General features: G+C 44.7%; 1 protein-coding gene and 2 long non-coding RNA genes across 4 annotated transcripts; 2 read left to right on the top strand and 1 right to left on the bottom strand.

Moving 5' to 3' along the window:
• Nucleotides 1-44,395: 44,395 nt before the first annotated feature.
• Nucleotides 44,396-45,398, top strand: LOC123124152 (uncharacterized). 2 transcript variants are annotated; one of them, XR_006460996.1, is made up of 4 exons: nt 44,396-44,582; nt 44,673-44,725; nt 45,101-45,221; nt 45,371-45,398. It is a non-coding gene; the product is annotated as an uncharacterized lncRNA (long non-coding RNA). The 2 variants fall into 2 exon arrangements; XR_006460995.1 differs by having other exon boundaries at nt 45,324-45,384.
• A 118-nt stretch (nt 45,399-45,516) lies between these two features.
• LOC123124151 (uncharacterized) lies at nt 45,517-46,307 on the top strand. Its single transcript, XR_006460993.1, has 2 exons — nt 45,517-45,563; nt 46,028-46,307. It is a non-coding gene; the product is annotated as an uncharacterized lncRNA (long non-coding RNA).
• A 1,058-nt stretch (nt 46,308-47,365) lies between these two features.
• Nucleotides 47,366-48,483, bottom strand: LOC123119188 (probable glutathione S-transferase GSTU6). The gene is made up of 2 exons (XM_044538899.1): nt 47,992-48,483; nt 47,366-47,918 (listed from the first exon to the last, which is right to left on the bottom strand). Exons 1-2 carry the CDS (start codon nt 48,319-48,321, stop codon nt 47,541-47,543), a joined length of 708 nt encoding a protein of 235 aa, XP_044394834.1. The 5' UTR covers nt 48,322-48,483; the 3' UTR covers nt 47,366-47,540.
• Nucleotides 48,484-72,089: the final 23,606 nt, after the last annotated feature.

The raw sequence follows: 72,089 nt of genomic DNA, 5'->3' as shown, positions 1-72,089 counted from the left end.
ATCTGAACCTATTATGTTTACATGAATATATGTGAGTTCTTGATCCTATCTTGCAAGTCAATAGTCACCTACTATGTGTTATGATCCGGTAACCCCGAAGTGACAATAATCGGGACCACTCCCGGTGATGGCCGTAGTTTGGGGAGTTCATGTATTCACTAAGTGTTAATGCTTTGGTCCGGTACTCTATTAAAAGGAGGCCTTAATATCCCTTAGTTTCCAATAGGACCCCGCAGCCACGGGAGGATAGGACAAAAGATGTCATGCATGTTCGTTTCCATAAGCACGTATGACTATATTCAGAATACATGCCTGCATTACATTGATGAATCGGAGCTAGTTCTATGTCACCCTATGTTATAACTATTGCATGAGGAATCGCATCCGACATAATTATCCATCACTGATCCAATGCCTACGAGCTTTTCACATATTGATCTTTGCTTAGTTACTTTTCCGTTGCCACTGGTTTGAGCATGGGACTGGGCATCCCGGTGACCAGCCATTTTCTCGTGAGTGAGGAGCGGAGTCCACTCCTCTTGAGAATAACCCGCCTAACATGGAAGATACAGACAGCCCTAGTTGGTACATGAGCTATTCGAGCATACAAAACAGAATTTCATTTAAAGGTTTGGAGTTTGGCACATACAAATTTACTTGGAACGGCAGGTAGATACCGCATATAGGAAGGTATAGTGGACTCATATGGAATAACTTTGGGGTTTAAGGGATTGAATGCACAAGCAGTATTCCCGTTTAGTACAAGTGAAGGCTAGCAAAAGACTGGCAAGCGACCAACTAGAGAGCGACAATAGTCATGAACATGCATTAAAATTAATGAACATTGAGTGCAAGCATGAGTAGGATATAATCCACCATGAACATAAATATCGTGAAGGCTATGTTGATTTGTTTCAATTACATGTGTGAACATGTGCCAAGTCAAGTCTCTTGAATCATTCAACGGAGGATACCACCCCATCATACCACATCACAACCATTTTAATAGCATGTTGGCAAGCAAGGTAAACCATTGTAAACTCCTAGCTAATTAAGCATGGCATAAGCAACTATAATCTCTAATTGTCATTGCAAACATGTTTATTCATAATAGGCTGAATCAGGAACGATGAACTAATCATATTTACAAAAACAAGAGAGGTCGAGTTCATACCAGCTTCTCTCATCTCAATGAGTCCATCATATATCGTCATAATTGCTTTTCACTTGCACGACCGAATGATGTGAATAATAATAATAGTGCACGTGCATTGGACTAAGCTGGAATCTATGAGCATTCAATAAACAGGAGAAGACAAGGCAATACGGGCTCTTGGTTAAATCAACAATAATGCATATAAGAGCCACTTCAACAATTTTATTATGGTCTTCTCCTATCGACCCCCAAAGAAAAGAAAAGAAAAGAAATAAAACTATATACACGGGAAAGCTCCCAACAAGCAAAAGAAGAATGATACGTCTCCAACGTATCTATAATTTTCGATTGCTCCATGCTATATTATCTTCAGTTTTGGACATTATTGGGCTTTATTATTCACTTTTATATTATTTTTGGGACCAACCTATTAACCGGAGGCCCAGCCCAGAATTGCTGTTTTTTGCCTATTTCAGAGTTTCGCAGAAAAAGAATATCAAACGGAGTCCAAACGGAATGAAACCTTCGGGAACGTGATTTTCGGAACGAACGTGATCCAGAGGACTTGGACCCTACGTCAAGAAAGCAAGAAGGAAGCCACGAGGAAGGGGGCGCGCCTACCCCCCTGGGCGCACCCTCCACCCTCGTGGGCCCCACGTTGCTCCACCGACGTACTCCTTCCTCCTATATATACCTACGTACCCCCAAACAATCAGATACGGAGCCAAAAACCTAATTCCACTACCGCAACCTTCTGTACCTACGAGATCCCATCTTGGGGCCTGTTCCGGAGCTCCGCCGGAGGGGGCATCGATCACGGAGGGCTTCTACATCAACACCATAGCCTCTCCGATGAAGTGTGAGTAGTTTACCTCAGACCTTCGGGTCCATATTTATTAGCTAGATGGCTTCTTCTCTCTTTTTGGATCTCAATACAATGTTCTCCCCCTCTCTCGTGGAGATCTATTCGATGTAATCTTCTTTTGCGGTGTGTTTGTTGAGACCGATGAATTGTGGGTTTATGATCAAGTTTATCTATGAACAATATTTGAATCTTCTCTGAATTCTTTTATGTATGATTGGTTATCTTTGCAAGTCCCTTCGAATTATCAGTTTGGTTTGGCCTACTAGATTGATCTTTCTTGCAATGGGAGAAGTGCTTAGCTTTGGGTTCACGCAGTGTACTTTCCCAGTGACAGTAGGGGCAGCAAGGCACGTATTGTATTGTTGCCATCGAGGATAACAAGATGGGGTTTTTATCATATTGCATGAATTTATCCCTCTACATCATGTCATCTTGCTTAAAGCGTTACTCTGTTCTTATGAACTTAATACTCCAGATGCATGCTGGATAGCGGTCGATGTGTGGAGTAATAGTAGTAGATGCAGGCAGGAGTCGGTCTACTTGTCTCGGACGTGATGCCTATATACATGATCATACCTAGATATTCTCATAACTATGCTCAATTCTGTCAATTGCTCAACAGTAACTTGTTCAACCACCGTAAAATACTTATGCTCTTGAGAGAAGCCACTAGTGAAACCTATGGCCCCCGGGTCTATTTTCCATCATATTAATCTTCCAACACTTAGCTATTTCTTTTGTCGTTCTTATTTTGCTTTCTTTACTTTGCACCTTTATCACAAAAAAATACCAAAAATATTATCCTATCATATCTATCAGATCTCACTCTCGTAAGTGACTGTGTAGGGATTGACAACCCCTTATCGCGTTGGTTGCGAGGATTTATTTGTGTGTGTAGGTGCGAGGGACTCGCATGTAGCCTCCTACTGGATTGATACCTTGGTTCTCAAAAACTGAGGGAAATACTTACGTTACTTTGCTGCATCACCCTTTCCACTTCAAGGGAAAACCGACGCAGTGCTCAAGAGGTAGCAAAGAACAGGAAATATTTTTTGGGTTTTCTTTTAATTATTACTACTACAGTAAGAAAGTAGACTAGCTAAAAGCTACTACTAATTTTTTGGTTTTCTTAAGGTTTTTCAAACACACAAGAAGAAAGCATAAAAAGGAAAATAAACTAGCATGGATATTACAGTGAAAAAGTATGAGCACCGACAACTAGCAATGAGTGTGTGAACATGAATGTAATGTGGGTGAGAGATACGTACTCCCCCAAGCTTAGGCTTTTGGCCTAAGTTGGTCTATTGCCACAGTTGGCCTGGCGGATATCGAAAGTTATAGTTGGGGTCGTACTGTGAAGAAGCCTCGGATTGCCACTAGTTGGCAATCACCTCCGGATCCCACTGGTAATCAGACTGCCGTGGAGGATCAAATTGTGGTTCCGGCTCTGGCTCTGTAGCTGATGTAGGGTTCCGGTAGGCGTGGATGGCCGCCAGCGGAACGAGATACTTGCCTGCAGATAGGTCAAACAGGGAAGGAGCAGGCAAGGTAATAGTCTTAGGGTGATCTTTATCAAATAAGAGTTTGTACTTAAGCGCCTTTTCCCTATTATTAACAATAAAATCATGCACTACCATACTCTTATAATCTAGATAAACAGGAGGCAGCAACTTTTCTTCTTTCTCATAATGCCTAATAGGTATGTTATAGTATGCAGCGAGGCGCGAGGCGAAGATGCCTCCCAAGATAGGGCCCTTAGTACGGTTAAGATTTAACCGCTTTGCAACAATAGCGCCCATACTAAATGTGTCATCACGAAACAAGGCATGAAACAAAATAACAATGTCAGGGGCACTTAGGTTGCCATAGTTTCCGCGACCAATTAAGCATCTACTAGCAAATATAGCAAAGTAACGTAGAACAGGAAAGTGTATGCTAGTAATTCGTGCGTCGAAAACCTTCCTCGTTTCCCCTACAGCAATGGTATCAATAAACCCATCCACATCATCACGATGTGGTTCCTCTATGATGCCTGAAAAGGGCAACTTGCAAACCTCACAAAATTCACGAAGGGTCATCTCCTTATACTCATCATATAAATAAAAATCCATCGTAGGTGGTGACCTCCTAGAATGGAAGTGAAAATTTTGCACAAAGGTATTAGTGAGTAAGAGATATTGTTCGCGGAGGAAGTCGGTGAGGCCTGCATTCTCAGCCAATTCATAAAAATCATCATAAATCCCGGCTGCTCTCAAGAAATCATCACAAGGCCATTCACACGGCCGAACCTCCGTGGTGCGAGGCAGATTATATTTGGGCCTCTCTTCTTCTTCACTTTGCTTATCCTTCGAGCTTTGGCTCGAAGAGCCCCTCAAAAATCTCTTCATCATTTTCTGAAAATTTCTGAATTTTTTAGTAACTTCAAATAAAAGTGAACCAACCTCAACAAAATTGATAGCAACTACTCCCACAAGTGCCTAGAGACTATATCATGCATTAGAACTACTTGGAACCATATAAATTTGACATGCAAGCTCAAGAACATGGTCACCCATGCAGCACAAATTTGCAATGAATAAAGCACTAGAACAAAAACTAATCTCCTAGTTTCTTAGGTATTCCACCCTTGAAAGCGTAATTAGCAAGCATGGTGAAATTTCAGCTTCCGGTATCTTCCTTTTATTAGTAACAATTTCTTTCATATACTTAGCATAAGGATTCATTTTGAGCATATCAGTCAAACGCATACGCAAAAAGAAAGGTCTAATCATTTCAGCAAAGCGCTCAAAATCCTCATCATCATTTTTCTTGGATGGTTTGGGAGGAAAAGGCGTGGGTTTCTGAACCCATGGCTCCCTTTCTTTACCGTGTTTCCTAGCAACAAAGTCTCTCTATCATAACGTTGATTCTTTGATTATGGGTTATCAAGATCAACAGCAGGTTCAATTTCTACATCATTATCATTGCTAGGTTGAGCATCAACATGAACATTGTCATTAACATTATCACTAGGTTCATGTTCATCACCAGATTGTGTTTCAGCATCAAAAATAGAAATATCATTGGGATTCTCAGGTGTCTCTACAACAGGTTCACTAGAAGCATGCAAAGTCCTATCATTTTTCTTTTTCTTCTTTTTAGAAGGACTAGGTGCATCAATATTATTTCTCTGAGAATCCTGCTCAATTCTCTTAGGATGGCCTTCAGGATACAAAGGTTCCCGAGTCATTTTACCAGTTCTAGTAGCCACTCTAACAGCAAAATCATTATTCTTACTATTTAATTCATTGAGCAAATCATTCTGAGCTTTAAGTACTTGTTCTACTTGAGTGGTAACCATAGAAGCATGTTTACTAATGAGTTTAAGTTCACCTTTAACTCTAGACATATAATCACTCAAGTGTTCAATCATATAAGCATTGCATTTTAATTCTCTACAAAAATAAGCATTGAATTTTTCTTGCTTAACCATAAAATTATGAAACTCATCCAAACATTGGCTAGCAAACTTAGTAGGAGGGATTTCAGCTTTATCATATCTATAGAGAGAATTTACCTTTACTACCTGTGTCGGGTTATCAAGACCATGTGTTTCTTCAATAGGTAATGGATTAAAATCATGTATTTCTTCAACAAGCGGTAAATTAAGATCATGTATTTCTTCAACAAGCGGTAAATTAAGACCATGTATTTCTTCAACCGGAGGTAAATTCTTAACATCTTCAGCTTTTATACCTTTTTCTTTCATAGATTTCTTTGCCTCTTGCATATCTTCAGGACTGAGAAATAGAACACCCCTTTTCTTCGGAGTTGGCTTAGGAGTTGGTTCAGGAAGTGTCCAATTATTTTCATTGGTCAACATATTATTCAATAAAGTTTCAGCTTCATCTGGTGTTCTTTCCCTGGAAACACAACCAGCACAACTATCCAGGTGGTCTCTGGAAGCATCGGTTAGTCCATTATAAAAGATATCAAGTATTTCATTTTTCTTGAGAGGATGATTAGGCAAAGCATTAAGTAATTGGAGAAGCCTCCCCCAAGCTTGTGGGAGACTTTCTTCTTCTATTTGCACAAAATTATATATTTCCCTTAGAGCAGCTTGTTTCTTATGAGCAGGGAAATATTTAGCAGAGAAGTAATAAATCATATCCTGGGGACTACGCACACAACCAGGATCAAGAGAATTAAACCATATCTTAGCATCGCCCTTTAATGAGAACGGAAATATTTTAAGGATATAATAGTAGCGAGTTTTCTCATCATTAGTGAATAGGGTGGCTATATCATTGAATTTAGTAAGATGTCCCACAACAGTTTCAGATTCATAGCCATAAAAAGGATCAGATTCAACCAAAGTAATTATATCAGGGTCGACAGAGAATTCATAATCCTTATCGGTAACAAAGATAGGTGAAGTAGCATAAGCAGGATCATATTTCATTCTAGCATTCAGAGATTTTTGTTTTAGCTTATCTAATAATTTCTTAAGATCACTTCTATCATTGCAAGCAAGAAAGTCTCTAGCAGTTTCTTCATCCATAACATAGCCCTCAGGCACAACAGGCAATTCATATCTAGGGGGAGAATCTTCATTATCACTTTCATCAATATTATCAGTTTCAATAATTTCATTCTCTCTAGCCCTAGCAACTTGTTCATCAAGAAATTCACCAAGTGGCACAGTAGTATCAAGCATAGAAGTAGTTTCATCATAAGTATCATGCATAGCAGAAGTGGCATCATCAATAACATGCGACATATCAGAATTGATAGCAGAAGTAGGTTTAGGTGTCGAAAGTTTACTCAAAAACAGAAGGTGAATCAAGTGCAGAGCTAGATGGTAGTTCCTTACCTCCCCTCGTAGTTGAGGGATAAATTTTTGTTTTCGCATCTTTCAAGTTCTTCATAGTGACCAGCAGATATAAATCCCAAGCGAATCAAAGAATAGAGCTATGCTCCCAGGAAACGGTGCCAGAAAATAGTCTTGATAACCCACAAGTATAGGGGATCGCAACAGTTTTTGAGGGTAGAGTATTCAACCCAAATTTATTGATTCGACACAAGGGGAGCCAAAGAATATTCTCAAGTATTCGCAGTTGAGTTCTCAATTCAACCACACCTGGATAACTTAATATCTGCAGCAAAATATTTAGTAGCAAAGTAGTATGATAGTAACGGTAACGGTAGCAAAAGTAATATTTTTGGGTTTTGTAGTGATTGTAACAGTAGCAACGGAAAAGTAAATAAGCGAAGAACAATATGTGAAAAGCTCATAGGCATTGGATCGGTGGTGGATAATTATGCCGGATGCGCTTCATCATGTAACAGTCATAACATAGGGTGACACAGAACTAGATCCAATTCATCAATGTAATGTAGGCATATATTCCGAATATAGTCATACGTGGTTCTGGAAAAGAACTTGCATGACATCTTTTGTCCTACCCTCCCGTGACAGCGGGGTCCTAATGGAAACTAAGGGATATTAAGGCCTCCTTTTAATAGAGTACCGGACCAAAGGATTAACTCATAGTGAATACATGAACTCCTCAAACTACGGTCATCACCGGGAGTGGTCCCGATTATTGTCACTTCGGGGTTGCCGGATCATAACACATAGTAGGTGACTATAGACTTGCAAGATAGGATCAAGAACTCACATATATTCATGAAAACATAATAGGTTCAGATCTGAAATCATGGCACTAGGGCCCTAGTCACAAGCATTATGCATAGCAAAGTCATAGCAACATCAATCTCAGAACATAGTGGATACTAGGGATCAAACACTAACAAAACTAACTCGATTACATGATAAATCTCATCCAACCCATCACCGTCCAGCAAGCTTAGGTAGGAGATATGCCCTAGAGGCAATAATAAATGATATTATTTATCTCCGAGTTCATAATTATGTTTATGTTCCATGCTATAACTGCTATGGTTCTCGAGTCTGCAATAACCACGAGGCTCGGAGGAAGACTCATATGCACGTGTGGAATAATAACGGTAAAATGTATTCCTAGTCTGGCATCTAAGACTAGCTCAAGTGTTGCATGATGGTTATGTTTTCCTGATCATGGGCATGTCTATGTCAGCAACCTTGAGGGCACAATGTTAAGAGAACATTTGTGTGGAATCGACCCGGCATGATGTTATGCTAAGAGATTCATTCGTCACAAGTTAATGGTACATAACACAGAGATGGTTAACGTTTGCATGATTCCTTAGACCATGAGAGTATCGAGTTTCTTCATGCTTTCTTCATGAACTTTGGGGTTTGTTAAACGTCATCCGTAAATGGGTGGCTATTACGGCGGCTTACGGGTTCATGGAAAAGTGTGTCAAGTAACTTGATAGCTCAAGATTGGGATTTGCTCCTCCGACGATGGAGAGATATTCTCGGGCTCTCTCGGTATTACGGTATCCATCATCGTCTGGCCAGACACAGTGTGATTTGATCACTGGGATGCCGGAACACGGAAACGAGAAAAGAGAACAAAACCGGTAACAAGGTAACTTGCATGGTGGACAAATCGTTCGTCCATGGGCATGCAATAAATCTCACCTTGGGTGTTTGTGACATATCGCGAAGCAACAGGAATAGCTCACTGCAACTGGAGGTTCACTCGAATATTCATTCGTGTGGGTATAGGGGTCAATATGGGTGTCCACGGCTCCGATGTTGATCATTGATCGGAAGGGGTTCCAGGTCATGTCTATACTTCACCGAACCTATAGGGTCACACGCTTAAGGGTCATCTATCTACTGAATACTAGACAGGGAGTCTGAGAGAAAATCACCGAAAAAGTTTCGGACACCGAAATGTTTCGGACAGCGGAATCGTACCGCAGAGAGAGGTCACCGGATGAGTTTCGGTGAAACCGAAAAAGTTGTTTCGGGGTATGCCATTAAGTCAAAATGGTTTCGGCACATGCCTGATAATTCTTGGAGGGTGCCAGAATCATTCTGGAAACTTTTTGGAATTTTCAGAAATAAAAACCGAAAATGTTTCGGAGCTGCTGGTACCGCTTTGGCTGTTTTTCGCAGATGAAATTCACTAATCTGAAATTGTTTCAGAACGAATCCAAAATCATTTTAGTGGGTACTGGAATTATTCTAAGACCCACAAAAATATTTTCGGATTTAGTGGACGCGAAAAATTGTCTTCATGAATAGTGAAAACGCATTCTTGTTTGCTTTTCGCAGATGAAAATCACTAAACCGAAATTGTTTCGGAACGCGTTGAAAATTATTTTAGTGGGTACTGGAAATGTTCTGAGCCCACATAAATATTTTCAGTTCGAACGGACGCTGAAAAATGTCGTCACGAATAGTGAAAGTGCTTTTTGCTTGGCTTCTTGGAGAAGCCACCTTGAGGGCCTTTTTGGTATTTCCCCCCTTGGCTTCTTGGAGAAGCCACCCTTGGGCTTGGCCTATATATAGGGGTGGAGGGGGCTGCCTAAAGGATCATCCCTTCTCACATACAAGTGCCATGCATGATCTGGCTTCTCTCTCCCTCCCAGCGAAATAGTTTCGTAGAGCCGAAAGGCTGTCTGGGTTCCGGTGGGAACTAGTTCTGGACGGCGAAGCCCTGCCGGATAGATGACACCGTATGTGTGCAACTCTGTAGAGAGATCGTAGTTTCGGTCTTAGTTCGTGAGTGCCTCCCGAAGGGCTGTCCGTGTGACAGTCCGAGTTTCGAAGGTCCTCCCGAAGGGCTGTCCATGTGACCGTCCGAGTTTTGAAGGTCCTCCCGAAGGGCTGTCCGAGTGACCGTTCGAGTTTCGAAGGTCCTCCCGAAGGGCTGTCCGCGACACCGTCCGGGGGGCTGTTCGACCGCCTCCCGGAGGGCTGTCTGAGGAGCAGATGAGGGTATACATCCTCGCGGTTGGGAGGTTGTAAATCCTAGCTGCGGGGATCTGCCCTACCGATCGTCATCGACTCTACTTCCCGCTGCGCTACGAGTCGGTAACGAAAAAGATCAAACCATGTATGCAGTCTCCATAGTGGTCCTGGGCTGGTGCGTAGGTCGGAAAAATTTTGTTTTCTGCTGCGTTACCCTACAGCTTACGATGGAATTACTCACGCACGGCGGTGAGCATCATGAAATTGGTGATGGAGGATGGTTGATGATGACGATGGCGATGGACTCCCCTCTCCGGAGCCCCGAATGGACTCCAGATCAGCCCTCCCGAGAGAGTTTAGGGCTTGGCGGCGGCTCCGTATCGTAAAACGCGATGAATCTTTCTCTCTAATTTTTTTTTCTCCCCGAACACGAATATATGGAGTTGGAGTTGAGGTCGGTGGAGCTCCAGGGGGCCCACGAGGGTGGGGGCCTCGTGGGCCGCGCCCCCACCCTCGTGGAAAGGTTGTGGGCCCCCTGGCCTTGATTCTTTCGCCAGTATTTTTTTTCCAAAAATAATCTCCGTGAAGTTTCAGGTCATTCCGAGAACTTTTGTTTTGCACAAAGATAACACCATGGCAATTCTGCTGAAAACAGCGTCAGTCCGGGTTAGTTCTGTTCAAATCATGCAAGTTAGAGTCAAAACAAGGGCAAAAGTGTTTGGAAAAGTAGATACGACGGAGACGTATCAGTTATCATATACCCATATCTGCTCAAATCATCTGTGAAGGTCAGAAAATAACGATACCTACCGCGAGCCTCAACACTCATCGGACTGTATACATCAGTATGTATTATTTCCAACAAGTCTGTTGCTCGCTCCATTGTTTCGGAGAATGGAGTCTTAGTCATCTTGCCCATGAGGCATGGTTCGCAAGCATCAACTGATTCATAATCAAGTGATTCCAAAAGCCCATCAGCATGGATTTTCTTCATGCGCTTTTACACCAATATGACCTAAACGGCAGTGCCACAAATAAGTTGCACTATCATTATTAACTTTGCATCTTTTGGCTTCAATATTATGAATATGTGTATCACTACGATAGAGATTCAATAAACAATTCACCTTGGGTGTATGACCATTGAAGGTTTTATTCATGTAAACAGAACAACAATTATTCTCTGACTTTAAATGAATAACCGTATTGCAATAAACATGATCAAATCATATTCATGCTTAACGCAAACACCAAATAACATTTATTTAGGTTCAACACTAATCCCGAAAGTATAGGGAGTGTGCGGTGATGATCATATCAATCTTGGAACCACTTCCAACACACATCGTCACTTCACCCTTAACTAGTCTCTGTTCATTCTGCAACTCCCGTTTCGAGTTACTAATCTTAGCAACTGAACTAGTATCAAATACTGAGGGGTTGCTATAAACACTAGTAAAGTACACATCAATAACATGTATATCAAATATACCTTTGTTCACTTTGCCATCCTTCTCATCCGCCAAATACTTGGGGCAGTTCTGCTTCCAGTGACCAGTCCCTTTGCAGTAGAAGCTCTTAGTCTCAGGCTTAGGTCCAGAATTGGGCTTCTTCACTTAAGCAGCAACTTGCTTGCCGTTCTTATTGAAGTTCCCCTTCTTCCCTTTGCCCTTTTCTTGAAACTAGTGGTCTTGTCAACCATCAACACTTGATGCTTTCTTGATTTCTACCTTCGTCGATTTTAGCATCATGAAGAGCTTGGGAATTGTTTCCGTTATCCCTTGCATATTATAGTTCATCACGAAGTTCTAGTAACTTGGTGATAGTGACTAGAGAACTCTGTCAGTCACTATCTTATCTAGAAGATTAACTCCCACTTGATTCAAGTGATTGTAGTACTCAGACATTCTGAGCACATGCTCACTAGCTGGGCAATTCTCCTCCATCTTGTAAGCAAAGTGCTTGTCAAAGGTCTCATACCTTTCGACATGGGCATGAGTCTGAAATACTAATTTCAACTCTTGGAACATCTCATATGCTCTGTGGCGTTCAAAACGTCTTTGAAGCACCGATTCTAAGCCGTAAAGCATGATGCACTAAACTATCAAGTAGTCATCATATCGAGCTTGCCAAACGTTCATAACATCTGCATCTGCTCCTGCAATTGGTCTGTCACCTAGCGGTGCATCAAGGACATAATTCTTCTATGCAGCAATGAGGATAATCCTCAGATCACGGATCCAATCCGCATCATTGCTACTAACATCTTTCAACTTAGTTTTCTCTAGGAACATATCAAAAATAAAATAGGGAAGCTAAACGCGAGCTATTTATCTACAACATAGATATTGTTGGGGATATTACTACTAGGTGTAAACCGGCCAGGGAAGCCGGGTTATCCCCATAATGGATTGTTTATACTTAAAAGCCCATGAAGACAAGGAATAAAGTGGCTTACTGCAGAGACTCGAAGGCCCAAGGCCCAAAGGTAGATTAAGGCCTGTAGTTATAAACCGCCATATAGTACATAGCTTGTATTGTAAGATATGACAAAGTAGAGACCGAGCCGGTATGTGTATAAACCGGCATCGGGACTCTGTAAGCCGGCGGGCGTCGACCTGTGTATATAAAGGCACGACCCGGCGGCGGTTCAAAAAACAGCAAACAACAACTCGAGACCCAGGCAAAGCGTATTCGCTCCCTGGTCATTGAAACCCCAGCAATTCCATCACAACTAGACGTAGGCTTTTACCTTCATCGTAAGGGGCCGAACTAGTATAAAACTCTCGTGTCCCTTGTCCGGTTTAACCCCTTTAAGCTAACCCGTTGAGATGGCTCCACGACTAAGTCCTTTCGCTAGGACATCTGTCGTGACAATTCCACGACAGTTGGCGCCCACCGTGGGGCTATCGCGCGATGGTTTCGAGTTCTTGAAGGGCAATTTCGAAGGTCTCAAGGGATACGCCGTGGGCCGGATGACCAAGAGTCATCGCGGCAAGCTCTACATCGACGGCGCGGGCTGGGGTCCCGAGGCCAGCTCAATCGAGTACGGGTACCGGGTCCCCTTTGGAGGAATTCATGTCTTCATCGGCAAGATCGGCGAACCGGGCCCTGAGCCGGACATCTGCACCGACCTCGTCGAGACGGCTCAGGGTGCAAGCCCTGCCCGGGTTCAGCCCGCCGTGAAGCGTGCATTCATAGGATTCATCAATGGTGCGGAACTTGAACCGGCGTCCGATGGCGAGACCGTCGTCCACTCAGATGATGAGTCGTCCACCGGGGAGACCGAGTCACTGTACCATCTGCAAGATGGCCAGTTTGGGGGCTATTCCGATGGCGACAGTATTCCGGACCCTTTTGAACCGGCAAACCGGGTTGCGATCTTCATGGCTGGAACTCAGCCCATGTTGCAATCTTCAACCGCGGCAGCAATAATTTCCGGATCGGCAGCTGGGGCGGGAGGCCCCGCACGCCGGCCGGCCCAAATCTTGTCCGATTTATTGGACGCCTAGACGACCTTACTAACCACACAAGTTACCGCTGACACGCAAGATCAGCATAATGCGGAGGTGGCTAAGCTGCAGGATCAGATAACTCAAGCTAAGGAGGACTTAGCGGCTGAAGAAACCAGGATGGCTGAGGAGCGGGCCGCTTTAGCGGCACAAGCACAACGGATTCAGGCGGAAAATTATCGACTCCTGTTGGATCAGAACGCTTCAAACGACATGTTAAGGAGAAGGCATCGGTCACGACTACCACCGGCTTATGAGGCAATGAATCTCTTTGGAACGCCAGGAGGAGGGACCAGTAATCCGGCAGCAGTGAACCGGATTGAGGCGCCGAGGACCGGAGCACTGGATCAGCCACGGATGACGGATCCCCCTCGACGGACCCATAACCCGTTGCAGATTGTACCGGCACCGCCGGGTCACTTCTCCACCCCTTTGGATAATATGATCGCTGCCGCATCACGATTAGCCGCTATCCCAATGGAGGGTGAATCCCCAGCAGCGGTTGAGACGCGGCATGCTAGGGATCTTCTTCAGACGGCTATGATGCAGCAGCAGGCTTATTCATACAGCCGAGACAGAATTCATTCAACCCCACGCCCGAGCCAGAGTTATAGCAGGCACATTGATGAACCGGCTGTGTGAAGCAGTGCGCGGAACCGAGAAGCTCCTCGAGGGCCTAATCCGGTGCGTGGTGGGGCACATACTCAGGATGTGGTGAACAACGGAGCACGTCGTGAAGCCGACTTAGCTGCGCAGGACCGTCAGCTCACTCCGGTTCGTCCGGTGGCTGCCGTAGAGCAAGGCCTTACTTTCAGCTCTTGGGGGGTGCCCTGCCTCGTCCCGGCTTTGCGCAATGTACGGCTGCCCAAGGATTTCAAGGGCCCCCGTAAGGTGCCTAATTACACCGCTGATTTGCCTCCTGAGTCATGGATTGAGAGTTATGATATGGCTATGGAGATGTTAGATGTGGATGAAGCGGCCTGCGCGAAATATTTCGCTATGATGTTGGATGGAACAGCTCGCACGTGGTTGAAAGGCTTACCAGTTAATTCCATTGAGACATGGGCTGAGTTGAAAGCCCGGTTTATAGCAAACTTCAAAGACACGTGCGAGCAACCTATGTCAATTGTGGACTTAGCCGCTTGCGTCCAAGGAGAAGGCGAGTCAACAACCCATTAGGTGCGCCAGGTTTCAGAGATCTTACATTCTTCGGATCGCATCAAAGCCGACTCGGCGATTATAACATTGGAGGGGAATTGTCGGTTTCAGCCTTTAAAGTTGAAGTTGGGACGGCTCAAGCGTCATTGCAATGATATGGGAACACTTATGGCTGCTCTGGTTAAGTATGCTGATTCTGATAGTACCAAGGACCCCGAGTCTGAGGATGACAAACCGGGGAAGGGAAAGAAGAGCGGCAACGCCAAGGGGCAGCAGCATAACCCGACGGGCCACAATAATAATGGTAAGCGGAAAGCAGATCATAATTCAGATTTTGTGGCTAACACCAATACATAGGGTAATGGTCAACGTCGTAAAGGAAAGCCGCCCCCAAGAAGGGCAGAGCCCAGTCCTAATCCGGAGCGCCTGAATTACCTGTTGAACCAGCCCTACCCGAAGCATCCTGGAATGCAGGACAAACTGGCCACGCACCTCTGGAAAGATTGTTATATCATGAGAGAATTCAAAAATTCAGACCTCTTCCGGAATGATCATGGACCATCCGGCGGTTTAGGACCCGGGTCCTATGGGCCGGGTTATGGAGGAGGCAATCCCGGTTCAGGATTCCAAGGCAATCAGGGTGGACATGGCAATCAAGGCAATTAGAGCAACCAGGCTGGTTATAACCAACAAGGACCGCAGGAGCAACAGTCAGGGTACCAAATTCACCCAAAGCAGTTGAATGGTGGACAATACCACGTTTTCACCACCAGCTTATGCAAACGCGATCAGAAGCTTCATAAACGAGCGGTGAACTCGGTTGAACCGGCAGTGCCTTGTTATTTACGATGGTCTGAGCAACCTATCGTCTGGAGCCGAGAGGATCACCCGCCCCGGGTTGACAATTCGGGTCATTTGGCGTTGGTGGTGGCGCCTCAGGTTGGAGGTTATAAGTTCACTAAGGTGCTCATGGACGGAAGCAGCAATATCAACATCTTATATTATGACACCTTCCATCGTATGGGGTTGACAGATAAGAATCTTAAACCGTCGAACACTGTTTTCCATGGTGTGGTGCCTGGCAAATCAGCCTATCTGGTTGGTAAAATAGCTCTGGAAGTCGCTTTTGGAGATGAGTATGACTCAAGATCAGAGACATTGACTTTCGAAGTGGTGAAAATCCAAAGCCCGTATCATGCCCTGTTTGGACGGCCGGCTTATGCTAAGTTCATGGCACAACCCTGTTATGTTTATCTGCAGCTCAAGATGCCGGGTCATAAAGGGACTATCACAATACATGGAAGCCGCAAGATCGCTTTGGAGTGTGAGGAAGGTGATGCGGCCTATGCTGAGTCGGTTTGTGCAGCAGAGGAGTTGAAGTTCTATAAGGACAACGTTGATCCGGCGGACATGACCTCTTTGAAGAAACCAACCACGGAGCATGATCCGGCCTTGAAGTTTAAATCGGCTGATGAGACTAAGATGGTTGATTTTGTGCCCGGCGATTCATCCAAACAATTCATCATCAGTGCAAATCTGGATCCGAAATAGGAAAGCGCGCTCATCGAGTTCATCCGTGAGAACCAGGATATCTTTGCATGGAAGCCTTCTGACATGTTAGGTGTACCAAGGGAACTCGCTGAGCACACCCTTAATATTGATCCCAAGTTTAAACCGGTCCGACAATTCCTTCGCCGGTTCAATGAGGCGCAGGGCTATTGGTGAGGAGGTAGCCCGGCTCTTGGCGGCAGGGTTCATTGTTGAAGTTTTTCATCCGGAGTGGTTGGCTAATCCGGTGCTGGTGCTTAAGAAGAATGGCACCTGGCGTATGTGTGTGGATTACACGGATTTGAACAAAGCATGTCCGACGGATCATTTTTCCCTCCCCCGTATCGATCAAATCATTGATGCTACGGCGGGTTGTGAGCGTTTGAGTTTTCTAGATGCTTATTCAGGTTATCATCAGATTAAGATGGCAGTTAAGGACCAGGAGAAGACAGCTTTTATAACTCCCTTTTGAGCCTTCTTCTATGTGTCTATGCCCTTTGGGCTCAAGAGTGCCCAGGCAACTTATCAGCGTTGTGTTCAGAATTGTCTTCATAACCAGATTGGGCGCAACGTTCATGCTTATGTGGATGATATTGTGGTGAAGTCCAGGAATGAGGAAACATTAATAGATGATTTAAAGGAGACCTTTGATAACCTCCGGGTTTATAAGATGATGCTCAACCCGGCCAAGTGTGTTTTTGGTGTGCCAGCAGGCAAGCTTTTGGGTTTTCTGGTATCTAACTGGGGCATTGAAGCTAATCCGGAGAAGATCAAGGCTATTACTTCACTGACTAAACCGAAGTGCATCAACGATGTTCAGCGACTGGCAGGCCGGATTGCAGCATTGAGCCGGTTTATAAGTCGTCTCGGGGAGAAGGCCATCCCTTTATATCAAATGCTGAAGAAAACGGACAACTTTGTCTGGAGTGATGCGGCTAATGAAGCGTTTGAGGCTCTAAAGCGGCAGCTTGCCGAACCACCTGTTCTTGCTGCTCCCGTGGACAAGGAACCATTGCTGTTATATGTGGCTGCTAATGCTCGAGTTGTCAGCGTGGCTATTGCGGTGGAGCGCAAGGAGGCAGGAAAGGAGTATCCGGTTCAACGGACGGTTTATTATATCAGTGAGGTGCTCATTGAGTCAAAACAGAGATATCCACATTGGTAGAAGCTTGTATATGGGGTTTTTATGGCGAGCCAGAAGCTGGAGCAATACTTTCAGGGCCATCCCATTACCGCGGTCAGTTCTGCTCCTTTGGGAGATATCATCCAGAACAGAGAAGCGACCGGCCGGGTTGCTAAGTGGGCTATTGAGCTTGGGCCTCACGGATTAAAATATATGCCTCGCACAGCCGTCAAGTCTCAAGCACTTGTGGATTTCATCAATGACTGGACAGAGTTGCAGGTGCCGGAGGATAGACCGGATAACACATACTGGACGATTCATTTCGACGGATCCAGGCAATTGGAGGGCTCGGGGGCTGGAGTGGTTCTTACTTCCCCTCGAGGTGACAAATTTTGTTATGTTCTCCGCTTGATGTTTCCTTGTACTAATAATGCAGCTGAGTACGAGGCCCTGCTCCATGGTCTTCGGATGGCTAAGGAGATGAATCTGAGCCGGGTGAAATGTTTTGGTGACTCGGACCTAGTGGCTCAACAAGTTTCTGGTACTTGGGATTCCAAGGACCCCCTCATGGCAGCGTATCGTCGAGAGGTGGATATTGTTGCAGGTCATTTCAAGGGTTATCAGGTTGATCATGTAGACCGGCGAAAGAATGAAGCGGCGGACGCTTTAAGCCGGTTGGGCTCCCAGCGTAAACCGGTGCCACCCAATGTTTTTCTTGATGTTTTGCATAACCCGTCGGTCAAGCTACCCACGGAGGAAGACTTAGCTATTCCTGATCCGGAGGCTCAGTTGGTGGCGGCGCTTCATGTCACCCCGGATTGGACGATCCCATATTTGGCGTATATGAACCGGGGTGAATTACCAGAGGATGAAGTTCTGGCCAGGCAGATAATCCGGCGTTCCAAGTCCATGACTATTGTCAACGGCGAGCTACATCATTGCAGTGTCTCAGGGGCTTTTCAACGTTGTGTTTCTCCTGAAGAAGGTCGTGAAATTTTACGCGAGATTCATGAAGGTGATTGTGTTCATCATGCCGGTTCAAAGTCCTTGGTGGCTAAGGCTTTTCGCCATGGTTTCTATTGGCTGACGGCTCATGCTGATGCTGAGGGCTTGGTCAAAAGGTGCGATGGCTGTCAGAAGTTTGCACGCTGGGCTCATGTTCCGGCTCAGGAGTTGAGGATGATTCCAATTACCTGGCCATTTGCAACTTGGGGGCTTGACATGGTTGGACCCTTTAAGAGGTCTAAGGATAAGAAGACCCACCTCTTGGTGGCGGTTGATAAATTTACCAAGTGGGTGGAGGTAGAGCCAGTTAGCAAATGTGATGCAGCCACGGCGGTTCAATTTATGAAGAAGGTGATATTCCGTTTTGGTTTTCCACACAGCATTATAACAGATAATGGCACGAATCTTTCCAAGGGTGCTATGGAGGAATTCTGTCAAAGAGAGCACATCCGTCTTGATATGTCTTCAGTGGCCCACCCCCAGTCTAATGGTCAAGCGGAGAGAGCTAATCAGGAAATCTTGAAGGGGATCAAGCCCCGGCTTATGGTTCCTTTGCAGAGGACACCGGGTTGTTGGGTTGAAGAGCTGCCTTCCGTTTTATGGAGCATTAACACCACCCCCAATAGATCTACGGGTTATACACCCTTCTTCATGGTTTATGGAGCGGAAGCTGTCCTTCCAAGTGATATTCGTCATGACTCACCACGAGTGGCAGCTTATGTTGAAGCAGATAATGAAAGAGCACGCCAGGATGCGTTGGACCTGTTGGATGAGAAACAGGACGTAGCGGCGGCTCGCTCGGCGATTTATCAGCAAGACCTGCGGCGTTATCACAGTTGCCGGGTTAAAACCAGAACTTTTCAAGAAGGCGATCTAGTGCTCCGGCTTATCCAAGATCAGACCGATATGCACAAGTTATCCCCGCCTTGGGAAGGGCCCTTTGTGGTCAGCAAGAATCTGAACAATGGATCATATTACCTCATTGATGTTCGAGAGCATAAAGACTCACGCAAGTCAGAGGTGGAGACGATCCGGCCGTGGAACATAGCTCATCTACGGCCGTACTACACCTGAGCCATAGGCTCCTATCATGTACATATTTTGACGATGTATATATTATGATCAATACAATAAACCAGAGCCCCAGCTAAAGCGGGGTATCTGTTGTTTTTCTCATATCATGAGTGGTTACACGGAGGATTCTGTTTGTGAAGCGACATCCGTTTTACCCTTTGATTCAGCTTTACAGCTGTCTATTCAATATAAGTCACTTGGGGGCTTGGTCGTATTCGAACCATAGCTACACCTCTTGGCTGGCTCAAAAGCCACGACAGTAAGTCACTTGGGGGCTTGGTCGTATTCGAACCATCGCTACACCTCTTGGCTGGCTCAAAAGGTACGACAGTAAGTCACTTGGGGGCTTGGTCGTATTCAAACCATAGCTACACCTCTTGGCTGGCTCAAAAGCCACAACAGTAAGTCACTTGGGGGCTTGGTTGTGTTCAACCATAGCTACACCTTTTGGCTAGCGCAATGCCATTACTTAGGGGCCAAAGAGTGTTGTCAAGAACAACTCAAACATAGGCACCCGTTGAGCACTGCTCAAAATGTTGCTTGGGGATTCTTTGCTATCGCAATGAACAAAGAAATCTACACTTGCAATAGGCTATCAAGCCGTGGCTTGGAAGCCTGGTATATATACCTAAAACCCCGTGTTAACCTGCCTTCATTAAGTAAGTCACTCTGCCCAGGTAAGCCTGGTATGACCCGCCAACTTGACAAGTCAATGGCATATGACCCTGAACTTGTCAATGATAGACCGGCGATTGGTTAAAGACTGAGGACCATCTTAAAAGGCTTTGTAAAACGGTTTAACTCAGTGGCCTGGCAGCCCTTGAAAAGCCTCGACTACAAGTTTTAATTTACTCTCTGGTTTTTATTGGCCAATTTTGTTTTTCTCCCTTGTTAAAGTTTTGAGCTAAACTGCCGTCCAATGGCCCGGCCTGATCGTAAGTCATCCATATAAACCGGTGTTTATTTAACCCGACCTGGAGTTAACAATAAGTTGCCAGGATGATCATCCGGTGTTTATCATAACCCGGCATCGCTTATTGTATACCAGCATAACATGGCTTGAGTTATCAATGCTCAATATTTGGGTTGTCACCCTTATTACAAGAATGTTGGTAAACCAACAAGGTGATTCAATATCATAGGTATGATATGTTTCATATTTCATTATTTAAAGCTATGGTTATCAACCTTAGCTATATATTGGGCATTACGACCCATCCGGCGGTAAACCGCCAGGACAGTTTTCACTTTGTTTTATGCAGAAACAGGGCTGTATAAAACCGATAAAGATCATAAGCAAATATAGCAGGATGGATTAACAATATTGTGTGCAACAAGTATGCACGATGGCATATCAGATCGGCTATTCAAGCTAGCCTTTTACAAGGCGTTTCGACTGCCCATAAGAATGATTGTTTTTCACAAAGATGACAATAGGCGCAAGTTAAACCGGCTTCCGGATTATGATTCTGCTTCAGGTTGATGTGAAGGTTGCGGATCTTCCTGCGCCGGTTCATCCTCCTTCTCTCCACCCAGTGGCTGGAAGTCAACAGTTGTCCAATCAATTCCTGTTAAGGCTTGAAAGACAGCTTCGTCATGTATAAGATCAGATGGTTCAACATCAGGAGCGTAAGTGTGCTTACGGATCGGCGCGATCAGACTTCCAACGTCATAAGTCGGAGCACTTATTCGCTTGCCACTGGCGTCATATACATTCTGGTAAATTGACAAGTTAGTGTCTTCAGCCAACTTACTTGCCAGTGGTCGCATCTCTCCTGTGATAGCCCGGAGATCGTCATTGTTAAATTCTGAACCGTCCTCTTTTTGGCTTAGGTAACCATTTCCAACATCTTCCGGATCAAGGTCAGAGATCCAGGCCTTGGCGTGCGTCAGTGCAGTAAGGGCACCGGACCTAGCGGTGGATTTCTTCAATTCCACAATCCGGGCAGGCATCATAGACAATTTTTCCAGCGTCTCCTTGATTCGCGACGGGGGCGGATGGTTATTGGAAGCTGTGCAGATAGCTCGTTGCGCGCCGGTATAAAGCTGTTCTACCAAAGTATAGACTGCCTTCAATTTTTTGCGCATATCTGTGCCAAGATGAGTAACACGGCTACCTGCACAAGGATCATATTATTATTAAACCGGAAGTTTTTATAACTGGTGTTGTTACATATTGGTGAAGAGATTGTTACCAAAGATGGCAGAGGTCATAGCATCAATCTGCCGCTTCAGGCTGCTCAGCTCTTCTGTGGCCGGTTTAAGGGTGTTCTCCACATCTTCTGCCCTCTTTAACAAGGTGGTCTTTTCAGTTGCCCAATCTGCCCGTTCACCTTTGAAGAATTCCTTCAGCTGCTCCATGGTTGTTAAAGCGGTGGTCAGCTCGCTCTTAACTTTGCAAGTTTCGTCCACCTGAGACTTGATGTTTCCTTGGAGATCAGTGATTTGGGAGTCTTTTTTGGACAACTCAGCGGATTGCTTCTTATCAGCTATTACTTTAAAGTCTCGAACACATAAAAAGTTATCTACTTGACATGTGGGGGCTAATGTGTATTCGTTCAGATTCAGATGGGTTGTCATTATTATAAGTGGCGAGATTAGTAGGATGTACCGGTTCATTCTAAAAGGATATAAGCCGGTTCATGGGGGCTACACCAGCGAAATGCAAAAATTGATTCAAGACCCGGTTCAAACCAATGTTATGCACCGGCCCTTGGGGGCTGCTAGAGTTGATATGTTAGACCAGTTCTAACAAAGGGACTTTTGGAATATTTATGCAAAGGGAAAGTGACATTTACCTCATACCGCTCCTTTATCAGGCCTACTAAACCGGCTTCAAAGTCGCGGCTTGTATACAGGCGGTTTAGAAAACCAGAATGAAGGTCTTCAGCGCTGAGGTTGGTATAATTGGATAACTCGGATTTCCATTTCCCTTTATCCATAGCAGAAATGTCCTCTTTGGCGCTATGCTTTGATAACGCGACAGGACGACCAGGGGAGCTGAAACCAAGACCAGTTATGACAACATCGTCGTCCATAGTTTTGGCAGGGCTTGGCGGTTTATCGGATGCTTTACCCGGACTCAGCGGATCAACAATTGGACTTAATGGATCAGCTGACTAGCTTGTCGGATTATTTTCTACCGGTTCAACAAGCATGTCGGTTGCTTGAGGTTCCGGATTATCAGTAACAGTGTCAGCCTCTGGGTCAATAGCCTCTGGGGTTTTCTCCGGCTCGGTAGCCGGTTCATGGTCGGTGGGCTTGTTCAATCTAGCCTTTTTGCTTGGTCTGGCTTTAGCATTGAAAAAGAGCAGACACGAAGATCGATATGACAATATGATACAAGACCAAAAAGTTAAAAAGTATGTTATGCTTACCCAGGGACGGTTTTCAGAGGAGGAAGTTGTGTCGCTGACGACTCGCCGGATGATGAATGGGAAGTTCCCTGATAATTTGAATCAGACGGATTAAGAGGATATCGGATGTAACCCGCCTTAGGGTAAAGGGTGTCAGGAGTATAAGCAACCTCTTGGCGGTGTTTGCGAACCGGCGAATTTGGTAAACCGGAGGAGGTCACCACTTGGCCACTATGTCGAGTTGTGCGGCGAGCTTCATGCTGCTGTGTCTTAAAAGAAAGTGCGGGTCCAAATAAGAAAGAGGGCATGAAAATTTTACTTTCCGAATGGCTCGACGGATTCTTGGTACTGGCACAGGATCAGAATCAGAAGAAAGAATAGTTACCTCATCGGCATGGCTGCTTCCGCTTCATCTTGATAATGATCATTGTCAATAAGGTGTATAAAAAATGAACCGAGAGAGTCAAATTCTACCTCTGAATCCGGAATTTCCCGATCATCTTCAATAGTGGGCTCTGACGGTTCAACGTTCCTTCTTTTCGTAGGCTTTTTTGAAGCCTTGGTCTTAAGCCGAGGATTCTTTACCGGTTTATCTTATGATTTTTTCTTCCAGAATGGATCATCGGCCTGCATAGACAAATAGTAAGTCATCAAAGGAGAAATTTGACAAAGGAGGGATAAAGGCAGAAATATGATAGATTATACCTTTGGCGGTTTATTGGCAGCATAGAAAGGACTGAGCCCGGTTTTGCTGCATACATCTATTGGCTCATTAAGCATCTTTTTAACAGCTTCGGTGACTTCATCATAAGTCAGCTGTATGTCAACATGGCTTTGCGGGTCTTTCAGATCCCCTGTGTATTCACACATTAAACCGGGCCGCCGGCTTAAAGGTAAAATGCTCCATGAAACCCAGCATCGGACAAAATCCATGCCTGTCAGCCCATTTGCAACAAAGGCTCTGAGCTTTGCCAGTTGAGGGGCATATTTTGCTCGCTCCTGGGCTGTCAACCGTTGAGGAAAGGGATGAGCTTGGGTATGCCGGTGTGGACGGTAACCCGGCAAAGGATTTATTGGCTGGGGCTGTGTTGCGGCAGTAGAACCAGGTTTGATTCCAGTCCTTAGGATGACTATGAAGCTTGGCATGAGGGAAATCAACATCCCTCCTCTTCTGAATTGAAACCCCACCTAGTTCAGTATTGGGGCCATCCGTAAACTCAGTACGGCGGTTTAGATAAAAGAAATCCCGGAACAGATCGATAGTAGGCTCCTCTTGCAGGTACACCTTACAGAATACTTGCCAGTCACAAATATTGGATATGGAGTTTGGACTGATATCTTGGGGATGGATTTGAAAGGCGACGAGCACGTCACGGAAAAATTTTGATCTGGGAGGAGTGAAGCCTCGGCTCAGGTGATCAACAAATACAATAACTTCTCCATCTTGGGGTTTAGGAGGAAATTCTGGACCGGGGACTCGCCAGTGGATAGCGTCCTTATTTGCTAAAGCGCCCGTTGCAACACAACCAGCCAGCTGCGCTTCCGTAACCCGGGAAGGAACCCAATTACAGGAGCAGAATTGTTTGGCCATTTCTAGTGACAAGCTGGAAAAAAGTACGATATCCGGGTTAAAGTTCATGGTTACAACTTACAAACCGGCGCAATGATGGAAGACGATGATATTTCAAGCATTTTGGGTGTACTAAACCGGATTTCAGCATTTAAAGCAGGTTGGCAGTTTAACAGAGGGCTAATGGTATATGATGAGTTATCAAAGTTTAAAGGATAAACCGCCCACAATGGTATAGAGGCTACAGATTCACAAAAATTTCTAAGTATGGCGCAAACAGATTTCACAGATCGGTGGTATAAATTTGGATTTGCCACAGTTCTAAAAAGAGGAAGTAAATTTAACCTACAATGGTGGCAGTGGAAGAACACGTTTGTTTGATTGGATCTCAGGCGGTAAAAGGTGTTTTCTGAGATTGGTAAAGGACACTAGACTATCATCGCCTGCTTCTGCTATCAGTTGCAAATCAAGCTATGAGACCTAAGAACAGAAAGAAGACAAAATAGGGAAGAACACCGACGAACGGCGGAACCCTAATATAGATCTGAGGTTGAAAAGGAAAGGAACTCACCGGTGCTGTGGAACAGCGGAGGAGCGCCGCGTTGCTCTGGTTTGATCAGGTTGATGCGGCGGCCTTGGTTGATGCAGTTACGAAGGTCGACGGCGGCGGCAGAGCTCGGGTTCTGAGACGTCACGAGGAAGAAGAAGCAGACGAAGAGAAAGGGGGAAATGTAAAGGACCCTCGGCCGTATTTATAAAAACGAAAGGATAAGGGTCAAGCGAAAGAATCGAGGAGCCTAACAAATGGATATGTGACAGATTTGTTGCCTCGATTGTCGGAGGCTCATTAATGAAGGTGAGTAATATACCATTTAAAACGACAAATGACGTCATGGCAGTTTTATGATGATTCTGGATGATGACGTCATGGCGGTTTACAAGATTTATGCGAAGATATGGAAGAAATTTCCTCAAGGTTTCAAAGATTGACATGAACCAGTTCAAATCAATCTGGGGCCTAATGTTGGGGATATTACTACTAGGTGTAAACCGGCCAGGGAAGCCGGGTTATCCCCATAATGGATTGTTTATACTTGAAAGCCCATGAAGACAAGGAATAAAGCGGCTTACTGCAGAGACTCGAAGGCCCGAGGCCCAAAGGTAGATTAAGGCCTGTAGTTACAAACCGCCATATAGTACATAGCTTGTATTGTAAGATATGACAAAGTAGAGACCGAGCCAGTATGTGTATAAACCGGCATCGGGACTCTGTCAGCTGGCGGGCATCGACCTGTGTATATAAAGGCACGACCCGGCGGCGGTTCAAAAAACAACAAACAAAACTCGAGACCCAGGCAAAGCGTATTCGCTCCCTGGTCATCGAAACCCCAGCAATTCCATCACAACTAGACGTAGGCTTTTACCTTCATCGTAAGGGGCCGAACTAGTATAAAACTCTCGTGTCCCTAGTCCGGTTTAACCCCTTTAAGCTAACCCATTGCGATGGCTCCACGACTAAGTCCTTTCGCTAGGACATATGTCGTGACAATTCCACGACAGATATGCTAATACTACCAGGACTAAGTTCATGATAAATTTAAAGTTCAATTAATCATATTCCTTAAGAACTCCCACTTAGATAGACATCCCTCTAATAATCTAAGTTATCACGTGATCCATATCAACTAAACCATGTCCGATCATCACGTGAGATGGAGTAGTTTTCAATGGTGAACATCACTATGTTGATCATATCTACTATATGATTCATGCTCGACTTTTCGGTCTCAGTGTTCCGAGGCCATATCTGCATATGCTAGGCTCGTCGAGTTTAACCCGAGTATTCTGCGTGTGCAAAACTGGCTTGCACCCGTTGTATGTGAACGTAGAGCTTATCACACCCGATCATCACGTGGTGTCTCAGCACGAAGAACTTTCGCAACGGTGCATACTCAGGGAGAACACTTGTACCTTGAAATTTAGTGAGAGATCATCTTATAATGCTACCGTCGAACTAAGCAAAATAAGATGCATAAAGGATAAACATCACATGCAATCAATATAAGTGATATGATATGGCCATCATCATCTTGTGCCTTTGATCTCCATCTCCAAATCACCGTCATGATCACCATCGTCACCGGCGCGACACCTTGATCTCCATCGTAGCATCGTTGTCGTCTCGCCAACTATTTCTTCTACGACTATCGCTACCACTTAGCGATAAAGTAAAGCAATTACATGGCGATTGCATTTCATACAATAAAGCGACAACCATATGGCTCCTGCCAGTTGCCGATAACTCTGTTACAAAACATGATCATCTCATAAATAAAATTTAGCATCATGTCTTGACCATATCACATCACAACATGCCCTGCAAAAACAAGTTAGACATCCTCTACTTTGTTGTTGCAAGTTTTACGTGGCTGCTACGGGCTGAGCAAGAATCGTTCTTACCTACGCATCAAAACCACAATGATTTTTCGTCAAGTATGTGTTGTTTTAACCTTCAACAAGGACTGGGCGTAGCCACACTCGATTCAACTAAAGTTGGAGAAACTGACACCCGCCAGCCACCTGTGTGCGAAGCACGTCGGTAGAACCAGTCTCGCGTAAGCGTACGCGTAATGTCGGTCCGGGCCGCTTCATCCAACAATACCGCCGAATCAAAGTATGACATGCTGGTTAAGCAGCATGACTATTATCGCCCACAATTCACTTGTGTTCTACTCGTGCATATAACATTTACGCATAAACCTAGCTCGGATGCCACTATTGGGGAACGTAGTAATTTCAAAAAAATTCCTACACACACGCAAGATCATGGTGATGCACAGCAACGAGAGGGGAGAGTGTTGTCCACGTACCCTCGTAGACCGTAAGCGGAAGCGTTATGACAACGCGGTTGATGTAGTCGTACGTCTTCATGATCGACCGATCCTAGTACCGAACGTACGGCACCTCCGCGATCTGCACACGTTCGGCTCGGTGACGTCCCACGAACTCACGATCGAGTAGAGCTTCGAGGGAGAGCTTCGTCAGCACGACGGCGTGATGACGGTGATGGTGAAGCTACCGGTGCAGGGCTTCGCCTAAGCACTGCAACGATATGACCGAGGTGGAATATGATGGAGGGGGCACCGCACACGGCTTGGAACAATCAACTTGTGTGTTCTAGGGTGCCCCCTGCCCCCGTATATAAAGGAGCAAGGGGGGAGGCCGGCCGGCCTTGGGGCGCGCCAAGGAGAGGGGGGAGTCCTCCTTCTAGTGGGAGTAGGACTCCCCTTTCCTAGTCCAACTAGGAAGGAGGAAGGGGAAGGAAGGAGAGGGAGAGAGGGAGGAAAGAGGGGGCGCCGCCCCCCCCCCTCCTTGTCCAATTCGGACTCCCAAGGGGGGGGCGCGGCCAGCCCTAGGCCCCCTCCTCTCTCTCCCACAAGGCCCATGTTGGCCCATTAGATCCCCCGGGGGTTCCGATAACCCCCCGGCACTCCGATAAATATCCGGTGACCCCCGGATATCATCCGGTGTCCGAATATAGTCGTCCAATATATCAATCTTTATGTCTCGACCATTTCGAGACTCCTTGTCATGTCCGTGATCACATCCGAGACTCCGAACTATCTTCAGTACATCAAAACACATAAACTCATCATACCGATCGTCACCGAACGTTAAGCGTGCGGACCCTACGGGTTCGAGAACTATGTAGACATGACCGAGAAACGTCTCTGGTCAATAACCAATAGCGGAACCTGGATGCTCATATTGGTTCCTACATATTCTACAAAGATCTTTATCGATCAAACCGCATAACAATATATGTTGTTCCCTTTGTCAACGGTATGTTACTTGCCCGAGATTCGATCGTCGGTATCTCAATACCTAGTTCAATCTCGTTACAGGCAAATCTCTTTACTCGTTCCGTAATGCATTGATAACCCACAAGTATAGGGGGTCGCAACAGTTTTCGAGGGTAGAGTATTCAACCCAAATTTATTGATTCGACACAAGGGGAGCCAAAGAATATTCTCAAGTATTAGCAGCTGAGTTGTCAATTCAACCACACCTGGATAACTTAGTATCTGCAGCAAAGTATTTAGTAGCAAAGTAATATGGAAGTAACGGTAGCAAAACTAATATTTTTGGGTTTTGTAGTGATTGTAATAGTAGCAACGGAAAAGTAAATAAGCGAAGAACAATATCTGAAACGCTTGTAGGCATTGGATCGGTGATGGAGAATTATGCCGGATGCGGTTCATCATGTAACAATCATAACATAGGGTGACATAGAACTAGCTCCAATTCATCAATGTAATGTAGGCATGTATTCCGAATATAGTCATACGTGCTTATGGTAAAGAACTTGCATGACATCTTTTGTCCTACCCTCCCGTGGCAACGGGGTCCTAATGGAAACTAAGGGATATTAAGGCCTCCTTTTAATAGAGTACCAGACCAAAGCATTAACACATGGTGAATGCATGAACTCCTCAAACCACGGTCATCACCGGGAGTGGTCCCGATTATTGTCACTTCGGGGTTGCCGGATCATAACACATAGTAGGTGACTATAGACTTGCAAGATAGGATCAAGAACTCACATATATTCATGAAAACATAATAGGTTCAGATCTGAAATCATGGCACTCGGGCCCTAGTGACAAGCATTAAGCATAGCAAAGTCATAGCAACATCAATCTCAGAACATAGTGGATACTAGGGATCAAACCCTAACAAAACTAGCGCGATTACATGATAAATCTCATCCAACCCATCACCGTCCAGCAAGCCTACGATGGAATTACTCATGCACGGCGGTGAGCATCATGAAATTGGTGATGGAGGATGGTTGATGATGACGACGGCAACGAATCCCCCTCTCCGGAGCCCCGAATGGACTCCAGATCAGCTCTCCCGAGAGGTTTTAGGGCTTGGCGGTGCTCCGTATCGTAAAACGCGATGAATCTTTCTGTCTGGTTTTTTTCTCCCCGAAAGCAAATATATAGAGTTGGAGTTGAGGTCGGAGGAGCTCCAAGGGGCCCACGAGGTAGGGGGCGCGCCCCCACCCTCGTGGCTAGGGTGTGGGCCCCTGGTCTTCATCTTTTGGAAGGATTTTTTGTTATTTCCAAATAGACGTTCCGTGGAGTTTTAGGTCATTCCGAGAACTTTTGTTTCTGCACATAAATAACACCATGGAAAGTCTGCTGAAAACAGCGTCAGTCCGGGTTAGTTCCATTCAAATCATGCAAGTTAGAGTCCAAAAAAAGGGCAAAAGTGTTTGGAAAAGTAGATACGACGGAGACATATCAACTCCCCCAAGCTTAAACCTTTGCTTGTCCTCAAGCAATTCAGTTGATAAACTGAAAGTGATAAAGAAAAACTTTTACAAACTCTGTTTGCTCTTGTTGTTGTAAATATGTAAAGCCAGCATTCAAGTTTTCAGCAAAGATTATGACTAACCACATTCACAATAACTTTTAGGTCTCATGTTTACTTATATCAATAGCATAATCAACTAGCCAGCCATAATAATAAATCTCGGATGACAACACTTTCTCAAAACAATCATAATATGATATAACAAGATGGTATCTCGCTAGCCCTTTCTGAGACCGCCAAACATAAATGCAGAGCACCTTTAAAGATCAAGGACTGACTAGACATTGTAATTCATGGTAAAAGAGATCCAATCATAGTCATACCCAATATGAATTAATAGTAACGAATGCAAATGACAGTTGCGCTCTCCAGCTAGTGCTTTTTAATAAGAGGGTGATGACTCAACATAAAAGTAAATAGATAGGCCCTTCGCAGAGGGAAGCAGGGATTTGCAGAGGTGCCAGAGCTCGGTTTTGAAATAGAGATAAATAATATTTTGAGTGGCATACTTTCATTGTCAACATAACAGCCAAGAGATGGCGATATCTTCCATGCTACACACATTATAGGCGGTTCCCAAAAAGAATGGTAAAGTTTATACTCCCCTTCCACCAACAAGCATCAATGCATGACTTGCTCGAAACAACGAGTGTCTCCAACTAGCAACAGTCCCAGGGGGAGTTTTGTTTGCAATTATTTTGATTTAGTTTGCATAAAGCATGGGACTGGGCATCCCAGTGACCAGCCATTTTCTCGTGAGTGAGGAGCGGAGTCCACTCCTCTTGAGAATAACCCGCCTAGCATGGAAGATAAGGGCAGCCCTAGTTGATACATGAGCTATTCGAGCATACAAAAGAAAATGTTTATTTGAAGGTTTAGAGTTTGGCACATACAAATTTACTTCGAACGGCAAGTGGATACCGCATATAGGAAGGTATAGTGGACTCATATGGAATAACTTTGGGGTTTAAGGGATTGGATGCACAAGCATTATTCCCGCTTAGTACAGGTGAAGGCTAGCAAAAGACTGGGAAGCGACCAACTAGAGAGCGACAACAGTCATGAACATGCATTAAAATTAATAGACACTGAGTACGAGCATGAGTAGGATATAATCCACCATGAACATAAATATCGTGAAGGCTATGTTGATTTGTTTCAACTACATGTGTGAACATGTGCCAAGTCGAGTCACTTAAATCATTCAAAGGAGAATACCACCCCACTATACCACATCACAACCATTTTAATAGCATGTTGGCACGCAAGGTAAACCATTATAACTCATAGCTAATCAAGCATGGCATAAGCAACTATAATCTCTAATTGTCATTGCAAACATGTTTATTCGTAATAGGCTAAATCAGGAACGGTGAACTCATCATATTTACAAAAACAAGAGAGGTCGAGTTCATACCAGCTTTTCTCATCTCAGTCAGTCCATTATATATCGTCATAATTGCCTTTCACTTGCACGACCAAACGAAGTGAATAATAATAAGAGTGCACGTGCATTGGACTAAGCTGGAATCTGCGAGCATTCAATAAACAGGAGAAGACAAGGCAATATGGGCTCTTGGTTAAATCAGCAATAATGCATATAGGAGCCACTTCAACAATTTTAATTATGGTCTTCTCCTAACGACCCCCAAAGAAAAGAATAGAAATAAAACTATTTACACGGGAAAGCTCCCAACAAGCAAAAGAAGAATGGGAAGTCTTTTTGGGTTTTCTTTTTAATTATTACTACTATAGCAAGAAAAGTAAACTAACTAAAAGTTACACTAAATTTTTTTTGTTTTTCTTAAAGTTTAACAAACACACAAGAAGAAAGCAGAAAAAAGAAAAAATAACTAGCATGGATATTACAGTGGAAAAGTATGAGCACCGACATCTAGCAACGAGTGTGTGTGAACATAAATGTAATGTCGGTGGGAAATACGTACGCCCCCAAGCTTAGGCTTTTGGCCTAAGTTGGTTTATTGCCACGGATGGCCTTGCGGATATCCATAGTTGTAGCCAGGGTCGTACTGAGCTGCGGTAGTTATTGCCTCCTGAGCTGCAGCGTGGCGGCGAGCTGGCTCCGCCCTCCTCTCGTACTCATCTACCTCCTCTCTGGTAATAACATATCTTCCTTTTGCCTGATAATCAAAGAAGGCAGGAGCAGGGAGAGTAATACGGACAACACGACGTTTGTCAAAGATTAAGCGATACCGGAGAGGTGATTCATTCCTCTCGATAAACTGGTGGCAACTCAATATCATCCTCACGAATGTCCACACCAAGAAAATCAGCTAAGCAGGTTGCATAAATTCCTCCAAAGAAATCTCCATTAAATCTATTATGGTGCAACCTACGTGCAACAATGGCTCCCCAGTTATAAGTTTTGTCTCCTAACACAGCACTCCTAAGAATACTGAGATCAGGGACACACATGTGACATGCTTCATCTTTACCATTTATGCACCTAACTATGAAGAGAGAAAAATAATGTATAGCGGGAAAATGAATGCTCCCTATGGTAGCTTGTGCTATATCTCTAGATTCCCCCACAGTTATACTAGCAAGAAAATTTCTAAATTCAGATTTGCGAGGTTCACTAGCACTACCCCATTGTGGAAGTTTGCAAGCAGCGGTAAAATCCTCTAAGTCCATAGTATAAGATTTTTCATAGAGATCAAACAAGACAGTTGGAGAATTACGTGAAGATGAAAATTCAAACCTCCTCACAAATGAACTAGTGAGATAGTGGTATTGGCGGCACTTCTCTGCCTCGAAGCTCACAAGATCAGCGTTACACAAATATGCATTAAATTCTTCCTTGATTCCCACTCGATCCATAAAGTTTTCTGAAGGCCATTCACAAGGCCGCACTGTAGCGTCCCTTGGTGGCTCATCGTCAGCATCACGCATTGCAAGCCTGGGTCCTTGCTTCCTCGAAGAACCACCATGGAACATTTTCCTAAGCATATTTCTTCCTCTGAAAAATTTCTGAAATTTTTAGTAACTTCAAATAAAAGTGAACCAAACTCAACAAAATTGATAGCAACTACTATTAAAAGTGCCTAGAGCCTATATCAATCATTAGAACTACTTGGAACCATATAAATTTGACATGCAAGCTCAAGAACATGGTCACCTAGGCAGCACAAATTTGCAATGAATAAAGCACTAGAACAAAAACTAATTGGACCAATGGAGGAGTCACATACCAAGGAACAATCTCCCCAAGCAGTTTTGGGAGAGGTGCTTTGAGCAAGGAGATCGAAAATCGCAGCAAAATGAGCTAGAACTCGTGCTTGAGCTGGATATTGGTGTTTGTGGGAGGAAGAAGGAGTGTGTGGGTGCAGGAATAAGTGGAGGAGGGCCACCGTGGGCCCACGAGGTAGGGGCGCTCCCTCCACCCTCGTGGCCAGGTGCTTGCCCCTCCTTCTGTGTTCTCAGTGCCAGATATTCTCAAATATTCCAGAAAAAATCATATTCCATTTTCAGGGCATTTGGAGAACTTTTATTTTCGGGGTATTTTTATATTGCACAGATAAATCAGAAAACAGACAGAAAAATACTATTTTACTTTATTTCAACTAAATAACAGAAAGTAAAAGGAGGGTACAGAAGGTTGTGCTTCTAGTTTCATCCATCTCAAGCTCATCAAAAGGAATCCACTAACAAGGTTGATCAAATCTTGTTAACAAACTCATTCCGAATAACATGGAACCGGAGAAATTTCGAATAACACTATGTTACCTCAACGGGGATATGCACATCCCCAATAATAAGAATATCATATTTCTTCTTGATAGTAGGAAGAGGAAATTCAAAACCTCCAAATATAATCGATGGAATTTTTCCAATAGAATTGATACTACGACCTTGAGGTTGTTTCCTCAGGAAGTGTACCGTATGCTCGTTACCATTAACATGAAAAGTGACATTGCCTTTGTTGCAATCAATAACAGCCCCTGCAGTATTCAAAAAGGGTCTTCCAAGAATAATAGACATACTATCGTCCTCGAGAATATCAAGAATAACAAAGTCCGTTAAAATAGTAACGTTTGCAACCACAACAGGCACATCCTCACAAATACCGACAGGTATAGCAGTGGATTTATCAGCCATTTGCAAAGATATTTCAGTAGATGTCAACTTATTCAAATCGAGTCTACGATATAAAGAGAGAGTCATAACACTAACACCGGCTCCAAGATCACATAAAGCAGTTTTAACATAGTTTCTTTTAATGGAGCATGGTATAGTGGGTACTCCTGGATCTCCTAGTTTCTTAGGTATTCCACCCTTAAAAGTATAATTAGCAAGCATGGTGGAAATCTCAGCTTCAGGTATCTTTCTCTTATTTGTAACAATATCTTTCATATACTTAGCATAAGGATTCATTTTGAGCATATCAGTTAATCGCATACGCAAAAAGATAGGTCTAATCATTTCAGCAAAGCGCTCAAAATCCTCATCATCCTTTTTCTTGGATGGTTTGGGAGGGAAAGGCATAGGTTTTTGAACCCATGGTTCCCTTTCTTTAACATGTTTCCTAGCAACAAAGTGTCTCTTATCATAACGTTGATTCTTTGATTGTGGGTTATCAAGATCAACAGCAGGTTCAATTTCTACATCATTGTCATTACTAGGTTGAGCATCATCATGAACATCATCATTAGCATTTTCATTAGGTTCATGTTCATTACCAGATTGTGTTTCAGCATCAGAAATAGAAATATCATTTGGATTCTCAGGTGGTTCAGCAATAGGTTCACTAGAAGCATGCAAAGTCCTATCATTTTTCTTTTTCTTCTTTTTAGAAGGACTAGGTGCATCAATATTATTTCTCTGAGAATCTTGCTCAATTCTCTTAGGGTGGCCTTCAGGATACAAAGGTTCCTGAGTCATTCTACCAGTTCTAGTAGCCACTCTAACAGCATAATCATTTTTCTTACTATTCATTTCATTGAGCAAATTATTTTGAGCCTTAAGTACTTGTTCTACTTGAGTGGTAACCATAGAAGCATGTTTAGAAATTAGTTTAAGTTCACCTTTAACATTAGCCATATAATCACCCAAGTGTTCAATCATATAAGCATTTTGTTTTAATTGTCTACCAAAATAAGCATTGAAATCTTCTTGCTTAACCATAAAGTTATCAAACTCATCCAAGCATTGGCTGGCAATTTTAGTAGGAGAGATTTCAGCTTTATCATATCTATAGAGAGAATTTACCTTTACTACATGTGTCGTGTTATCAAGACCATGAGTTTCTTCAATAGGTAATGGATTAGGATCACATATTTCTTCAACAGGCGGTAAATTAAGACCATGTATTTCTTCAATAGGAGGTAAATTCTTAACATCTTCAGCTTTAATACCTTTTTCTTTCATAGATTTCTTTGCCTCTTGCATATCTTCAGGACTGAGAAATAGAACACCTCTCTTCTTCAGAGTTGGTTTAGGAATAGGCTCAGGAATTGGCTCAGGAGCTGGCTCAGGAAGTGTCCAATTATTTTCATTTGTCAACATATTATTCAATAGAATTTCAGCTTCATCCGGTGTTCTTTCCCTAAAAACAGAACCAGCACAACTATCCAGGTAATCTCTGGAAGCATCGGTTAGTCCATTATAAAAGATATCAAGTATTTCATTTTTCTTAAGAGGATGATCAGGCAAAGCATTAAGTAACTTGAGAAGCCTCCCCCAAGCTTGTGGGAGACTCTCTTCTTCAATTTGCACAAAATTGTATATTTCCCTCAAAGCAGCTTGTTTCTTATGGGCAGGGAAATATTTAGCAGAGAAGTAATAAATCATATCCTGGGGACTACGCACACAACCAGGATCAAGAGAATTAAACCACATCTTAGCATCACCCTTTAATGAGAACGGAAATATTATAAGGATATATAGGTAGCGAGATTTATCATCATTAGTGAACAGGGTGGCTATATCATTCAATTTAGTAAGATGTGCCACAACAATTTCAGATTGATAGCCATGAAAAGGATCAGATTCAACCAAAGTAATTATATCAGGATCAACAGAGAATTCATAATCCTTATCAGTAACACAGATAGGTGAAGTAGCAAAAGCAAGGTCAGATTTCATTCTATCATTAAGAGATTGTTGCTTCCATTTAGCTAATAACCTCTTGAGTTCATATCTATCTTTGCAAGCTAAAATAGCTAAAGTAGCTTCTTTATCAAAAACATAACCCTCAGCAATAACAGGCAAGTCTTCATCATCACTTTCATCAATATAATCAGTTTCAATATTTTCTTTCTCTCTAGCCCTAGCAATTTGTTCATCAAGAAATTCACCAAGTGGCACAGTAGTATCAAGCATAGAAGTAGTCTCATCATATGTATCATGCATAGCAGAAGTGGCATCATCAATAACATGCGACATATCAAAACGAATAGCAGAAGCAGGTTTAGGTGTCGCAAGCTTACTCAAAACAGAAGGTGAATCAAGTGCAGAGCTAGATGGCAGTTCCTTAGCTCCCCTCGTACTTGAGGGATAAATTGTTGTCTTAGCGTCTTCCAAGTTCTTCATAGTGACCAGCAGATGTAAATCCCAAGTGACTCAAATAATAGATCTATGCTCCCCGGCAACGGCGCCAGAAAATAGTCTTGATAACCCACAAGTATAGGGGATCGCAACAGTTTTCGAGGGTAGAGTATTCAACCCAAATTTATTGATTCGACACAAGGGGAGCCAAAGAATATTCTCAAGTATTAGCAGCTGAGTTGTCAATTCAACCACACATGGATAACTTAGTATCTGCAGCAAAGTATTTAGTAGCAAAGTAATATGGAAGTAACGGTCGCAAAAGTAATATTTTTGGGTTTTGTAGTGATTGTAACAGTAGCAACGGAAAAGTAAATAAGCGAAGAAAAATATGTGAAAAGCTCGTAGGCATTGGATCGGTGATGGAGAATTATGCCGGATGCGGTTCGTCATGTAACAATCATAACATAGGGTGACAGAACTAGCTCCAATTCATCAATGTAATGTAGGCATGTATTCCGAATATAGTCATACGTGCTTATGGTAAAGAACTTGCATGACATCTTTTGTCCTACCCTCCCGTGGCAGCGGGGTCCTAATGGAAACTAAGGGATATTAAGGCCTCCTTTTAATAGAGTACCGGACCAAAGCATTAACACATGGTGAATACATGAACTCCTCAAACTACGGTCATCACCGGGAGTGGTCCCGATTATTATCACTTCGGGGTTGCCGGATCATAACACATAGTAGGTGACTATAGACTTGCAAGATAGGATCAAGAACTCACATATATTCATGAAAACATAATAGGTTCAGATCTGAAATCATGGCACTCGGGCCCTAGTGACAAGCATTAAGCATAGCAAAGTCATAGCAACATCAATCTCAGAACATAGTGGATACTAGGGATCAAACCCTAACAAAACTAACTCGATTACATGATAAATCTCATCCAACCCATCGCCGTCCAGCAAGCCTACGATGGAATTACTCACGCACGGCGGTGAGCATCATGAAATTGGTGATGGGGGATGGTTCATGATGACGACGGTGACGAATCCCCCTCTCCGGAGCCCCGAACGGACTCCAGATCCGCCCTCCCGAGAGGTTTTAGGGCTTGGCGGCGGCTCCATCTCGTAAAATACGATGAATCTTTCTCTCTGGTTTTTTTCTCCCTGAAAGCAAATATATAGAGTTGGAGTTGAGGTCGGAGGAGCTCTAGGGGGCCCACGAGGTAGGGGGCGCCCCCCCCCCCACCCTCGTGGCTAGGGTGTGGGCCCCCTGGTCTTCATCTTTTGCAAGGATTTTTTATTATTTCCAAATAGACGTTCCGTGGAGTTTCAGGTCATTCCGAGAACTTTTGTTTCTGCACATAAATAACACCATGGAAAGTCTGCTGAAAACAGCGTCAGTCTGGGTTAGTTCCATTCAAATCATGCAAGTTAGAGTCCAAAACAAGGGCAAAAGTGTTTGGAAAAGTAGATACGACGGAGACGTATCATGCATCATCCCGTGACTAACTCATTAGTCACATTGCTTGCAAGGCTTATAGTGATGTGCATTACCGAGAGGGCCCAGAGATACCTCTCCGACAATCGGAGTGACAAATCCTAATCTCGATCTATGCCAACTCAACAAGTACCATCGGAGACACCTGTAGAGCACCTTTATAATCACCCAGTTACGTTGTGACGTTTGGTAGCACACAAAGTGTTCCTCCGGTATCCGGGAGTTGCATAATCTCATAGTCATAGGAACATGTATAAGTCATGAAGAAAGCAGTAGCAATATACTAAACGATCAAGTGCTAACCTAACGGAATGGGTCAAGTCAATCACATCATTCTCTAATGATGTGATCTCGTTAATCAAATGACAACTCATGTCTATGGCTAGGAAACTTAACCATCTTTGATTCAACGAGCTAGTCAAGTAGAGGCATACTAGTGACACTTTGTTTGTCTATGTATCCACACATGTACTAAGTTTCCGGCTAATACAATTCTAGCATGAATAATAAACATTTATCATGAAATAAGGAAATAAATAATAACTTTATTATTGCCTCTAGGGAATATTTCCTTCAGAGAGAATTTCTTCAAAAATACTAAAGCACACCATGCTCAAAACGATATAAGTGAAGCACTAGAGCAATTCCATAGAAAAGAGCTTCGTTGACGGGATGTGAATGCCGCTTACTTAGCCTCCCTGGCAACTATTTGAGGACTCTATTTTATTTAAAAACTTTCAGATCTAAGTATTTTATTAAAACAGCAAGCAAAAACAAAACAAAATGACATTCTAAGAATAGCACACAACATGTGAAGAAGCAAAAACTTAGGCTCAACCGATCCTAACCGATAATTGTTGAAGAAGAAAGGTGGGATGCCTACCGGGGCATCCCCAAGCTTAGATGCTTGAGACTTCTTGAAATATTATCTTGGGGTGCCTTGGGAATCCCCAAGCTTGAGCTTTTGTGTCTCCTTAATTCCTCTCATATCACGGTTTTCCTAAATCTCAAAAACCTTCATCCACACAAAACTCAACAAGAACTCGTGAGATAAGTTAGTATAAACCAATGCAAAAACTTTATCATTATCTAGCAAACCACTAAAATTCTTATTCAACATTGCATACTAAATGCCTCTGCATATTTAATACTCCTATCCGCAAATAGAATCATTAAACAAGCAAACATATGCAAACAATCCAAACATAACAGCAATCTGCCAAAACAGTACAGTCTGTGAAGAATGCAAGAGTATCAATACTTATCTAACTCCAAAATTATGAAAATCTACCACACTGTAGAAAATTTATCAGAGATTAATTTGCAAAAAGTTTCAACATTTTATCACATTCTGACTTTTCTAGGGAATTTTTGCAACAGCGGTAAACTTTCTGTTTTCAAACAGCAACATGTAGACTTGTAAAATAAGCATAGTAAAGGCTATCAATGCCACTTTTATTGAAATAAAATATGCAAAAAATTATTCTAAATAACATAAAGCAAATACAATTAAAATAAAATGACGCTCCAAGCAAAACTCATATCATGTGACGAACAAAAACATAGCTCCAAGTGAGGTTACCGATAATGTTGGAGACGAAAGAGGGGATGCCTTCCAGGGCATCCCTAAGCTTAGTTGCTTGCATCTTCCTTGGATATTAACTTGGGGTGCCTTGGGCATCCACAATATTAGGGTCTTGTCACTTCTTATTCTCCTCATATCGTCATCTCACCCAAAACTTGAAAACTTCAATCACACAAAACTTAACGGAACTTTGTGAGATAGGTTACTATGATAAAGAGCAAATCATTTCACTTTTGGTACTGTCAAAGACAAGATTCATAATTGTTCTCACACAATGCCTACTATAGCATATCATTTCCACAATTTATATTGAGCAATATAAGCCATAGAAACTAGAAAACAAGCAAACTATGCATTGAAAGCAGAATCTGTCAAAAACAGAACAGTCTGTAATGATCTGGATAACTACCATACTTCTGCTACTCCAAAAATTATGGAAAACCTAGATGATTCCCGCGTGTTGCGGCGGGACTTCCAGTTACAAATTGTTGTAAAAAAAATTATTGGTTCAACACAGAAACTTCGAATTAGAAAACATTAAATTATTTGAAGAAGATGGGCTGTAATAAACCCAATAGATAGATGTTGTATTCATGAAGACGTCATACAATGATGTGTGGCAAATAAAAATTAACCAACAACACAAAATGGTGTTACCAAAGTTACATTCTTTGCAAGTGAAGAAGCTTAGCTCGTTCATCATCAATTTTGTAGAGGGACACAATGTTAGCTAATTAATTTATACTTCAAGAGGACACATCATACAAAGGGTGAACAATAAGAGTCTTGGTAATTAGTTCAACCTAGTTGGGTACACATATATATTGATCTAAAAGTCAATGGAGTCTAAATTTCCTTATGTTTTCAAGGAAAAATTGACCGTTGCTTCTATTTTTGGACAAAAATATATAGTTGGTTCTCATAGCTAGGTTTAATTTGAAGTTGAAAATGCTCGTTGCCATGGCAGGCCTTGAGCATTGCCTGGCTGTCATGCCTTGAACACTAAACCAATGCGACCAAAGGCACGAAATGCTAATCTACAACCAACAAAAAGAGTAGAGGTCCTAGTTGTATTTAAAGTGCTTGCAATGAAATAACCCCAATTATATCCCAATAACAAAGCTACATCATAATACAAACTTCAAAAAATGAGCACTTGATGTCCATGAACTATTGAGCCAAACAAAGCTATTAAGAAGATACCTTAAGATATTCTACCAGTACGCAGATGGGTTATTATATATTGTATGAGTTAGTTTTATATATTCTAATATTCATTGCTAAATCAGAAGAAAGGAAAAGAAATTTGATCAAATTTGAGAAATATAAATTCTTAATGGAGAACTGTTGAGGAGTCATGCTAAGTGTATGACCGATATTGTTGAAATAGTATATCTTAATGTCATTAAAACAAATTAGTCTACTTGTTTCAAGTATGTTGACCAAGACATAAGCCGGAAGCATGCCAAGGAAAATATGCTTGATTCCACTCACAATTTGTACTGAAGGATCTACGCAATTCAAGCTATAGTAAGAGGATACCAAAACAACTTTACCTCATTCTTCTGTTTCTCTCTTGTATTTTTTTGTTAAATAGACTATCTTTCGATGAGAATTAAGAGCAATGTGTATTTTGATCTTCATCGCTGCATTTGGAACACAATAAACACTTCATTTTTTCCTGAAAGGTTTTCGCTAAATCATCACATCATTAGTTATATCTGCCAACAATTGCAAAAGGTAAACAGAGAAAGAGTGATGGACTATTAATTCAAACTGGAAAACTTCAACAACATATCATCTTGTTTGTTATCTGAATAAATATCTTTAGGATTGCTAGCGCAGTCCCCTTGTTGCAAGCTGGGTTCTTTGGAGTTATTGTTTTCTTTGAGTTGGGTTCAGATAGCTTTATCAAAATATTTATGTAAAGATGTGTCACGCATCGAGCAACCTTAGTTCTTCATGATGTATCTGATGCCATTGATGGATCATTTTCACTGGAATTTTTTATTTGAAATGTCCTTTATTCAGTTACTTAGTCTTCCTCTCAAGAGACTGAAAAGGGTCATCATGGCTATGCAAAAGTTAGATCAATAGTTAAAAATTTTTGGGTAGAACACATGTAAATTCATGGTTTATCAGTTTGTATTCTTAGTGATTATGTAACTGTAAACATGTATGGATTTTGTGTGCTTCCAACATGTTCCTTTTGATTATTCTGAGTTCATACGTGGCTTTGCTTTTTGGTATGTTGTTTAGTGAGCCAACATGCTACATATTGGTTGATACGTGCATTGCATGTGCTCGATTGCTAGTCACTTGCCAACTACTTTGATAATGCCTTTGTTGTCGTTGTTGTTGTTTGCTTGTGCATGCTGGCGTCTGCCAAACATTGATAAAAAAACTAAATCGATCCATTTCTTGATATAAATAACTAAAACTAAAACGATCCATTGATTTGTAGTTGTTTGGCATTATCTTCTCATTTGTGTTTTTGTTTCTAGTGTTGATTCTTTTTTAAGATATGCTTGGTTGCCATTGTGGTGTGGAGAGGTTGTAACCTGGCCGCTGATTAATCTCTCTCTCCCTCTCTCTCTCTCTCTCTGCCTACGTAGGGGCATGATTATCATGTATTATGCTTGCCCCTGCCTACAAACCATTCTTCTACCCCATTATTAATTTGCTCGTGATATTACTAAATATCTTCTTTCTTCTTTCTAGACCCGTTGATGTTCTAAATATCTTCTTTGCTTGTGCAAGGATGCAATCTTGAGCCAGCCTTTATTTATTAAGTGTTGTTGGCAATTTCAGGCTATTGAGTTTGACCATACGACGTTGCATTGCTTTCAAACAGAAATCCTTTGTTGACTGTGGGCTGGGCAAGGTGAGCATGCCTTGGAGGATGCTAGAGCATGCGAAGCACTGATGCCAGACTAAGCGTGCCTTGGAGGGCGAAGAGACGGCACGGAACGAGGATGCTCGAAAGGAATTGGTTGTCGGCGAACAGAGGAGGAGCGGGCCGCGGCGAGGGCGCACGCACGGTCATGGAGTCATGGGAGAGGAAAAGGAGGCGGCCGAGTGAGCATAGCCGAGGCCTCAGGGCGAAGGAAAAGGGAGAAGCAACGACGCTAGGACAATTTCGCATACATTCACAGCCCATTGAACATATAAACCCTCCTATACTGCTAGTCAGAATGAACCCCTCCACGTCGCCCCTAAAACGAAGCCCTCCACATCGCCCCTAAATTGGTGCCACCGCCTGTAAATTTTAAACCCCGCCGAGGGCATTTTAGTCTTTTTACGTGCAGGGGTATAAATCGCAGCCGCTCCCCTGGAGAAACCCTCGCCGCCGCCTCCCGTCCCACTCGCCTCCCCCTCCTCGTCGCCCTCCTCTCTCTCTCTCTCTCGCTGACCCCTCTCTCCCCCCGTGCAAGCCAGCCCCGGATCTAGAGGAAGAGGAGAGATGCGGGCGCCTCCCGTCCCACTCGCCTCCCCTCCTCGTCGCCCTCCTCTCTCTCTCTCTCTCTCTCTCTCTCTCTCTCTCTCTCTCTCTCTCTCTCTCTCTCTCTCTCTCTCTCTAACCCCTCTCTCCCCCATGCAAGCCAGCCCCGGATTTGGAGGAAGAGGAGATCCGGGCGTCCCGGCGGTGGATCGACCGATGCCAGATCGGGTGGAGGTCGCCGCTGTGGGAGGAGCAGGAAAGGGTGAGGCCTGGGCTCCACCGGCAGCGCACGCTCTTTAGGCTGGTGCTAGGCTGCATCTTTTCCTGCCCCCGTCCTGGTGCCTCCTCCTACCCGCGTGAATGGCGAGCAGAGGGCGTGAGTACATGGTGAGATCTTCCTCCACACTGTTCCTCCATCCTGCAAGTGTGATTTCTTTCGTTTTCTGTGAAGATCATTCACATCTATTTATTTTTCGTTCCTCTCCCATCTTAATTTCTGATTTGATTCCAGAGTTTGGATGTGGATGTTACTTCAGGGAGGAAGTTGGTTACAATTTTCATTTGTATGATGCAGCAGGCACAAACTAATTTACATGTAAGTTTTCTTTCAATGATTGGTGAGTTACAGGTCAACCCTGTCTCACCTCACTAAATCTGGAACTCGTGCTTTTTTCCTTGCTTGATATTAATTCTCGATATTCTTGGCACATCCTTATAGGGATATCATGTGCAATGTATGAGTTGCTTTGCTTCGGTTGAAGATATATGTGTGCATGTAGATATAATCTTACATGCATTTTCAGTATGATATGAGTACTCTTTTGTTCTCTGGGTGTACATAGGTTGCAAGAATGAAAAGGCTTAGGGGATTATTGTTGAGTTTTGATTCACATGGATGCTCTATTCACGACTAATCTTTCTTTATTTGCAGAATTTGTTGGTGTTGCGGTCTCTCCCTATCTTAACATTGTCTTCCGCTGCAAGGAGAGGAAATTTGTGTATATCACACCTATCAGCTACATCCCATGGAGAGGAATTTTGTGTCAGGCATTGTCATTGGAGAAGCTTTCACAGGCATGGCCCTTCTTTCAGTCATAAGATTTACAGATATACTGATTCTAAAAGATTTGATTCACAGGTTAGTTCTAATGGAGCGACACGTATTGTGTTTGTGGTCTTCCAGTTTGCCTTTCTTCCATGCATCTGAAGGACTCGTACTTCCATTTCCTCTTGCGATTCATCCATCCATTCCTCTCCTTGCAGCTTTAAATTTGTGAAATCCAACGTATTTAGTTAAGAGAACATTTGCCACATAATTATGCTAATATTCTATGAATAATTGCACTTTTGTGGCTGTGCTAATAGTAATAGATGACTCTTAGCGACCCTGCGCATTCTCTAATTTTCCGTACATGAAAGTTTATTAAATGCATGCAGTGCTTTATCCTGATTTGCAAGAGGAACAATATGAAATTCCTATTTCACATAAGTGAAGAAATCTATAACACTGATTGTTATAGTTGGTGGTCCGGTGATTCCAGTTTATTTCTCTAATTTGATGTAGGAAATGGATTGTAAATTGCAAGTGAGTTGGGGCTTCTGATTGGACCTTGTGGTGGTTGGATCTGCTGACAGATAGGGAGAAGCATGATAGGTTGCTACTGCTGCACCTATTATTTGATTTCTCTCAATGTTTCAATCAGTTTATCTAAAGCATGATTTTAATATGCAATTTTATCAGTCCGGAGATTACCTGAATGATTCGTGGAAATTAGAATGTGGGGATCTCAAAGAATGTTTCACAAGAAAAACAAATATTGGCCATTTCCAAACTTGCTCGGTGGTCGAGGTACTATAGAGGACATCAGTAGAATGAAAGCAAGAGCAACCTGACAACATTATTGATAGTCAACTTCCATTATCAGCAGCTTCACACGTGTATGTATTCTTTTGTTCATTTTCATCTTTGTGGTATTTTCTTACTTCCCCTTGTTGGGATTCTTGACAGATCAAGAATTGTTGATGCAGGTATATCTTTCTTTTGGAAATGGAAGTTGCTGTTTCTTCCCAGGTGAGCTGAGGTGATAACTGAACTCTCTTCTTGCACTAGCAATCCATCTATTTTGATTTCATGATCATGGTTCTCCCGTCATGCTCTTATGATTTTATACATGCCAACAAGCATCCACGCGATTTGTTCTTTACTTCTGCACATATTACCATGTTTTCCCACAAAAATACACACGCCGCGGCAAGCCGCGGCAATCATGTTCTCAAGTTTTAAAGCGTATAAGATAAGAGCATGTATCTTAGTTATTTTGGCACTGCCATCCTTTACATTATAGGGTGTCTACATATGCAAATTTGCAAGTTAAATTTACCACACCTTTGAAACCTGCAGTTGTTTACTATTCTCTTAAATCTTTAAACTATGTGCTCCATTCCTTTAATTTCAGAACTAGGAAGGTGCGGATAATAAGAGTTGTTGACAGAGGCAACCTGCACATGTGTAAACAGTGGCTATGGTGGCTCAAAGGGAAGCAGCGGCTGCTCCATGGAAACACGCAACTTAGTGATGTACTTTTTGTTTCTAGATTTTGTTCACTCTCATTAAATTTTAAGCAAGAAAATCCGCTACCCTGCAAAAAGTTCTTCCAACAAATATTTTTGTGTGTGCAGCTAAGATCAATCTTCCTATTCATTCATTGCACGCTGTTATTCTGTAGGACCGGCGAAGTGCAAGGTCATGTACAAAGTGGGGGTTGATTGTCCCAGTTTTCTCTTTTGGTGTCTTGATTCTGTTTCTTCCTGGTTTGCACAAGATTCACTTATGAAATTGATTTTCTTGCCAACTTTTCAGGGATAAGCTTGTCAATGAAGGAAATTCTAAAAGAAAGCGACTACAAGCAACATTTGAAGGTACAGCTTGTATTATGTTACTTCAGAAATTAATATCATGGTCTGTTATTGAGAATCACGAGTTTCTTGACAATGAGACTCATTACATTTTCTTTTCATAAAAAAATCCTTGGAAGAGATTGTAAAGTTTAACGAGCATGTCCCTTTTACATCTCTTTACAGTGTGCTTTCTTTTGGTTTCACAACATTTTAAGTTTTATATTTTTTACAGGTTGTGTATAGTGTAGGAGGTATTGATGATGAAATATGAATGTCCCTTGTTCTTGTCTGCTCCTGATCACAGTAGACTTGTGTGATGTGCTCTAGATCCTTTCTCTTTTTTCATTAAATGATTATGTGACTGAGGAGAGCATGTTCTTAATTAGGTTGCCATTGTGAAACTTGTTTTCGGTTTTTTTATTGTATAATACAGAGCTTCCAAATGGTTTGATCCTAGAAATAAGTTACCAATTTTCGGTGTGTAGTGAGCTGGGAGCCGGGGTCATCCTTCTCACCACCAGTCGAACATACTACTTCAGCCACCATGTTGAGCGATATAAAAGTGTTCTCTATTTCAGAGAGCAACAACACGAGATTGTGCCCCCTCTTGCTCCAGGTGCATGTTGCTGTAATTAGTATCAACAGATTAAATCATGGACCATGTCTCTGTTTCATACCACCTCTGTTCATAAATAGATAGCTTCCTAGAGATTGTGCAGTCCTAAGGCCATCCACACTATTGCCCGTTAAAGCGTATTGAGTGCATCAAGCCTAATTTTCTATTGGACAGATTTTGTTCTGTAATCTATTAGTGTTAGAACAATACAAATTTTCCTATTTTGCAGAAACTAACTTAGTGCTTCCTTCTTTCGGGTTTGAAATTCAGCAATTCTTTTCCTTAATCGCAAACTGAATTGTTCGTCGTTGCTATTTGGTTTCCCTTCTGTCTGTGGCATATTGATGATTTGATCCGCATTCAAGAAAGAAATATTCCATGCAAGCCTCCAGCCTAAGTAAAGAAATTTATTTGCTTGCCATTTGAATAAAAAATTTGAGCACGACATTACAAATGAGAAAAAAATATTTTTATGCAGATCCACGACACTTCACAAAAGAGTATACATCAACATTGTCTGCTAGAAAAAAAATAAAGTAGTCTTTTAGTTCTTGCTTCAAATTTGTCTCGCGCGCCAAATGGCGCGACAGGTCATCTAGTTACGTGAAAGCCCGGTTAACGTGAGCACATCCAGATCGGTCTGTGGAGCAGCAGCCCTTTCAAGTTGTTTGGTCTGCCTGAGTCGTGCAAAGTGGCTCGGTAACCCAGGCGCATATTGATGTTGCGGGAGGACTAGGAGATCTGAGCCGCTTGTGACTATGATCGGACGGATGATAGCGTCAAAATGCTGAGCCGAGGCGTAGCTAGCCCCATTTTACTGTTTCTTTAATATATATTTATCCATACAAAATGAGAGCATTATTTTCTTGACAAGCCACCCTCATTTGCAGAACAAACAGACTACGCGCAGAGCTCATCTGCTCTCGGTTGGTGCTGGACACGGCGGTGCGGTTCAGACATCCGAGGAGTTCACAGCAAAAAAAAAGACAAAATTGGTCAAAATAATACATGTACAGTAAACTTACAGCCCTAAATTTGCTTTTTTTTCCGAGAGCTATTGAAATGTCCACACTCCACGAAACTGGCACCGACTTCATGCACCTGAGTATCTAGTATCACAAAGTAATTCATATTTTGTTTTACTATTTTAAATGAATTTACTGTTCATCTTGGATGCATGCATCCAAGAGCCAAAACGAGCGTCAGATATTCAATTCGGTGCCCGGCTCATCCGCACCTGATGAACAGTAAACTTTAAAAAATACTAAAAAATATAATCCATACAAGAATTTGAGAGCACTATTAGTTTCTGAACAAGCTACGCTGATTGCACAAGAAGTAAATAACACGCGCGTGAAGACCGGAGGCGAGCTTGTTAGGCCTCAGTTGGTGGTGCTGGACACGGCGGTGCGAGGCTGCTGCATCGCCTCGGCATACTCGACGAGCCTCTCGACGCGCGGCATGACTAGCTCCACCGCGTCCAGCGCGCAGAAGAGCTCCGCCCATGCGGCCAGGAGCGGCGTGGTGGTCGGGTCGAAGGTCTGGAGCCCACACATCTCCTCCGTCGCGCGCATCGAGCCGAGGAGGCCGCCGAGCATGATGTCTAGGTAGCCGGGTACATCCCTGCCGCTGAAGAACCTCGCCTTGGACTCCATCAACACCCCCTCCAAGGTTTCCATGGCCACGGCCGCCTTCTTCCTCCCCTCCTCCTTCTCTTCGACCGTCTCGCCTCTCAACGCCTGGCTCCGCGCCTTCAACAGCTGCACTGAAAACGGTATATACATGAACGCGGCCATGTGAGGGTGAGGTAGCAAGCATTATGTATGCACCTACCGTGTCGTCGACGAAAACGGCCCAGAAGAGAGCGACGGCTCGGCCGTAGGGGTCGGCGGGGAGGAGGGAGGGCCCGGAGCCGGAGAAGGCCTCGTCGATGTACCGCAGGATGACCGACGACTCGCAGACGGGCTTGCCGTTGTGGATGAGCACCGGCACCTTGCCGGCGTGGGCAGGGTTGGACCTCAGGAGCAGCTCGCTCTTGCTCTGCAGGTCCTCCTCCACGTACTCGTAGCTGAGGCCCTTGAGGCGGAGCGCGATCTGCACCCGCACCACGAACGGGCTCGCCCACATGCCCAGCAGCTTCAGCTCCTCTCCGCGGCCGGCCATTCCCTTCCTACGTACTGCTTTGCTACTCTCTTAACATCAGTCTCCTTTGCTCCTTTCTTAATTGCCGGCCTTGTTGATTGAATTTTTTTTACTTTTAAGGACTCAACGACCAAGCACGTACGTACTACCACTCATATAGTAGTATAAACTAATAGTATCGTGTCACGTCTGGTGCTGTGCAAGATAATTCACGGGTAACCTTTTTTTTAAGAAGAAACACCGGGTAGCATATGACAGTACTACTTCAAGGGAGTTGCACATTTGTCTCGTGCAACGTCTCGTGCTTTACCTTCTGTAGACTATATATAACGTGATACAGTCAATAAGTTACAGCCCTTAAACGGCCGGGCTGACTGGCATCCCTCGTATCTAACCCAAATATAAGGCGGATATAAAATACTCGGACGTGTTCGTCGTGTCAGAGCAAAGCCTAGCGATTTAACTCCACTCCACTCCGCAACCCAAGCTCCCCTCCGGCGATCTCTAGCCTTCTCTGACATGGCGGGCAACGGATTCGAGTCCTTCACCTCCAGAACTGTCGACCCTGAGCTCATCCCACGCGGCCCCGAGGAGGAGATGGTTGTCCGGCTTGCGCTCGGCCACTCCTGGGAGGAAGCCCCTGCGAGGCAACGCTCGGACTCCTTCCGTCGGGAATCCATTGTATCCGCCCAAATGGCATGGATCCGGCGCTAGGTATGCCGTCACTGCCTCACCGGAGGCGCTGCGGTCCGTCTGGTGTCCGAATGCGGTGGATGACGTGCAACCCCTCTGTTGACGAGTCGAGGCCACAGACGCACCATAGGCGTCGTCCGACAAAAACATGGCGCGGCATGCTCGGCGACGCAGTGGGCGCGGGAGGCGGTGCCGGCCCTCGCAGCAGTGGACGTTGGAGAGGTGAAGTCGCATTCTCCGGCGCCCCGACGGATGGCCTGCAACCCCGCGCGCCGCACCCGTGTCATGGTGGATGTTGGCAGCTCCTCCCAGGACGGATCCATCACGGCCTCCGACGAGGAGGAATAGGGCAATGGGAGACGGTGGCGCCTTGAGTCCCATGTGTCGGGTCGTGTCCAATGTCCTACTCTACCTCGCCGGCGAGCGGACCCACACTCTGAGGGGCGGAGCCGGCTGCCGGACATGGACACGGCAGACCTGGACGGGCTCTGCTTAATATTAGGTTTACGTTGCATGTAATAGTTTGTACTTGAGGTATCCATATGCGGAATCAATTATTTGTGGTGTGACCGGTCACTGTCGACGGACGTGCCCGGATGTTTGAGGGGTCGGATTTGTCAAGTCCGGCTGTAGATGCTCTAAACCATCAAACAACGCTTCCACCACTGCGACGCGCACGGCTCGGACCTTCCCTCTCGTGATCTGTAACTTAATTAGCTTACAGCTTATTTCTAGTCTACCCATGGGACCATACATATAATAATTTCAGATTACACATGTACTGACTCAATCACCTAGCTGTCCGCTAATTACAATTTAAACTATAGCACAACTTGTAAATAAAGTGGCCGTATGCATCGCCCAGATGCAGAGGCCGGGGGTCATCCTCCTTTTCTAAAAAAAATAGCACAACTTGTACACATATGTTAAGCACATAATTTTAACACGTGTGAATGTGTGTGGCCTATGGCCAGGCTGGCAGCGTGTTGGTATTTAAGCTGAACCGAAGAGAGGAGTTGGCATGAACGAGCATGTATCTGAATCTCACCTGTTGTTCTTTGTCTCTCATCTTCTTCCTCTCCAAGTCTCGTCCCCTTTCATCTACCTTCTCTCTCCCCTGGTGTGATCTCGATCCCTGTGGCAGTCAGGTCGTCACACTCCGGAGCACATGGTTGAGCTTGCAGCTAAAGCTGAGGTATCCACAGTAAAAGTTTGTGCAACAAGCTGGTCATCTGGTAGCAATGGCAGCTCGAAAAGAAAACCAATTGCACTAATGAACTAGCCAGAAACAAAGATCAAATGATCAAGTAATACCTCCATTGGAATAGTTCTGACAGCATGCCTTCCATTCAGTTAGGCCTATAGCTCTCTCTGGTGTGCAGAAGAACAAGGGCAATGCTGAGGCAGTCATGCGTGTTGTGGAAAGAAAAGTAAAGAGACAAACCTATGATAAGAATCCACTACATTTTGTTTTTCATTCTACATTCTTATATACTCCCTCCGTTCCTAAATATTTGTCTTTTTAGAGATTTCAAATGGACTACCACATACGAATGTATATAGACATATTTTAGAGTGTAGATTCACTCATTTTGCTTCGTATGTAGTCACTTGTTGAAATCTCTAGAAAGACAAATATTTAGGAACGGAGGGAGTACATGATCAACAGTTTTTTCCAATACTTGTTCAACATTTTTAAAATACCTATTCAACATTTTTAAAATACTTGTTAAACATTTTAATATATATGTTCAACATGTTTTAAATACTTGGTCAACCTTTTTCAGATACTTACAATTTTCAAATACGTGTTCAACATTTTTTAAAATACTTGTTTAATATTTTTCTATACATGATCAATATTTTTTTAAATACTTGTTCAATATTTTAAATGCTTATTCTACATTTTTTAAATACTTCTTCAACATTTTTCAAATGTTTATATATATATATATATATGATATTTCAAAGTATAAACAAAAGTACAAAATTAAAAGCACGAAAAGAAAACAGAAGACGTAAAAATAAATAGGAAAAAGAGGCTGTGGCCTCCCGCACTAGTGGGACGGCTCAGCTCACTCGCCCTTCAGCGAGTCCGCCGAATACAGGCCATTTGGTATAGGGCGTTGTCTCAAAAAAAAAATTAGTACAGGGCGCCCTTTTGTCTGTTCGAAATTGCAAAAAACTGTGCCTCCTCCTTTCACGTTAGCTATGGTTACCAACTACACAACTACCCTCATTTGATTTGACACATCCTTTCTCCGTTTATGACATCTTTTTTCTTTTTCTTTTTTCCTTTATTTTTCCTTTTCCTTTTTTTCTTGTTCCTTCTTTCTTTCTTTTTCTTAAATACATGATTTAAAAAAACCAGTGAGCTTTTTCCCAGTTCGTGAACTATTTATTCAAAATTGATGAACTTTTTCGAATTTGTGAACCTTTTTTGAAAACTAGTGAACCTTTTTGACATTAGTGAACTTTTTTACCGAAATTGCTGAACTTTTATAAACCTGAGAACCTTTTTTCAAAATTCGGTGAACTCTTTTCAAATTTGTGAATTTTTTTTTATCTAAATCGGTGAACTTTTTTTAAATCCATGAACTTTTTCTCAAATCCGTGAACCTTTTTTTCAAAATTTGGTGAACAATTTTCAAATTTGTGAACTTTTTTATCATAATTGACGAACCTTTTTTATATCCATGAACTTTTCTCAAATCCGTGAGCTTTTTTCAAAATTCAGAAAACTCCTTTCAGATTTTTGAACTTATTTTTTCAAAATCGATGAACTTTTTTCGATTTTATGAATTTGTTTTGTGAAAAGCCATGAACTGTTTTTGAAATAGATGAACCTTTTAAGAATTCGTGAAATCTTTTTAATATTTACGATTTTTCCCCAAATATACTGGGATCGGAAAAATGGTCAAATAGCGTGTTTTCAATTAATGACATCAAAGCGATGGGGGTGTGGTGGTTAGGAGAGCAACTAGTTAACGAGCGCTCCTTCGGGAGTCTCGCAACGATCAGCGCCACTTGGCGCGCTCTCAGCCATTCGCCACGTGTCGCGCTCTGGACGCTCCCTCTGGATTTTTTTTTCCGCACGCGTTTTCTGCTTTTGAAATGTTTTTTTTTTGGTTTTTTTGACGTTTTGTTTTTCCCCCGGTCTTCCTTAGCTTTTCGATCAAAAAAAGTTTTTGAAATTTTTTTTTTCGTGAAAGAAACGCGTTTTCTTTTTTTTCTTTCACGAAAGTCACGGCCGTGATTTTCGAAAACGAAAAAAAACTTGTTTTCTGTTTTTTTTTCTTTCGCGACAGTCAAGGTTTTGCTTCCGCGAGAGGCACGGTTGTGCTTTCGCGAGAGTCACGGCCATGCCTCTCGAAAAGGGAAAAACAAAACACGTTTTCTGTTTTTTTTTCTTTCGCGAGAGTCACGGTTTTGCTTCCGCGAGAGGCACGGTTGTGCTTTCGCGAGAGTCACGGCCTTGCCTCTTGGAAAGGGAAAAAATACTCGTTTTCTGTTTTTTTTTCTTTCGTGAGAGTCACGGTTTGCTTTCGCGAGAGGCACGGTTGTGCTTTCGCAAGAGTCACGGCCGTGCATCTCGGAAACGGAAAAAAAACGGGTTTTCTATTTTTTTTCCTTCGACGAGAGGCACAATTGTAATTTCGCGAGAGGCACGGGCGTGCCTCTTTCGGAAAGGGAAAAAAACCGTGCTTCCAGTTCGTTTTTTGCCTGGTTTTTTTCGTTCGGTTTTTTATGAAAAAAATGTTTGTCAAAACCTATCAACATTGGATCTAGTTTTGAAGATCTCGACGCGAGGAATCCAATAGTGAAAACCGTTCGAGATTTGGATGCACGGTTTAAGAGATAAAACGTTTTAAATAAATGGACCTATGAAAAAAGAAAAAACTCCCAGGTTGTGACAAGTGGCGTGCTGCATGTGCGTCACTTGTCGCGACCTGGAAAAGTGAAGTGTTCTTTGCAACGAATACTCCTTAATTAGTGATTTCGGGTGGTTAGTAGCTTGTGTTTTTAGCGTTGGCATGCTGGTTCGATTCCCACATTTTGCAAAATAGTAGCGCGGTATTCACGTTTCTTTTGGAGCATTTTTGCTGGACGCCAGCGATGCTGGGCCGGCCCATTACTGGACATCTCGTATTTCCCACTAACGGGATGCACATCCTAAGGCCCAAAACGACACCCAGGATACCCGCCTGCCTGGAGCCTCCCTGAGATGTGCCTGGTAGTTGTTTGCTTGGTGTCCTGAATAAGTGTGAAGCAGCCTGGACGTACAATCTAACTTGGTTAGCCTGGCTTGATGCCCGGCAAGTTCATTAGCCTGGGCCAGGCGTAACTTCAAAGAAAAAAGCCTGGACCAGGTGTTCTTTTTTCCTGCCCGCCGAAAGCAGCAGCAGCCTGGGACTACTAATTAGCATGTGATGTGGCGTTTTTTAGTCCGATTAGTACCTCCGTCCCAAAATTCTTATCTTAGATTTGTCTAAATACGGATGTATCAAGTCACATTTTAATATTAGATATATCCGTATCTAGACAAATCTAAAACAAGAATTTTGGGACGAAGGGAGTACATCTTATCGGCCCGAGGCCATCAATCAAACGCTTCACAGTCAGGCATGTCTGATCAGGCAGAAAAATAACTGCTCTCCAGGCTATTTTCAGGCACAATTTTTTGCCAGACATGCAACCCAGGTCACGAACCAAACTGCCCCTAAATTCGCACTCCCTGGGCAACCCCAAACCCAGACAAGAAGTCAACTGCGCGACGGTTTGGCCCGTGGGACTTGAAATTCGATGCACGCTCATATCATAGTGACGCTGAGCACCTCGTTCTGTTAACCCAGACCACTCTGCTTTTCGATTTTTGGGTCAAATGGAACGTAAATTGGATGACACCATTGCTGAATGTACTTTTATTTTCTTACTGCCACCGAACATATGTTGTCAAGAAATTCCATGCCCCAACTCCCAGACTAAAAAAAGTTCAAAACAAAAAGGAAACGTTTACCTTCGGCCGACCAATCTTTTGTGAGTGTCCGCCGCCTCCCTGTCCGTCCCATGCACTGTTAATCAGACGATGGAGAGCGACCCCTTTTGTCTTGACGTTTCTGCAACTAGTGATTTGTTTCAGGAATAGGGTTTGCAATTAGCCTTTTGTTGCAAACCGAACATGGCTAGATCCTGCAGCGCACGGACAAGGGAGGGCGACGGCGGCTAAACCGAGCACCGCCGCCTGTACGTCATCGCTGCCAGCGTATCCATGTTGGATTTCCGCCTCCAAACACCTCCCCACCGACGAGATCCGCCATGTCAGCCATGTCAGCGAGATCTGCCATGTCGGTCATGGAGCACCATGAACTTCGCCGCCCTCCTATCACCACCGAGGCAGGTAGCAACCACATCACCACGCACATACGTCCAAGTCCACTACACGCTCGGCCCTGTGTCGTTGTTTGCAACAACACCTCCCGTACATGTTTTCTGCAACAACGACGTTGTTGCAGAACGGTGGCAGTGAACGACGACTGTGCAAGTGTACGACGCGGCCGGAGAAGCTGTTACAATTTTTGCAACAAGGGTCTTGTTGCAAAAAATTAGACACAGCGGCGGGAGATGTTGTTGGAATTTTTGCAACAAAGATTTTGTTGCGAGAAATTAGAGAAATGGTTTTGCAACATGGGTCTTGTTGCGGAAAATCAGAGAAGAAGACATTTTGCAACAAGGGTTTTGTTGCAGGATGTAACGCCCGGATAATCATGCTACAGTAATCCCACGCTAATCAGGCCACGTCACTTTGGTTACTGTTGTTAACCGTGCGATGATTCAAAACCGTTTCATAATTTAAATTCAATTAATATCAACAATAAAAGTTTTTCAAAATTTAAAACAAAATGTTCGGGAGGTGCCATATTTTGGATAAGTAAATATGGTGTAATAAACACATTTTTATAAAATTCCTAGATAATTTAAAATAAAATAAAACAGAAAAGAGAAATAAATAAAAGAAATGCAAAACAGAAAACAAAAGAAAAGAAAAGAGAAGCCCCCCCAACTGGGCCAACTGTGGCCCAGCTGGCCAGCCCAACTGGGCAAGGGCCCAGCCGGCCGGCCCACCCCCACTCTCCCCTTATCCACCCCCAGCAAACCCTAGCCCGATCCACCCCCCCACTCCCCCACCCCCTCTCGCTCTCTCCCCCCACTCACCCGATCCAATCGGGGCGACGCTGCCCCGACGACCCCGTCTCTCCCGCCCACACGCGCACGCACGGCCGCGGCCGTTCACCCGGCGCCCTGCGCCCGTTCCCCTTCGTGCTGCCCGTCGTCCTGCCTCCACCGCCTTGCCGCCGTCGCCCAGCCGCCCCGTTGGCCACGCCCGGGCCAGCGCCCGCACGCTCGCACACTCATGGGGCTCTGCCCGCAACGCCCTAACGCCCGTGCGCCCGTTATGCCCTGCTGGGCCTATGACACATGGGCCCCGCCCAGAGAACGTTTCGCCCAGAGAACGTTTTAATAAAAAAAATTAAAAATAATAATAATAATAAATAAATAAATAAATAATATAATTAATTAACTTAATTAATCCTGTTAATATTAACTAATTAAGATTAATTAACCTAATAACTAATGAACCTAATTAACTACTGTTAATTAGCTAACAGTCCCTGACAGGTGGGACCCACCTGTCAGGTTGACCAGGTCAACGGTCAACGTTGACTGCTGACGTCATGCTGATGCATTAATTAAATTTTGAATTAAATTAATTTATTAAATTCTAAAAATAATTTAAATCTTTAAAATTTAATATAAAATAAACCGTAGCTCGAATGGAAAAACTTTATACATGAAAGTTGCTCAGAACGACGAGACGAATCCGGATACGCAGCCCGTTCGTCTGCCACACATCCCTAACGTATCGAACTCGCAACTTTCCCCCTCCGTTTATCTGTCCGAAAATGCGAAACATCGGGAATACTTTCCCGGATGCCCCCCCTTCGCCGGTACCACCTACTGCCGCGTTAGGGCACACCTAGCAACACGCTTTGTCATGTCATGCATCGTCATGCTTATGTTTGCATTTTATTTACTGTTTCTCCCCCCCCCTCTTCTCTCCGGTAGACTACGAGACCGACGCTGCTGCTGCCCAGTTCGACTACGGAGTTGACGACCCCTCCTACTTGCCAGAGCAACCAGGCAAGCCCCCCCCCTTGATCACTAGATATCGCCTATTCTTCTCTATACTGCTTGCATTAGAGTAGTGTAGCATGTTACTGCTTTCCGTTAATCCCATTCTGTTGCATAGCCTCTCATTGTTGCTACAGTTGTTACCCTTACCTGCTATCCTACTACTTAGTATAGGATGCTAGTGTTCCATCAGTGGCCCTACACTCTTGTCCGTCTGCCATGCTATACTACGGGGCCGTGATCACTTCGGGAGGTGATCACGGGTATATACTATATACTTTATATACATGACACATGTGGTGACTAAAGTCGGGTCGGCTCGTTGAGTACCCGCAAGTGATTCTGATGAGGGGGCTGAAAGGACAGGTGGCTCCATCCCGGTAGAGGTGGGCCTGGGTTCCTGACGGCCCCCGACTGTTACTTTATGGCGGAGCGACAGGGCAGGTTGAGACCACCTAGGAGAGAGGTGGGCCTAACCCTGGTCGGCGTTCGCGGATACTTAACACGCTTAACGAGATCTTGGTATTTGATCTGAGTCTGGCCATTTGGTCTATACGCACTAACCAACTACGCGGGAACAGTTATGGGCACTCGACGTCGTGGTATCAGCCGAAGCTCTTCTTGACGTCAGCGACGGAGCGGCGCGCGCCGGATTGCACTGGAACGCCTGTTAGGCTAGGTCTGCTTCCGGCCGCGTACGCAACGTGCAGGTGTGCAATGGGCGATGGGCCCAGACCCCTGCGCGCATAGGATTTAGACCGGCGTGTTGAGCTCTCTGTTGAGCCTAGGTGGGGCTGCGACGTGTTGATCTTCCGCGGCCGGGCATGACCCAGAAAAGTGTGTCCGGCCAAATGGGATCGAGCGTGTTGGGTTATGTGGTGCACCCCTGCAGGGAAGTTTATCTATTCGAATAGCCGTGTCCCTCGGTAAAAGGACGACCCGGAGTTGTACCTTGACCTTATGACAACTAGAACTGGATACTTAATAAAACACACCCTTCCAAGTGCTAGATACAACCCGGTGATCGCTCTCTAACAGGGTGACGAGGAGGGGATCGCCGGGTAGGATTATGCTATGCGATGCTACTTGGAGGACTTCAATCTACTCTCTTCTACATGCTGCAAGATGGAGATGGCCAGAAGCGTAGTCTTCGACAGGACTAGCTATCCCCCTCTTATTCTGGCATTCTGCAGTTCAGTCCACTGATATGGCCCTTTACACATATACCCATGCATAGGTAGTGTAGCTCCTTGCTTGCGAGTACTTTGGATGAGTACTCACGGTTGCTTCTCTCCCTCTTTTCCCCCTTTCCTTTCTACCTGGTTGTCGCAACCAGATCCTGGAGTCCAGGAGCCAGACGCCACCGTCGACGACGACTCCTACGACACTAGAGGTGCCTACTACTACGTGCAGTCCGCTGACGACGACCAGGAGTAGTTAGGAGGATCCCAGGGAGGAGGCCTGCGCCTCATTCGATCTGTATCCCAGTGTGTGCTAGCCTTCTTAAGGCAAACTTGTTTAACTTATGTCTGTACTCAGATATTGTTGCTTCCGCTGACTTGTCTATGATCGAGCACTTGTATTCGAGCCCTCGAGGCCCCTGGCTTGTATTATGATGCTTGTATGACTTATTATGTTGTAGAGTTGTGTTGTGATATCTTCCCGTGAGTCCCTGATCTTGATCGTACACATTTGCGTGCATGATTAGTGTACGGTCAAATCGGGGGCGTCACAAGTTGGTATCAGAGCCGACTGCCTGTAGGACTCCCCCTTTCCACACTCCTTGGCCGAAGTCGAGTCTAGACATTACAAAACTTTTACTAACATGGCTGTGTGTCTTACAGGCCCACGTCACCATTGGGTGGTACTAGGATCTTTTACTCCTCGACCTTTACTCTAGACTCTGAACTCTCTTCTACCCGGGTTAAACGAATTTACTAACTCTAACACTAGGATCCCGTGACCGCATTCACCCCAAAGTTGGATAAGCCATAGTTATTTCTTAGAATAGTATTTTGAACAATTCACACACTGTCATTTGACTCCTTTGAAACTATCTTTGCTTTCAGATGGAACCCACGAGGCAGGTTGTGCGCCACACGACGACCATTGGTGCCTCGGGATCACCTGCTGTGCTAGCTGAGATGATGACCTATCTGGGTTATCGCTGGCACCCCGAGTACACCGTCTACGAGGAGTACCAGGACTTTAACCAGGAGCAGTACCGTGCCATCGTCCACCTCTACTCGCGGGAGTATGACTCCACTACTGTGCTGCACACCGCTCATGGTGTTGGAGTGACCATCGATATGGCTGTCCACGATGCTGCTTATGCTGCTCTGACACGTCTTCGTGGAGAGTATCGGGAGTTGGACACCTCCCCTTTCAGGCACATTGCTATCGCATCTGATGTTGGTGCGGAGGGATACTATACTGCTGCCTACTCCACTGTCACCCGAGAGCCCTTCTACCATCAGAACCTGGTTCTGCATGCTGATGGGCTGGATCGAGCTAACCGAGCTCTTCGCCACGAGTTGTACACCACCCGTCAGCACCTTTACCGTGCTCTGACGCTGTTGCACCCCTTTGTCCGATCTAGGGAGCTGCCCCGTTCTGCGATCTACCCAGCCAGGACTGTGATGCCCCAGGGTGTCGGCTGGCCAGATGTGGGAGGCCACTCTCCCGCACTTGGACCTCTTCTGCCACCTGAGCGTCAGGTTCTGCACCAGAGTATTCGCGGACCCCAGGTTGCTGACGTGGAGTTCCCGATGCGACACTACCAGCTTTCAGGCTACACCTACCTCCACAGTACCTCTTGGGACTGATGTAGGCTTGCTTGTTAGTGTTAGATGCATTCGCCGCGAGCCTGTGTGCCCTATGTTGTTTTAGTCTATGTACTGAACTCTGTGTACTGAACTCTATGCATGACCCCTTTTGTAAGTTATGCCGACTACTATGTAGTAGCTATCGTGCTCCTTTCATTATGCATGTTTCATCATGAATGATTCTTGTCTTTGCAAATTTCTCAATGTTGAACCCCTGTTATATATTAGCAGGATGGTTAGACCAGGTGGTCGTGGTAGTGGTGGCAATGCCCCACCACCACCTGAGTACATGGCTGGTATGATCCAACAGTTCGAACTGAACCGCCAATTCATGGAAAATATGATGGCTCAGTTTCCTCGCCCCAATATGGACCAGCAACCAACCCCAGTAACTCTGCAGGATTTCATGCGCCTCAATCCAACTGTGTACCGCAGCTCAACTCAGCCTCTGGATGCTGATGACTGGCTCCGTGACATCACCTATGAAATGGAGTCTGCCGATGTAGCCCCTGCCAGCTATGTCACCTTTGCTTCCTTCTTTCTGAAGGGACTCGCAGCCTAATGGTGGGACAGCCACAGGCGTACTCTGCCAGCCGGAACAATCATCACCTGGCCAGACTTCCAAGCTGCTTTCCGTGCCCGCTTCATTCCTCAGGGAGTCATGGACCGGAAGAAGCGTGAGTTCCGCAACCTCACCCAAGGCAACAAAACTGTTGAAGCTTATCAGCGGGAGTTTCTGGACTTGTCTCGCTATGCTGAAGAGGACATTGCAACTGATGCACGCAGACAGGAGAAGTTCCGTGATGGCCTTCAAGCTGACATCAAGCTCGCACTGCCAGTGCATGATTTTGCTGATTTCGCCACCTTGGTGAACAAGGCCATCAATGTCGAAACTGGTCTGCAGGAATACCAGAGCTCTCACAGGCGCAACCGAGACACAGGCTCATCTTCGGGCCCGCCCTCACAGAAGTGTAAGATATGGATCCCGAATAGCATGTACCGTCCAAATGCATCTGCCCCAAGGAAGACCTATGCTGCACCTCGTCTGCCTCCACCACCATCTAGGCAGTCAAGACTTCCAGCTCCACCATCCCAAGCTCCTGTTCCCACTCCCAATAATGGTTTGTGCTTCAGGTGTGGTCAACCAGGACACCGTGCTAGAGAATGCAACCAGAACCAGAATCAACTGGCCCTTCCAGCAACTGGCCATGGAAGCAACCCGACCCGCAGCAACAAGGCCAAGTCTTATGGTTGTGTTCATGCCAACTGTTGGGAATTGTAGCATAATTTAAAATTTTCCTACGCTCACCAAGATGCATCTATGGAGTCTACTAGCAACGAGGGGAAAGGAGTGCATCTACATACCCTTGTAGATCGCGAGCGGAAGCGTTCCAATGAACGTGGATGACGGAGTCGTACTCGCCGTGATCCAAATCACCGATGACCGAGTGCCGAACGGACGGCACCTCCGCGTTCAACACACGTACGGTGCAGCGACGTCTCCTCCTTCTTGATCCAGCAAGGGGGAAGGAGAGGTTGATGGAGATCCAGCAGCACGACGGCGTGGTGGTGGATGTAGCGGGTCTCCGGCAGGGCTTCGCCGAGCTTCTGCGAGAGAGAGAGAGAGAGAGAGAGAGAGAGAGGTGTTGCAGGGGAGGAGGGAGGCGCCCAAGGCTGTGGTGCTGCTGCCCTGCCTCCCCCCCTTTATATAGGCCCCCTGGGAGGGGAGCGCCGGCCAGGGATCCCATCTGGATGGGGGGCGGCGGCCAGAGGGGGGAAAGGGGTTGCCTTGCCCCCCAAGGCAAGGGGGAAGTCCCCCCACCCTAGGGTTCCCAACCCTAGGCGCATGGGGGGAGGCCCATGGGGGGGCGCCCAGCCCACTAGGGGCTGGTTCCCTTCCACTTTCAGCCCATGGGCCTCTCCGGGATAGGTGGCCCCACCCGGTGGACCCCCGGGACCCTTCCGGTGGTCCCGGTACAATACCGGTAACCCCCAAAACTTTCCCGGTGGCCGAAACTGGACTTCCTATATATAATTCTTCACCTCCGGACCATTCCGGAACCTCTCGTGACGTCCGGGATCTCATCCGGGACTCCGAACAACTTTCGAGTTTCCGCATACATATATCTCTACAACCCTAGCGTCACCGAACCTTAAGTGTGTAGACCCTACGGGTTCGGGAGACATGCAGACATGACCGAGACGCCTCTCCGGTCAATAACCAACAGCGGGATCTGGATACCCATGTTGGCTCCCACATGTTCCACGATGATCTCATCGGATGAACCACGATGTCAAGGATTCAATCAATCCCGTATACAATTCCCTTTGTCAATCGGTATGTTACTTGCCCGAGATTCGATCGTCGGTATCCCAATACCTTGTTCAATCTCGTTACCGGCAAGTCTCTTTACTCGTACCGCAATGCATGATCCTGTGACTAACGCCTTAGTCACATTGAGCTCATTATGATGATGCATTACCGAGTGGGCCCAGAGATACCTCTCCGTCACACGGAGTGACAAATCCCAGTCTCGATCCGTGCCAACCCAACAGACACTTTCGGAGATACCCGTAGTGCACCTTTATAGTCACCCAGTTACGTTGTGACGTTTGGCACACCCAAAGCACTCCTACGGTATCCGGGAGTTGCACGATCTCATGGTCTAAGGAAAAGATACTTGACATTGGAAAAGCTCTAGCAAACGAAACTACACGATCTTTTATGCTATGCTTAGGATTGGGTCTTGTCCATCACATCATTCTCCTAATGATGTGATCCCGTTATCAATGACATCCAATGTCCATAGTCAGGAAACCATGACTATCTGTTGATCAACGAGCTAGTCAACTAGAGGCTTACTAGGGACACGTTGTGGTCTATGTATTCACACATGTATTACGATTTCCGGACAATACAATTATAGCATGAACAATAGACAATTACCATGAACAAAGAAATATAATAATAACCATTTATTATTGCCTCTAGGGCATATTTCCAACAGTCTCCCACTTGCACTAGAGTCAATAATCTAGTTACATTGTGATGAATCGAACACCCATTGCGTCCTGGTGTTGATCATGTTTTGCCCTAGGGAGAGGTTTAGTCAACGGATCTGCTACATTCAGGTCCGTGTGTACTTTACAAATATCTATGTCTCCATTTTGAACACTTTCACGAATGGAGTTGAAGCGACGCTTGATATGCCTGGTCTTCCTGTGAAACCTGGGCTCCTTCGCAAGGGCAATAGCTCCAGTGTTGTCACAGAAGAGAGTCATCGGGCCCGACGCATTGGGAATCACCCCTAGGTCGGTAATGAACTCCTTCATCCAGACTGCTTCCTGTGCTGCCTCCGAGGCTGCCATGTACTCCGCTTCACATGTAGATCCCGCCACGACGCTTTGCTTGCAACTGCACCAGCTTACTGCTCCTCCATTCAAAATATACACGTATCCGGTCTGTGACTTCGAGTCATCCAGATCTGTGTCGAAGCTAGCGTCGACGTAACCCTTTACGACGAGCTCTTCGTCACCTCCATAAACGAGAAACATATCCTTAGTCCTCTTCAGGTACTTCAGGATATTCTTGACCGCTGTCCAGTGTTCCATGCCGGGATTACTTTGGTACCTTCCTACCAAACTTACGGCAAGGTTTACATCAGGTCTGGTACACAGCATGGCATACATAATAGACCCTATGGCCGAGGCATAGGGGATGACACTCATCTTTTCTATATCTTCTGCCGTGGTCGGGCATTGAGCCGTGCTCAATTGCACACCTTGCAATACAGGCAAGAACCCCTTCTTGGACTGATCCATACTGAACTTCTTCAATATCTTGTCAAGGTATGTACTCTGTGAAAGACCAATGAGGCGTCTTGATCTATCTCTATAGATCTTGATGCCTAATATATAAGCAGCTTCTCCAAGGTCCTTCATTGAAAAACACTTATTCAAATAGGCCTTTATACTTTCCAAGAATTCTATATCATTTCCCATCAATAGTATGTCATCCACATATAATATGAGAAATGCTACAGAGCTCCCACTCACTTTCTTGTAAACACAGGCTTCTCCATAAGTCTGTGTAAACCCAAACGCTTTGATCATCTCATCAAAGCGAATGTTCCAACTCCGAGATGCTTGCACCAGCCCATAGATTGAGCGCTGGAGCTTGCATACTTTGTTAGCATTCTTAGGATCGACAAAACCTTCCGGCTGCATCATATACAACTCTTCCTTAAGGAAGCCATTAAGGAATGCCGTTTTGACGTCCATCTGCCATATCTCATAATCATAGTATGCGGCAATTGCTAACATGATTCGGACGGACTTCAGCTTCGCTACGGGTGAGAAAGTCTCATCGTAGTCAACCCCTTGAACTTGTCGATAACCCTTAGCGACAAGTCGAGCTTTGTAGATGGTCACATTACCATCTGCGTCCGTCTTCTTCTTAAAGATCCATTTGTTTTCTATGGCTCGCCGATCATCGGGCAAGTCAGTCAAAGTCCATACTTCGTTTTCATACATGGATCCTATCTCGGATTTCATGGCTTCTAGCCATTTGTCGGAATCCGGGCCCGCCATCGCTTCTTCATAGTTCGAAGGTTCACCGTTGTCTAACAACATGATTTCCAGGACAGGGTTGCCGTACCACTCTGGTGCGGAACGTGTCCTTGTGGACCTACGAAGTTCAGTAACTTGATCTGAAGCTTCATGATCATCATCATTTACTTCCTCCCCAGTCGGTGTAGGCACCACAGGAACATTTTCCCGCGCTGCGCTACTTTCCGGTTCGGAAGGGGTGACTATCACCTCATCAAGTTCCACTTTCCTCCCACTCAATTCTTTCGAGAGAAACTCCTTCTCCAGAAAGGACCCGTTCTTGGCAACGAAGATCTTGCCTTCGGATCTGAGGTAGAAGGTATACCCAATGGTTTCCTTAGGGTATCCTATGAAGACGCATTTTTCCGATTTGGGTTCGAGCTTTTCAGGTTGAAGTTTCTTGACATAAGCATCGCATCCCCAAACTTTTAGAAACGACAGCTTAGGTTTCTTCCCAAACCATAATTCATACGGTGTCGTCTCAACGGATTTCGACGGAGCCCTATTTAAAGTGAATGCGGCAGTCTCTAAAGCATAACCCCAAAATGAGAGCGGTAAATCGGTAAGAGACATCATAGATCGCACCATATCCAATAGAGTGCGATTACGACGTTCGGACACACCATTTCTCTGAGGTGTTCCAGGCGGCGTGAGTTGTGAAACTATTCCACATTTCCTTAAGTGTGCACCAAACTCGTGACTTAAATATTCTCCACCACGATCTGATCGTAAGAATTTTATTTTCTGTCACGTTGATTCTCAACCTCACTCTGAAATTCCTTGAACTTTTCAAAGGTTTCAGACTTGTGTTTCATTAGGTAGACATACCCATATCTACTTAAGTCATCAGTGAGAGTGAGAACATAACGATATCCTCCGCGAGCCTCAACACTCATTGGACCGCACACATCGGTATGTATGATTTCCAATAAGTTGGTTGCTCGCTCCATTGTTCCGGAGAACGGAGTCTTGGTCATCTTACCCATGAGGCATGGTTCGCACGTGTCAAATGATTCGTAATCAAGAGACTCCAAAAGTCCATCTGCATGGAGCTTCTTCATGCGCTTGACACCAATGTGACCAAGGCGGCAGTGCCACAAGTATGTGGGACTATCGTTATCAACTTTACATCTTTTGGTATTCACACTATGAACATGTGTAACATCACGTTCGAGATTCATCAAAAATAAACCATTGACCAGCGGGGCATGACCATAAAACATATCTCTCAAATAAATAGAACAACCATTATTCTCGGATTTAAATGAGTAGCCATCTCGAATTAAACGAGATCCAGATACAATGTTCATGCTCAAAGCTGGCACTAAATAACAATTATTGAGGTTTAAAACTAATCCCGTGGGTAGATGCAGAGGTAGCGTGCCGACGGCGATCCATCGACCTTGGAACCATTCCCGACGCGCATCGTCACCTCGTCCTTCGCCAGTCTCCGTTTATTCCGTAGTTCCTGTTTTGAGTTACAAATATGAGCAACCGCACCGGTATCAAATACCCAGGAGCTACTACGAGTACTGGTAAGGTACACATCAATTACATGTATATCACATATACCTTTGGTGTTGCCGGCCTTCTTCTTGTCCGCTAAGTATTTGGGGCAGTTCCGCTTCCAGTGACCACTTCCCTTGCAATAAAAGCACTCAGTCTCGGGCTTGGGTCCATTCTTTGACTTCTTCCCAGTAACTGGTTTACCGGGCGCGGCAACTCCCTTGCCGTCCTTCTTGAAGTTCTTCTTACCCTTGCCCTTCTTGAACTTAGTGGTTTTATTCACCATCAACACTTGATGTTCTTTTCTGATCTCCCCTTCCGCTGATTTCAGCATTGAATATACCTCGGGAATGGTCTTTTCCATCCCCTGCATATTGTAGTTCATCACAAAGCTCTTGTAGCTTGGTGGAAGCGACTGGAGGATTCTGTCAATGACCGCGTCATCCGGGAGATTAACTCCCAGCTGAGACAAGCGGTTATGCAACCCAGACATTCTGAGTATGTGCTCACAAACAGAACTGTTCTCCTCCATTTTACAGCTGAAGAACTTGTCGGAGACATCATATCTCTCGACCCGGGCATGAGCTTGAAAAACCAGTTTCAGCTCCTCGAACATCTCATATGCTCCATGTTTCTCAAAACGCTTTTGGAGACCCGGTTCTAAGCTGTAAAGCATGCCGCACTGAACGAGGGAGTAATCATCAGCACGTGATTGCCAAGCGTTCATAACGTCTTGGTTCTGTGGGATTGGTGCATCACCTAGCGGTGCTTCTAAGACATAATCTTTCTTGGCTACTATGAGGATGAGCCTCAGGTTCCGGACCCAGTCCGTATAGTTGCTGCCATCATCTTTCAGCTTGGTTTTCTCTAGGAACGCGTTGAAATTGAGGACAACGTTGGCCATTTGATCTACAAGACATAGTGTAAAGATTTTAGACTAAGTTCATGATAATTAAGTTCATCTAATCAAATTATTTAATGAACTCCCACTCAGATAGACATCCCTCTAGTCATCTAAGTGAAACATGATCCGAGTTAACTAGGCCGTGTCCGATCATCACGTGAGACGGACTAGTCAAGATCGGTGAACATCTCCATGTTGATCGTATCTTCTATACGACTCATGCTCGACCTTTCGGTCCTCCGTGTTCCGAGGCCATGTCTGTACATGCTAGGCTCGTCAAGTCAACCTAAGTGTATTGCGTGTGTTCCGAGGCCATGTCTGTACATGCTAGGCTCGTCAACACCCGTTGTATTCGAACGTTAGAATCTATCACACCCGATCATCACGTGGTGCTTCGAAACAACGAACCTTCGCAACGGTGCACAGTTAGGGTGAACACTTTCTTGAAATTATTATAAGGGATCATCTTACTTACTACCGTCGTTCTAAGCAAATAAGATGCAAAAACATGATAAACATCACATGCAATCAAATAGTGACATGATATGGCCAATATCATTATGCTCCTTTGATCTCCATCTTCGGGGCACCATGATCATCTTCGTCACCGGCATGACACCATGATCTCCATCATCATGATCTCCATCATTGTGTCTTCATGAAGTCGTCACGCCAACGATTACTTCTACTTCTATGGCTAACGCGTTTAGCAACAAAGTAAAGTAATTTACATGGCGTTATTCAATGACACGCAGGTCATGCAAAATAATAAAGACAACTCCTATGGCTCCTGCCGGTTGTCATACTCATCGACATGCAAGTCGTGATTCCTATTACAAGAATATGATCAATCTCATACATCACATATATCATTTATCACATCTTCTGGCCATATCACATCACATAGCACTTGCTGCAAAAACAAGTTAGACGTCCTCTAATTGTTGTTGCAAGTTTTTACGTGGTTTGTAGGTTTCTAGCAAGAATGTTTCTTACCTACGTATGACCACAACGTGATTTGCCAATTTCTATTTACCCTTCATAAGGACCCTTTTCATCGAATCCGTTCCGACTAAAGTAGGAGAGACAGACACCCGCTAGCCACCTTATGCAACTAGTGCATGTCAGTCGGTGGAACCTGTCTCACGTAAGCGTACGTGTAAGGTCGGTCCGGGCCGCTTCATCCTACAATACCGCCGAAAAAAGAAAAGACTAGTAGCGGCAAGAAGAATTGGCAAACTCAACGCCCACAACTGCTTTGTGTTCTACTCGTGCATAGTAACTACGCATAGGCCTGGCTCATGATACCACTGTTGGGAATCGTAGCATAATTTAAAATTTTCCTACGCTCACCAAGATGCATCTATGGAGTCTACTAGCAACGAGGGGAAAGGAGTGCATCTACATACCCTTGTAGATCGCGAGCGGAAGCGTTCCAGTGAACGTGGATGACGGAGTCGTACTCGCCGTGATCCAAATCACCGATGACCGAGTGCCGAACGGACGGCACCTCCGCGTTCAACACACGTACGGTGCAACGACGTCTCCTCCTTCTTGATCCAGCAAGGGGGAAGGAGAGGTTGATGGAGATCCAGCAGCACGACGGCGTGGTGGTGGATGTAGCGGGTCTCCGGCAGGGCTTCGCCGAGCTTCTGCGAGAGAGAGAGAGAGGTGCTGCAGGGGAGGAGGGAGGCGCCCAAGGCTGTGGTGCTGCTGCCCTCCCTCCCCCCCTTTATATAGGCCCCCTGGGAGGGGGGCGCCGGCCAGGGATCCCATCTGGATGGGGGGCGGCGGCCAGAGGGGGGAAAGGGGTTGCCTTGCCCCCCAAGGCAAGGGGGAAGTCCCCCCACCCTAGGGTTCCCAACCCTAGGCGCATGGGGGGAGGCCCATGGGGGGGCGCCCAGCCCACTAGGGGCTGGTTACCTTCCACTTTCAGCCCATGGGCCCCTCCGGGATAGGTGGCCCCACCCGGTGGACCCCCGGGACCCTTCCGGTGGTCCCGGTACAATACCGGTAACCCCCGAAACTTTCCCGGTGGCCGAAACTGGACTTCCTATATATAATTCTTCACCTCCGGACCATTCCGGAACCTCTCGTGACGTCCGGGATCTCATCCGGGACTCCGAACAACTTTCGGGTTTCCGCATACATATATCTCTACAACCCTAGCGTCACCGAACCTTAAGTGTGTAGACCCTACGGGTTCGGGAGACATGCAGACATGACCGAGACGCCTCTCCGGTCAATAACCAACAGCGGGATCTGGATACCCATGTTGGCTCCCACATGTTCCACGATGATCTCATCGGATGAACCACGATGTCGAGGATTCAATCAATCCCGTATACAATTCCCTTTGTCAATCGGTATGTTACTTGCCCGAGATTCGATCGTCGGTATCCCAATACCTTGTTCAATCTCGTTACCGGCAAGTCTCTTTACTCGTACCGCAATGCATGATCCCGTGACTAACGCCTTAGTCACATTGAGCTCATTATGATGATGCATTACCGAGTGGGCCCAGAGATACCTCTCCGTCACACGGAGTGACAAATCCCAGTCTCGATCCGTGCCAACCCAACAGACACTTTCGGAGATACCCGTAGTGCACCTTTATAGTCACCCAGTTACGTTGTGACGTTTGGCACACCCAAAGCACTCCTACGGTATCCGGGAGTTGCACGATCTCATGGTCTAAGGAAAAGATACTTGACATTGGAAAAGCTCTAGCAAACGAAACTACACGATCTTTTATGCTATGCTTAGGATTGGGTCTTGTCCATCACATCATTCTCCTAATGATGTGATCCCGTTATCAATGACATCCAATGTCCATAGTCAGGAAACCATGACTATCTGTTGATCAACGAGCTAGTCAACTAGAGGCTTACTAGGGACACTTTGTGGTCTATGTATTCACACATGTATTACGATTTCCGGACAATACAATTATAGCATGAACAATAGACAATTACCATGAACAAAGAAATACAATAATAACCATTTATTATTGCCTCTAGGGCATATTTCCAACACCAACCACGTCGATCTCAACGAAGCTCAAGACCAGCCTGCTACTGTGATGGGTACACTCCTCGTAAATTCAGTACCAGCATCCGTTTTATTTGATACAGGTGCATCGCATTCATTCATGTCAGAAGATTTTACATACAAGCACGACGTTAAATGTGAGGAGATGAACACCTCGGTATTGGTCAAAACACCCGTGGGACAGTGTCAAACCTCCCTGGTTGGCATCGATGTCCCCATGGAAATCGAAGGGCTGGAATTCTATGCCCTCTCCCATTATCCTGAAGTCGTCTACATCGACCTCATTTTGGGATGGATTGGTGAAAGCGCATACTGCTTCTATAGTTTGCGCCACTAAGACCGTTCATCTACTTCACCCTTCAGATGAATAGTTGCTTACCAAGCTCATATGGTGCAAATGCCGAGGCCAGGCTCTATGCATTGAATGCATTGAACGCCGCACCACTCGAGGGCATTGAAAACATTCCCGTCGTGCGTGAATTCCTCGACGTCTTCCCTGAAGAACTTCCAGGGATTCCCCCTGCTAGAGCTGTCGAATTCATCATCGACTTGAAACCAGGCACCACTCCTATAGCCAAGCGACCCTACAAAATGCCGCCGCATGAACTCCTTGAGCTTAAGGAGGAAATCGACAAATCTCTTCGCAAAGGATTCATTCGCCCAAGTTGCTCTCCTTGGGGAGCACCTTCTCTCTTTGTCAAGAAGAAGGATGGGACAAACCGATTAGTTCAAGACTACCGTCCTATAAACCAAGCTACCATTCAGAATAAATACCCTCTTCCTCGGATCAATGATCTATATGATCAACTGGCGGGTTCATCAGTGTTCTCTAAGCTTGACTTGAGCTTGGGTTACCACCAGATCCGTGTTCGCGAAGAGGATATCCCAAAGACTACCTTCGTGACTCGATATGGTTCATACGAGTACACCGTCATGTCTTTCGGTTTAACCAATGCTCCAGCCACCTTCTCTCGTCTGATGAACTATATATATTCATGGATTACCTCGACAAGTTCGTCGTGGTTTATCTGGATGATATCCTGGTATTTTCCAAAAACAAAGAGGAACATGCTGAACATCTTCGTCTTGTGCTGGAAAAGCTACGAGAGCATCAACTATATGCCAAGTTCTCTAAATGTGAATTTTGGCCACCCGAAGTAACCTATCTTGGGCATGTCATCTCTAAGGATGGTATTGCCTTCAACCCTGAACGAGTCCAGGCTGTCCTTGATTGGACTCCTCCCAAGAACGTTAAGCAAGTCAGAAGTTTTCTCGGTCTCGCCAGCTATTGTCGTCGATTCGTCGAGAACTTCTCCAAGATCGCCAGGCCTCTGACTAACTTGTTGCATAAGGGCGTCAAGTTCCAATGGACAGACAAATGTCAGGAAAGTTTCCAGGCACTCAAAGACAAGTTGACTTCTGCCCCAGTTCTAGCTCCACCAGATACTAAGAAGGACTTCGTCATTTACTGCGACGCTTCCCGTCAAGGATTAGGCTGTGTCCTAATGCAAGACCGCAAAGTGATTGCTTATGCCTCTCGGCAATTGCGCCCTCACGAAGAGAACTACCCAGTTCACGACCTCGAACTTGCTGCTGTCATTCATGCGCTGAAGCAGTGGCGACATTACCTTCTTGGTAATCGTCGCGAGATCTTCACTGACCACCAAAGTCTGAAGTATCTGTTTACTCGGCCAGACCTGAACCTCCGTCAGCAGAGATGGATGGAGCTTGTTGCAGACTTTGACTTGGGTATTTCCTATACGCCAGGCAAGGCTAATGTAATGGCTGATGCCTTGAGCCGCAAGTCTTACTACAACCACCTCCAGGTTCATAAAGTTCAGCCCTCACTTGTTGAAGAATTCAGGAAGCTGAACCTCCATATTGTTCCTCCGGGTGCACTCGCTCCCCCCTCCTAAGGAGTTTCGCAAGATGAACCTCCGTGTTGTTCCCCAGGGTTCCCTCAAATACCCTGGCCGTCGAACCAGATCTCTTGGACTCCATCAAGAGAATACAGGGATATGACTCTGAAGCCCACAAGATTAAGCGCTACCTCGCAGAAGGAAAGCCCTCATTCTTCACTATTGCTGAAGATGGCACTTTGTACTTCAAGGGCCGCCTAATGGTGCCATGTGCAGAGAAAAAACTGGATATGACACAGGAAGTTATGAAAGAAGCTCATGATACGCCTCTATGTATCCATCCTAGTAGTACAAAGATGTACCAAGACATCCGTCAGAGATTCTGGTGGTCTAATATGAAGCAAGACATTGCTCGTTATGTTGCTGAGTGTGACGTTTGCCGTCGTATCAAAGCAGAACATCAAAGGCCTGCTGGAACTCTGCAACCTATCTCTATTCCTGAATGGAAATGGGACCATGTTGAGATGGACTTCGTCACTGGATTTCCCAAATCACAGAAAGGTAATGATGCTATTCTTGTCGTCATTGACCGGCTTTCCAAAGTTGCACATTTCCTGGCGGTCAAAGAAACGATCACTGCTAGTCAGCTGGCAACGCTTTATACGTCCGGGATTGTTTCACTCCACGGTATTCCATTGGTTATCAGCTCAGACCGTGGCAGCTTATTCACTTCAAGATTCTGGGCAAGTTTCCAAGAAGCTATGGGAACTCATCTGTCATTCAGTACTGCGTTTCATCCTCAGTCGCAAGGGCAAGTTGAATGCGTCAACCAAGTTCTCGAAGACATGCTTCGAGCTTGTGTTATTTCCTTCGGCAAGAAATGGGAGGAATCTCTCTCGTATGCTGAGTTCTCTTATAATAATAGCTGTCAAGCTAGTCTGAAGATGGCCCCCTTCGAAGTGTTATATGGACGAAAGTGCAGAACCCCTCTGAACTGGTCAGAAACTGGGGAACGTCCACTCTTCGGTCCGGATATTATCCAACATGCCGAAGAACAAGTCCGCATTATTCGTGAGAATCTCAAGACTGCTCGGTCACATCAGAAGAGTCAGTATGACCGTCATCATAAAGACATGGTCTATCAACCTGGCG

This window comes from Triticum aestivum, chromosome 5D (assembly GCF_018294505.1).
Source record: "Triticum aestivum cultivar Chinese Spring chromosome 5D, IWGSC CS RefSeq v2.1, whole genome shotgun sequence".
Lineage (NCBI taxonomy): Eukaryota > Viridiplantae > Streptophyta > Magnoliopsida > Poales > Poaceae > Triticum > Triticum aestivum.
This window is presented reverse-complemented; position numbering and strand designations above follow the sequence as displayed.

Excerpts from the sequence above, each read along its gene's own strand:
- LOC123119188 (XM_044538899.1), bottom strand. The coding sequence starts at position 48,321 with ATGGCCGGCCGCGGAGAGGAGCTGAAGCTGCTGGGCATGTGGGCGAGC. Across the intron at positions 47,919-47,991 it reads CCGTTTTCGTCGACGACACG|CTGTTGAAGGCGCGGAGCCA; the intron begins GTAGGTGCATAC and ends TTTTCAGTGCAG.